This window comes from Mixophyes fleayi, chromosome 2, assembly GCF_038048845.1.
Source record: "Mixophyes fleayi isolate aMixFle1 chromosome 2, aMixFle1.hap1, whole genome shotgun sequence".
NCBI classification, from domain to species: Eukaryota; Metazoa; Chordata; class Amphibia; order Anura; family Limnodynastidae; genus Mixophyes; species Mixophyes fleayi.
In genome coordinates, this window is record NC_134403.1 from 7,406,627 (window position 1) to 7,478,433 (window position 71,807).

Below are 71,807 nucleotides of genomic sequence, written 5' to 3' on the forward strand. Positions count from 1 at the left end.
GTTAACAGGGACACGAGACCTCAATTAACTGAAAAATCAGCTGCGTTAATAGTGGATATTGGACGCAGATCTAACACTAGCATAGTTGCCATGGCGTCTGTGATCCGCTCTGCGACTGGGTGACTGCTGTCACCTAGTCGTTTCACAGTTAATTGTTGTAAAGTACTAGTGGTCTTCTTCTTGGGCTGCTTATGGGAGGAAGATTCACCTCCAGCAGCAGCAACAGCAGCAGCAGTGGGACTAACGCTTAAGATTTCTTTTGAGGAATCCAGGATAGTGGAGGAGTCATCCAGCCTTACCAATATGGATGCAGGACTAACTCCGATCACTACTGAGGATATTGATGAGGGCGGTGTTGTGGGTGTAGATTGTAGTTGTCGGGATGTAGGTGAGAGAAGGGTTGTAGCTGATGATGGAGTGTTTGTTGTTATTTTTTTACCATAACTTTCTGATTTCTCCAACACCTTGCAATGAACTTGCGTCAAATGGCGTAACATGGGTGAGGTACCTAGAAGGTCCCTCCCTCGACTGACTGTGGATTTACATACACTACAAATCGCTGGACAACTGTTGTCAGGATTTGGGTAGAAATAATTTGACACAGAAAAAGTGGCTTTTTTGGTCTTATGTCCAGGCATGACAATGGCCTTCTTCTTATCACGTGCCAGAACTGCTTCCACTGGTGCAGGACTTACACAAACAACATCATCCTCATCAACATCCTCATTAGCGCCCTCGTCAGGCTACACAAATATCCCCCTCTTTATGGGTACACTATCAGAATGGTCACAATTGCACATAGCACTCGTGGACGGACTCTCCTCAGGGATTGGTGTCATTTCTGAATCTGAGCATACGTTTTCCTCTAATGCCTTACTGCTCTCTTCCAGCTTGGCTTTCACATGTAAGAGGATTTGTGCACCACTTTTGGACTCTGAATTACTTGGTCTTGCTTGGTCACGAGTGACCTTACAAGAAGATGCCGCAGTAACAATTTCAGATCTAGCACTCATAGAGAAAAGCGAACGCCTCATTCTTTCTTTGCCACTGAGTGTGTAGAATGCCATGTTGGCAATTTTTTTTTTCCGGCAGAAAACTTTTCATGGATTACAGCTCTTTTTTCTGCACCACGGTAAAAGGTGCTTTTTTGGATGTTTTTTTCCCTGACTTAAAAAGACTGTGTTCTTTTACATAGGCTTTACCAGATGACGTACAGGGATTACTATCATCAGGACTAATGGCAGCAGCTGCTTGCTGCTCCTGCTCTTCTGTGTATTGCAGTGAATCCATTTGGATAACACCGTACACTTTTTGATGCAAATTTAGAAAAAAAGCCTGCAAGGACTTGTAGATTAAGAAAAATTACCAACGCAGCTCTTTTCTTTGGGTGTATATTAGACCCTACACTTATTAGTGCAAGTTAAGAAAAAAAGCCTGCAAGCCTGCAAGGACTTGTAGATTAGTAATGAGCAATGAGCAATGAGCAATGGAGCTCTTCTCTTTGCCACTCTATCCTACCCCTTCTGTATCCCTCTTTCAAATGGCGCTAGATCGCCGTGGAGGGCGGTTTTTATAGATTCAAAAAATCGCGAGATCCGAGATCCGACGACATCACAATGACGTTTTGCCTCGTTTTGGAATTCGAAAAAGTGCGAAAGTACCGAGCCAACTCGGCTAGATAGTCAGATCCCCTAAGTTTGGGTGGGTTCGATTTTCAAGAAACCGAGCCCGCCCATCTCTAGATAAAGGAAACATTAGTGACTAAGAGCCAAACACCGCCAAGTCTACACTAATGTAGTAGAAAACACCTTTTAGGGGCAACAAACAGCTTCTAATGTGTACATATTTTATTGCCTCCTGACTTACAGTAAATGTTATTCCTGATAGTTATACGTATTTTATAAGGAACATCAAGATTTACTTAATCTTCAAGCTCATTGTTTAAAGCAACATAAAAAAATGACCTTCCATTGTTGCCGTAGTGTTGGAGGTTCTGTGATTGCGTAAGTCAGAAATATACGGATATATGATATGACATCCTTACATATATATATATATATATATATATATATATATATATATACTACTGCCATTAGTATCTGATAACTAGGAACTTATTTCACAAGTAGCTTAATGAGGAAGCTTTATTTTTATCAACCCATAGACGTCTTTCTGGCTTTCTTAGAATTATAAAGCGATGTGGACACAAGGAACCACCATGACAGCAGTGGATGATATTACAACACAATAAGGAAGAGAATAACATCCATGATTACAGTACTTTTCTGGAACACTTTCTTTTAAGCAGAGAGAGCGCATATTACGTGAGATACAACGAAGAGAGGGAGTGAGAGAGTGCAAGAGAGAGTGAGAGAGGAGGGGGGATAGAAAGGGAGAGAGAGAGGGGAAGAAGAAAACTAAGAAGAGAGGAGAGAGAGAGAGAAAGAGAAAATAGAGATACAGATAGAAAAGACAGGGGGTGATAGAATTGAGAGAGACAGGAGATAAAGAAAAAGAGAGCGAAGGACGAGAAAGGAAGATAGAGATATTGGTAGAGAGGGAAATAGAGAGCGAGATTGAAAGAGAGAGAGTGAGATTAAAAGTGAGAGAGAGAGAGAAGGGATAAAAAAGACATAGGAGAGGAAATAGAGAGAAAGTATGGGGAGTGGTTGAGGGAGAGAGGACAGAGTGAGAGAGTGGATACAACAAAAGGGGAGGAAAAAAGGGAGAGGGGAAGATGAAATGGAAGAGAGTAAGAGATAAATAGAGACAGGAAAGGTAAAAGAGAGAGAGAGAGGGAGAGAGGTGGAAGATAGAGGGAGATGGAAGGAGAGAGAGAGGGGGGGAGAGAGAGAGAGAGAGAGGAATGAATAGGGAGAGAAAGAAGAGATAGTGAGAAAGAGGGAGAGAGGGAGAGGGAGAGGGAGGAAAGACAGACTAGAGTGAGAGGGAGAGAGAGAGACGGAGAGCGAGAGGCAGAGAGGAAGGGAGAGAGAGAGAGTGTGAGAGAGGGAGCAAAAGGAAAGAGAGGAGAACAAGAGGGTGAGAGAGAAAAAAGAAGGATGAAGGAAGAGAGAGATAGGACAGAGAGGGGAAGCAGAGGAGAGTGTGAGGAAGAGATATGGAGGGTGAAAAGAAGGGAGAGAGAATGTGAGAGGGAGAGGGGGAGAGAGTAAGAGAAAGAGGGAGAGAGAGACTAAGAAAAGGAGAAAGGGGGAGTGAGAGGGAGAGAGAGAGTGGTAGGGAGATAAGGGAGAGAGAGAGGGGGGGAGAGGGCCAAAGTGAAAGATAGAGGAGAGAGACGAAGGAGACTGTCAGGGGGAGAGTGGAGTTAGAGAGGGAGCGAGAAGAAGAACGAAGAGAGAGAGAGGAGGAGAGAGATGGGGAGAGAGAGGAAGGTGAAGAGAGGAGAGAGACGGAGGAGACTGGGAGGGAGAGAGTGGAGTTAGAGAGGGAGAGAGAAGAAGAACGAAGAGAGAGACGGAGGAGAGAGATGGGGAGAGAGAGGAAGGGGAAGAGAGGGGGGAGACGGGGGAGAAAGACAGAGAGGACAGAGAGATAGTAAAGAAAGAGGAAAAAAGTAAAAAGATAAAAATAAAGCTACGGGAATGAAATATATATATATATATCTTTTTCTGTTTTTAGACTTATTACAACACCATATTTCCAAGGGTAAACGTTTTCAAAAACTTGAAGTGTAATTTATATTGTTAAATATTAAAAATATATTGTTATATGTACTTTGTGCAAAAAAAAAAATATATATGATTGTGCTGTGTATATGGAATGATTCAATATAGAAAATATTCTCTGAATTATTTAGAAATGATTATTACATTGGTGACCAACTTCTCTTTAGCAGATGCCCGTCCACCTGTTTTTGGTGTAGGTATAATTACAATGTCAGTGATATCAGTGTTAATGATAAGGAGCAATAACTGAACAGCTGCTGAGCATAAACCGCCCTCTTGTGGCTGGAAGGTAAACTGCAGATGAGGACTTTATTGCCTAAACAGACTTCAATTGTGTTTTCACACAAAGCAGCAATTGTTTTTTTTAACACATTCTCTGCATAATTACAATAGAAAAAAATGTATTATAGAAGAGAATCCATTTGTCCACAAAGTCGGATATTCAATTTAACCTTTGAAAACATTTGAGATCTTGACAACAATGTATGGAATGGTTATTGTACGTATATTATACACAGAATAATAAATACTGGTGTTATAGGGATGCTGTATCTCTACTTCCAGTTAATAAGACAAAGATCTGCAAAAATATATAAGGTGAGAAATTTGCTTGCTAGTATTTTATGTTGTAATGTTTTTTGGGGGGAGGGGGGTTTCTGTAACATTGGAGGAAGCAGAAAGTGAATGTAGATTGTCTGATAAATAGAGGTAAATAATCTCCAATAATCTCCTCGTTGGTTAGAAACCATTCCAATATTTTGTTGGCTATATTAAGAGATTTTTCTATATCACAATTGGATATGATTCTGGGTAGTTAGTTGTAGGACACAGAGCTCAATTAGAGTTAGGCATGAAGGAAAACAAGGTGCAAATTTGCAACTGGAAAATCTATGTTGGTGATGTAAGGGGTGCAAATACATTTATATGTTTTGCTTGCAGGGAAAATACAATCTGCTTTTGTATATAGCCCACAGATACTGGGCAGCTTTATTTTCACACTGTGATTTAGAGTTGAGTTAGGACACGCCTCCTCCCAACTCTAAATCTGTTTCCACATTTTATATTTGCCCTCTCCCCACTGCAGTGCAACATGGTTGTGCCAAGAGAGTTTACAGAGAATGGTGCATAACCGTAAAAACATCCAGCGAAAATGTCTTGTTAATGAGAGTGGTCAGAGAAGGAAGGTGCTAATGCCCCCCCCCCCCCACTCCTCACAAGCTGAGAAGCTAAGGGGGGGGGGGTGGTATTGGCAGTGCCTGAGGGGGGGGGGTGCATGCAAAGTCGACCAAAGCAAGTTGAAAATTATTGTTTTGAACAGTTTTTGAGAGGGACGCGGATAATATGTCAATGTCAAGTGCTTTGTGTGTTGACAAATGGTTACAAATATTGGATCTTCAGCCCTGATCCAACAAATGGAAGGACAGCATAGTCTTCTTTGGGGAAAAAAGCGAGACCTGATATTCCAGATAGCATTTCAAACATTAAAAGTAATAATGTCAAGTGTATATCGAGCATTGTTGTCCTTGTTGATGGGATCTTTAAGGGAAATGGTACATTATATAATATATTATAATAACATTATTAAGTATAGAAGCTTTTTATTGTTTTTTTAACAAGCTTTTCACTAACTTTTTTATAGTGGTAGAACTGATAGCAAATGTCTGTGCTTACAGTTTCATTGTCCATATACCAGAAAGCAGTTTAAGCATGTGCGTAACTAGCTGTACTGTCTGCACGTGGGATTTATGGATTCAGGAATGAATATTAAACTGATCCTCTAATGACCCTTTTATTGGCCGCACTGTAGGCCGGTGAGTGAGGGGGACGTGGGGCTGCAGGGTCATTACCGGCCTTTGTTGATTCATCCTCACAGATTAATTCCATTTCAAAAACAATATTTGTCAAACAGAAAATTGTGTATGAAGTGTATTTGTGTATGGAGTGTATTTGTGTATGAAGTGTATTTGAGTATGGAGTGTATTTGTGTAAGAAGTGTATTTCTGTTTCTGTATGGTGTGTATTTGTGTATGAAGTGTATTTGTGTATGGAGTGTATTTGTGTATGGAGTGTATTTGTGTATCAAGTGTATTTGTGTATGGAGTGTATTTGTGTATGGAGTGTATTTGTGTATGGAGTGTATTTGTGTATGAAGTGTATTTGTATATGGAGTGTATTTGTGTATGGAGTGTATTTGTATATGGAGTGTATTTGTGTATGAAGTATATTTCTGTATGGAGTGTATTTGTGTATGAAGTGTATTTGTGTATGGAGTGTATTTGTGTATGAAGTGTATTTGTATATGGAGTGTATTTGTGTATGAAGTGTATTTGTGTATGGAGTGTATTTGTGTATGAAGTGTATTTGTGTATGGAGTGTATTTGTGTATGAAGTGTATTTGTATATGGAGTGTATTTGTGTATGAAGTGTATTTGTGTATGGAGTGTATTTGTGTATGAAGTGTATTTGTGTATGGAGTGTATTTGTGTATGGAGTGTATTTGTGTACGGAGTGTATTTGTGTATGGAGTGTATTTGTGTATGGAGTGTATTTGTGTATGAGTGTATGAAGTGTATTTGTGTATGGAGTGTATTTGTGTATGAAGTGTATTTGTGTATGGAGTGTATTTGTGTATGGAGTGTATTTGTGTCTGAAGTGTATTTGTGTATCAAGTGTATTTGTGTATGGAGTGTATTTGTGTATAAGTGTATTTCTGTATGGTGTGTATTTGTGTATGGAGTGTATTTGTGTATCAAGTGTATTTCTGTATGGTGTGTATTTGTGTATGGAGTGTATTTGTGTATCAAGTGTATTTGTGTATGGAGTGTATTTGTGTATGGAGTGCATTTGTGTATGGAGTGTATTTGTGTATGGAGTGTATTTGTATATAAAGTGTATTTGTGTATGAAGTATATTTGTGTATGGAGTGTATTTGTGTATGAAGTGTATTTGTGTATGGAGTGTATTTGTGTATGAAGTGTATTTGTATATGGAGTGTATTTGTGTATGAAGTGTATTTGTGTATGGAGTGTATTTGTGTATGAAGTGTATTTGTGTATGGAGTGTATTTGTGTATGGAGTGTATTTGTGTACGGAGTGTATTTGTGTATGGAGTGTATTTGTGTATGGAGTGTATTTGTGTATGAGTGTATGAAGTGTATTTGTGTATGGAGTGTATTTGTGTATGGAGTGTATTTGTGTATGAAGTGTATTTGTGTATGGAGTGTATTTGTGTACGGAGTGTATTTGTGTATGGAGTGTATTTGTGTCTGAAGTGTATTTGTGTATCAAGTGTATTTGTGTATGGAGTGTATTTGTGTATAAGTGTATTTGTGTATGGAGTGTATTTGTGTATGGAGTGCATTTGTGTATGGAGTGTATTTGTGTATGGAGAGTATTTGTTTATGCAGTGTATTTGTGTATGAAGTATATTTGTGTATGAAGTGTATTTGTGTATGGAGTGTATTTGTGTATGGAGTGTATTTGTGTACGGAGTGTATTTGTGTATGGAGTGTATTTGTGTATGAAGTGTATTTGTGTATGGAGTGTATTTGTGTATGAAGTGTATTTGTGTATGAAGTGTATTTGTGTACGGAGTGTATTTGTGTATGGAGTGTATTTGTGTACGGAGTGTATTTGTGTATGGAGTGTATTTCTGTATGGAGTGTATTTGTGTATGAAGTGTATTTGTGTATGGAGTGTATTTGTGTATGAAGTGTATTTGTGTATGAAGTGTATTTGTGTATGGAGTGTATTTGTGTATGAAGTGTATTTGTGTTTGGAGTGTATTTATGTATGGAGTGTATTTGTGTACGGAGTGTATTTGTGTGTGAAGTGTATTTGTGTATGGAGTGTATTTGTGTATGAAGTGTATTTGTGTACGGAGTGTATTTGTGTATGGAGTGTATTTGTGTATGGAGTGTATTTGTGTAAGAAGTGTATTTGTGTATGGAGTGTATTTGTGTATGGAGTGTATTTGTGTATGAAGTGTATTTGTGTATGGAGTGTATTTGTGTATGAGTGTATGAAGTGTATTTGTGTATGGAGTGTATTTGTGTATGAAGTGTATGCAGTGTATGCAGTGTACGGAGTGTATTTGTGTATGAAGTGTATTTGTGTATGGAGTGTATTTGTGTATGGAGTGTATTTGTTTATGCAGTGTATTTGTGTATGGAGTGTATTTGTTTATGGAGTGTATTTGTGTATGAAGTGTATTTGTGTATGGAGTGTATTTGTGTATGAAGTGTATTTGTGTATGGATTGTATTTGTGTACGGAGTGTATTTGTGTATGGAGTGTATTTGTGTATGGAGTGTATTTGTGTACGGAGTGTATTTGTGTATGGAGTGTATTTGTGTATGAAGTGTATTTGTGTTTGGAGTGTATTTGTGTATGGAGTGTATTTGTGTACGGAGTGTATTTGTGTAAGAAGTGTATTTGTGTACGGAGTGTATTTGTGTATGGAGTATATTTGTGTATGGAGTGTATTTGTGTATCAAGTGTATTTGTGTATCAAGTGTATTTGTGTATGGAGTGTATTTGTGTATGGAGTGCATTTGTGTATGGAGTGTATTTGTGTATGGAGTGTATTTGTATATGAAGTGTATTTCTGTATGAAGTGTATTTGTGTATGGAGTGTATTTGTGTATGAAGTGTATTTGTGTATGAAGTATATTTGTGTATGGAGTGTATTTGTGTATAAAGTGTATTTGAGTATGGAGTGTATTTGTGTATGAAGTGTATTTGTGTAAGAAGTGTATTTCTGTATGGTGTGTATTTGTGTATGAAGTGTATTTGTGTATGGAGTGTATTTGTGTATGGAGTGTATTTGTGTATCAAGTGTATTTGTGTATGGAGTGTATTTGTGTATGGACTGCATTTGTGTACGGAGTGTATTTGTGTATGGAGTGTATTTGTATATAAAGTGTATTTGTGTATGAAGTATATTTGTGTATGGAGTGTATTTGTGTATGAAGTGTATTTGTGTATGGAGTGTATTTGTGTATGAAGTGTATTTGTGTATGGAGTGTATTTGTGTATGAAGTGTATTTGTGTATGGAGTGTATTTGTGTATGAAGTGTATTTGTGTATGGAGTGTATTTGTGTATGAAGTGTATTTGTGTATGGAGTGTATTTGTGTATGAAGTGTATTTGTGTATGAAGTGTATTTATGTATGGAGTGTATTTGTGTACGGAGTGTATTTGTGTATGGAGTGTATTTGTGTATGGAGTGTATTTGTGTATGAGTGTATGAAGTGTATTTGTGTATGGAGTGTATTTGTGTATGGAGTGTATTTGTGTATGAAGTGTATTTGTGTATGAAGTGTATTTGTGTATGGAGTGTATTTGTGTATCAAGTGTATTTGTGTATGGAGTGTATTTGTGTATGGACTGCATTTGTGTACGTAGTGTATTTGTGTATGGAGTGTATTTGTATATAAAGTGTATTTGTGTATGAAGTATATTTGTGTATGGAGTGTATTTGTGTATGAAGTGTATTTCTGTATGGAGTGTATTTGTGTATGAAGTGTATTTATGTATGGAGTGTATTTGTGTACGGAGTGTATTTGTGTATGGAGTGTATTTGTGTATGAGTGTATGAAGTGTATTTGTGTATGGAGTGTATTTGTGTATGGAGTGTATTTGTGTATGAAGTGTATTTGTGTACGGAGTTTATTTGTGTATGGAGTGTATTTGTGTCTGAAGTGTATTTGTGTATCAAGTGTATTTGTGTATGGAGTGTATTTGTGTATGGAGTGTATTTGTGCATGGAGTGCATTTGTGTATGGAGTGTATTTGTGTATGGAGTGTATTTGTTTATGCAGTGTATTTGTGTATGAAGTGTATTTGTGTATGGATTGTATTTGTGTATGAAGTGTATTTGTGTATGGAGTGTATTTGTGTATAAAGTGTATTTGAGTATGGAGTTTATTTGTGTATGAAGTGTATTTGTGTAAGAAGTGTATTTCTGTATGGTGTGTATTTGTGTATGAAGTGTATTTGTGTATGGAGTGTATTTGTGTATGGAGTGTATTTGTGTATCAAGTGTATTTGTGTATGAAGTGTATTTGTGTATGGAGTGTATTTGTGTATGAAGTGTATTTGTGTATGAAGTGTATTTGTGTATGGAGTGTATTTGTGTATGAGTGTATGAAGTGTATTTGTGTATGAAGTGTATTTGTGTATGGAGTGTATTTGTGTATGAAGTGTATTTGTGAATGGAGTGTATTTGTGTATGAAGTGTATTTGTGTATGGAGTGTATTTGTGTATGAAGTGTATTTGTGTATCAAGTGTATTTGTGTATGAAGTGTATTTGTGTATGGAGTGTATTTGTGTATGGAGTGTATTTGTGTATGAGTGTATGAAGTGTATTTGTGTATGAAGTGTATTTGTGTATGGAGTGTATTTGTGTATGGAGTGTATTTGTGTATGAGTGTATGAAGTGTATTTGTGTATGGAGTGTATTTGTGTATGGAGTGTATTTGTGTCAGAAGTGTATTTGTGTATGGAGTGTATTTGTGTACGGAGTTTATTTGTGTATGGAGTGTATTTGTGTCTGAAGTGTATTTGTGTATCAAGTGTATTTGTGTATGGAGTGTATTTGTGTATGAAGTGTATTTGTGTATGGAGTGTATTTGTGTATGGAGTGCATTTGTGTATGGAGTGTATTTGTGTATGGAGTGTATTTGTTTATGCAGTGTATTTGTATATAAAGTGTATTTGTGTATGAAGTATATTTGTGTATGGAGTGTATTTGTGTATGAAGTGTATTTGTGTATGGAGTGTATTTGTGTATGAAGTGTATTTGTGTATGGAGTGTATTTGTGTATGAAGTGTATTTGTGTATGGAGTGTATTTGTGTATGAAGTGTATTTGTGTATGGAGTGTATTTGTGTATGAAGTGTATTTGTGTATGGAGTGTATTTGTGTATGAAGTGTATTTGTGTATGAAGTGTATTTGTGTATGGAGTGTATTTGTGTACGGAGTGTATTTGTGTATGGAGTGTATTTGTGTATGGAGTGTATTTGTGTATGAGTGTATGAAGTATATTTGTGTATGGAGTGTATTTGTGTATGAAGTGTATTTGTGTATGGAGTGTATTTGTGTACGGAATTTATTTGTGTATGGAGTGTATTTGTGTCTGAAGTGTATTTGTGTATCAAGTGTATTTGTGTATGGAGTGTATTTGTGTATGAAGTGTATTTGTGTATGGAGTGTATTTGTGTATGGAGTGCATTTGTGTATGGAGTGTATTTGTGTATGGAGTGTATTTGTTTATGCAGTGTATTTGTGTATGAAGTGTATTTGTGTATGGATTGTATTTGTGTATGAAGTGTATTTGTGTATGGAGTGTATTTGTGTATGAAGTGTATTTGTGTATGGAGTGTATTTGTGTATGAAGTGTATTTGTGTACGGAGTGTATTTGTGTATGGAGTGTATTTGTGTATGGAGTGTATTTGTGTACGGAGTGTATTTGTGTATGGATTGTATTTGTGTACGGAGTGTATTTGTGTATGGAGTGTATTTGTGTATGGAGTGTATTTGTGTACGGAGTGTATTTGTGTATGGAGTGTATTTGTGTATGAAGTGTATTTGTGTTTGGAGTGTATTTGTGTATGGAGTGTATTTGTGTACGGAGTGTATTTGTGTAAGAAGTGTATTTGTGTACGGAGTGTATTTGTGTATGGAGTATATTTGTGTATGGAGTGTATTTGTGTATCAAGTGTATTTGTGTATCAAGTGTATTTGTGTATGGAGTGTATTTGTGTATGGAGTGCATTTGTGTATGGAGTGTATTTGTGTATGGAGTGTATTTGTATATGAAGTGTATTTCTGTATGAAGTGTATTTGTGTATGGAGTGTATTTGTGTATGAAGTGTATTTGTGTATGAAGTATATTTGTGTATGGAGTGTATTTGTGTATAAAGTGTATTTGAGTATGGAGTGTATTTGTGTATGAAGTGTATTTGTGTAAGAAGTGTATTTCTGTATGGTGTGTATTTGTGTATGAAGTGTATTTGTGTATGGAGTGTATTTGTGTATGGAGTGTATTTGTGTATCAAGTGTATTTGTGTATGGAGTGTATTTGTGTATGGACTGCATTTGTGTACGGAGTGTATTTGTGTATGGAGTGTATTTGTATATAAAGTGTATTTGTGTATGAAGTATATTTGTGTATGGAGTGTATTTGTGTATGAAGTGTATTTGTGTATGGAGTGTATTTGTGTATGAAGTGTATTTGTGTATGGAGTGTATTTGTGTATGAAGTGTATTTGTGTATGGAGTGTATTTGTGTATGAAGTGTATTTGTGTATGGAGTGTATTTGTGTATGAAGTGTATTTGTGTATGGAGTGTATTTGTGTATGAAGTGTATTTGTGTATGAAGTGTATTTATGTATGGAGTGTATTTGTGTACGGAGTGTATTTGTGTATGGAGTGTATTTGTGTATGGAGTGTATTTGTGTATGAGTGTATGAAGTGTATTTGTGTATGGAGTGTATTTGTGTATGGAGTGTATTTGTGTATGAAGTGTATTTGTGTATGAAGTGTATTTGTGTATGGAGTGTATTTGTGTATCAAGTGTATTTGTGTATGGAGTGTATTTGTGTATGGACTGCATTTGTGTACGTAGTGTATTTGTGTATGGAGTGTATTTGTATATAAAGTGTATTTGTGTATGAAGTATATTTGTGTATGGAGTGTATTTGTGTATGAAGTGTATTTCTGTATGGAGTGTATTTGTGTATGAAGTGTATTTATGTATGGAGTGTATTTGTGTACGGAGTGTATTTGTGTATGGAGTGTATTTGTGTATGAGTGTATGAAGTGTATTTGTGTATGGAGTGTATTTGTGTATGGAGTGTATTTGTGTATGAAGTGTATTTGTGTACGGAGTTTATTTGTGTATGGAGTGTATTTGTGTCTGAAGTGTATTTGTGTATCAAGTGTATTTGTGTATGGAGTGTATTTGTGTATGGAGTGTATTTGTGCATGGAGTGCATTTGTGTATGGAGTGTATTTGTGTATGGAGTGTATTTGTTTATGCAGTGTATTTGTGTATGAAGTGTATTTGTGTATGGATTGTATTTGTGTATGAAGTGTATTTGTGTATGGAGTGTATTTGTGTATAAAGTGTATTTGAGTATGGAGTTTATTTGTGTATGAAGTGTATTTGTGTAAGAAGTGTATTTCTGTATGGTGTGTATTTGTGTATGAAGTGTATTTGTGTATGGAGTGTATTTGTGTATGGAGTGTATTTGTGTATCAAGTGTATTTGTGTATGAAGTGTATTTGTGTATGGAGTGTATTTGTGTATGAAGTGTATTTGTGTATGAAGTGTATTTGTGTATGGAGTGTATTTGTGTATGAGTGTATGAAGTGTATTTGTGTATGAAGTGTATTTGTGTATGGAGTGTATTTGTGTATGAAGTGTATTTGTGAATGGAGTGTATTTGTGTATGAAGTGTATTTGTGTATGGAGTGTATTTGTGTATGAAGTGTATTTGTGTATCAAGTGTATTTGTGTATGAAGTGTATTTGTGTATGGAGTGTATTTGTGTATGGAGTGTATTTGTGTATGAGTGTATGAAGTGTATTTGTGTATGAAGTGTATTTGTGTATGGAGTGTATTTGTGTATGGAGTGTATTTGTGTATGAGTGTATGAAGTGTATTTGTGTATGGAGTGTATTTGTGTATGGAGTGTATTTGTGTCAGAAGTGTATTTGTGTATGGAGTGTATTTGTGTACGGAGTTTATTTGTGTATGGAGTGTATTTGTGTCTGAAGTGTATTTGTGTATCAAGTGTATTTGTGTATGGAGTGTATTTGTGTATGAAGTGTATTTGTGTATGGAGTGTATTTGTGTATGGAGTGCATTTGTGTATGGAGTGTATTTGTGTATGGAGTGTATTTGTTTATGCAGTGTATTTGTATATAAAGTGTATTTGTGTATGAAGTATATTTGTGTATGGAGTGTATTTGTGTATGAAGTGTATTTGTGTATGGAGTGTATTTGTGTATGAAGTGTATTTGTGTATGGAGTGTATTTGTGTATGAAGTGTATTTGTGTATGGAGTGTATTTGTGTATGAAGTGTATTTGTGTATGGAGTGTATTTGTGTATGAAGTGTATTTGTGTATGGAGTGTATTTGTGTATGAAGTGTATTTGTGTATGAAGTGTATTTGTGTATGGAGTGTATTTGTGTACGGAGTGTATTTGTGTATGGAGTGTATTTGTGTATGGAGTGTATTTGTGTATGAGTGTATGAAGTATATTTGTGTATGGAGTGTATTTGTGTATGAAGTGTATTTGTGTATGGAGTGTATTTGTGTACGGAATTTATTTGTGTATGGAGTGTATTTGTGTCTGAAGTGTATTTGTGTATCAAGTGTATTTGTGTATGGAGTGTATTTGTGTATGAAGTGTATTTGTGTATGGAGTGTATTTGTGTATGGAGTGCATTTGTGTATGGAGTGTATTTGTGTATGGAGTGTATTTGTTTATGCAGTGTATTTGTGTATGAAGTGTATTTGTGTATGGATTGTATTTGTGTATGAAGTGTATTTGTGTATGGAGTGTATTTGTGTATGAAGTGTATTTGTGTATGGAGTGTATTTGTGTATGAAGTGTATTTGTGTACGGAGTGTATTTGTGTATGGAGTGTATTTGTGTATGGAGTGTATTTGTGTACGGAGTGTATTTGTGTATGGAGTGTATTTGTGTATGAAGTGTATTTGTGTATGGAGTGTATTTGTGTATGAAGTGTATTTGTGTATGGAGTGTATTTGTGTATGAAGTGTATTTGTGTATGAAGTGTATTTGTGTATGGAGTGTATTTGTGTATGAAGTGTATTTGTGTATGGAGTGTATTTGTGTATGAAGTGTATTTGTGTATGAAGTGTATTTGTGTTTGGAGTGTATTTGTGTATGGAGTGTATTTGTGTACGGAGTGTATTTGTGTGTGAAGTGTATTTGTGTATGGAGTGTATTTGTGTACGGAGTGTATTTGTGTATGGAGTGTATTTGTGTATCAAGTGTATTTGTGTATGGATTGTATTTGTGTATGGAGTGCATTTGTGTATGGAGTGTATTTGTGTATGGAGTGTATTTGTATATGAAGTGTATTTGTGTATGAAGTGTATTTGTGTATGGAGTGTATTTGTGAATGAAGTGTATTTGTGTATGGAGTGTATTTTTGTATCGAGTGTATTTGTGTATGAAGTGTATTTGTGTATGGAGTGTATTTGTGTATGAGTGTATGAGTGTATGAAGTGTATTTGTGTATGGAGTGTATTTGTGTATGTAGTGTATTTGTGTATGCAGTGTATTTGTGTACGGAGTGTATTTGTGTATGAAGTGTATTTGTGTATGGAGTGTATTTGTGTATGGAGTGTATTTGTTTATGCAGTGTATTTGTGTATGGAATGTATTTGTGTATGGAGTGTATTTGTGTATGAAGTGTATTTGTGTATGGAGTGTATTTGTGTATGAAGTGTATTTGTGTATGGATTGTATTTGTGTACGGAGTGTATTTGTGTATGGAGTGTATTTGTGTACGGAGTGTATTTGTGTATGGAGTGTATTTGTGTATGAAGTGTATTTGTGTTTGGAGTGTATTTGTGTATGGGGTGTATTTGTGTACAGAGTGTATTTGTGTATGAAGTGTATTTGTGTACGGAGTGTATTTGTGTATGGAGTGTATTTGTGTATCAAGTGTATTTGTGTATCAAGTGTATTTGTGTATGGAGTGTATTTGTGTATGGAGTGCATTTGTGTATGGAGTGTATTTGTATATGAAGTGTATTTCTGTATGAAGTGTATTTGTGTATGGAGTGTATTTGTGTATGAAGTGTATTTGTGTATGGAGTGTATTTGTGTATGGAGTGTATTTGTGTATGAGTGTATGAAGTGTATTTGTGTATGAAGTGTATTTGTGTATGGAGTGTATTTGTGTATGGAGTGTATTTGTGTATGAGTGTATGAAGTGTATTTGTGTATGGAGTGTATTTGTGTATGGAGTGTATTTGTGTCAGAAGTGTATTTGTGTATGGAGTGTATTTGTGTACGGAGTTTATTTGTGTATGGAGTGTATTTGTGTCTGAAGTGTATTTGTGTATCAAGTGTATTTGTGTATGGAGTGTATTTGTGTATGAAGTGTATTTGTGTATGGAGTGTATTTGTGTATGGAGTGCATTTGTGTATGGAGTGTATTTGTGTATGGAGTGTATTTGTTTATGCAGTGTATTTGTATATAAAGTGTATTTGTGTATGAAGTATATTTGTGTATGGAGTGTATTTGTATATGGAGTGTATTTGTGTATGAAGTGTATTTGTGTATGGAGTGTATTTGTGTATGAAGTGTATTTGTGTATGGAGTGTATTTGTGTATGAAGTGTATTTGTGTATGGAGTATATTTGTGTATGAAGTGTATTTGTGTATGGAGTGTATTTGTGTATGAAGTTTATTTGTGTATGGAGTGTATTTGTGTATGAAGTGTATTTGTGTATGGAGTGTATTTGTGTACGGAGTGTATTTGTGTATGAAGTGTATTTGTGTATGGATTGTATGAAGTGTATGGATTGTATGAAGTGTATTTGTGTATGGAGTGTATTTGTGTATGGAGTGTATTTGTGTATGAAGTGTATTTGTGTATGAAGTGTATCTCTCCTTAATGATTCAGTCATTTGTCCAGTGTCCACACAAAGCAGTTATACTGCAGAAACCTTCTGCTCATACTCTTGACTTCTGCTATGTTGATAACTATTCTTCTTAAATGCTTCCCATTGACTGACTGTTTCTGGGTCAACAACACTTACCCAACAATACATAACTAGTGTGTAGGTGACTCCAACATATTAGGCTTTAAAACAGTGAGGAGCAATTCCTAAAAATATGAATTCTAAAATGAGAAGATTAGGGAGTATAGCGATCCGCGTACACAGTCCATTAGCAGTAACCTGACCACGTGAGTTTCACACCCAACTACTTTGAATGACATTTCAGTTCATAGACATGAAACAAATCTTATCTCAGAACTACTAATGGCCGAGAAAGTCCCAGGATGTAATCAGGTGTTATCAAGCCCTGTTATAACTATTACTTAGCCCTTATAAAGGAACCGCTGTTGACCTAAATGGGCTCCTTAGTTAATCCAGAGATCTGAATAACATTATACTGTGTCTATGGAAATCACAATCACCAGACCCTCTCTCCAGTATACGGTTTATCGGTTTATTGTTTATACTGTGGACTATGGCTTTCAATACTCTGAAGTGATTGTGCACCGTACAACGGATGTTCTGGCTGTGGCTGACCTAAGAGGTCAAGTCTTTAGTCTAGTAGGTGCTTTTAGGTACTACAGTGTACAGAATAATGCAATTCAGGTACATTACTGTGTGTTATAACATCCCCAAACCAAGAAGTTATCAAAATATATATTGGGTTGGTTAGAGACCATTTGAGTGGAGCCCAGAGCAAGTAAAACGTGTGATACGGCTATCGAGCTATGGAATATTGCTTTACAACAAGTACTAGACACGTTACACAATGCCTGGGTTGCCTCACTGACTACATTCTACTTTGATAGTACTTTAGAAGATGACCTCCGACAAAACAGTACAATAGATTATTATGAAGGTCTACGGCTTTTGAATATAGTGCTTTAACAGACAAACAGGAATAACTAAATTGATCTTTCTTACTAGTAAAGTCTAAATAGAAGCAGATAGAATCCAATCTAATAGTAGGGGAACATCTGGAACCCCATCAGAGGGCAAAGTTGAGGGGGTTTCATTAATATATTGACTTATTTGACAAGCTGCATGGATGAACTAATTGGGTTATGCACCATGTAGATATTGGTACCTAACCACTGCTGAGCAGTCACACAATGTGAGCGACTCATAATAATAAAATCGGTAAAAACAGTAAGGAAATAAAATAGATGAGATGTTAATTGTAGCATATTGCATATTGTTTATGTACCGAAAAGAGATGGTAGTACACACTTCTGTATAGACTTCTATAGTTTTAAAGCTTACATCATGGACACCTATGCCATTCACTGTCCTTTCTTAAGTACATTTATTTTTCCATAATATATTCACTCTTAAAGGCAACACTGCAGGGCTACCATGATATATATACTTGAATATGGAATGATGTACAACTAAGTAAAATGTGTATAACTAAGAGCAGACTAGGCGACAGCTAAGAATGACAACTCTTCCCTAACGGACGCTGTGCTATTAGACATCGATCACCCCCTCCGTACCAAATACCACATTCAGTATACCAGAAGTAACATATACTGTACAATATATCAGACATGTACTGCATGAAAAATGTGAACATAGAGTAGAAAGGACAACATATGTAACACCCCCCTAGTGGTGTTTTAGTTAAACCTTTACCTCAGTGAATAGAGGAGGGGTCACCTAGAGGGTAAGATAGAAGTTTCTGAAAAGTTACATAAACTGGTTACCATGGTGATAACCCAGCCCAGCCTGTGAGACTAAGTGAGAGGAAGAAGGGGCTGTCATTAAGGGGGGATAGGAACTGAGAAGGGAGACACAAGAGGAGAGTTGTAGCTGGGGACCTGGGGTGGAAGCTCCCAGGCTCCCCCAGCATTGCCTGGAAGTCTGAGCATGGTGACTGAGCCAGGGCAAGGAATGTGTGCACTGGATGAGGGGGAGAACTCCATGCCACTATAGAGAACCCAAGAGAGAGGGGGACACTTTGCATGGAAGAGGCCCTGGAGTGAGGGCTGCTACAAGAGGCCTGGTAGCTGTAGTGTCAGATCCTGAGGCTGAGAGTACACAGAGTGACGTGTCAGAGCACAGGAGACATCATCCCCGCAGAGGAGGGGTGAGCTGCAGTTGAGAGGTACACAGAGTGTGTCAGAGCTGCATGGAGGAGAGGCTGCCTGCCTATTAGCATCCATGCATGTGCCCCTGCAGAAAGGGTATCTGCAGTGAGTATGGAGTGTAAGAGAGACCAATGATTTATGTTACATAACATCTGGATAACATTAAGAACTGTGCAGGAGGAGTAATGAGATATATTTGCAACCATATTCGTATTGCTCATTAAGAACTGTGCTGGAGAGAGTAAGGAGCTGTACATATATTTCTTTATTGCTGCAACCATTATGATTATCGTGCTGGAGGAAGAGTGTAAATAAAGAGTTGAGTTTGTTATAGAGATGGTCTGGCGCCCAAATTATTGTGACTTCTATTACACTGCACCAAAGTGACATTACCTGTGTCCCACTAACTACAAAGAAACACCTGCATGTGCAGGGACCCCCTGATCATTTACACCCATGCCCATCAGCTAGCCAGGGCTTGAGAAGGAGGTGCACTGTGTACCCTTTGCACCCCACACTACACACAGTGACAGGGGGTTACACATATATGATTGATGTCTCACTGGAAGACTCCACCACACTGGTTAAGTTTGTCTTATTTTCTAAACACTTTCAGAGCCCCCTGAAAATCATCTCCTGGGGTGATATCTCATCCACACTACAACATGATGAGGATCCTATGAAGCTCAGCAGCCATTCGCTACCCCCTTATTCAAATTTAATCTGTTTTGGGGAAAAATAAGGTAAATATATATAATAACAGCCACTCAATGTAAACATTGTGTTTATAACATATTATTATATTTCTGTTTCTGCACAGAGGACAGCTTCTCTCAGCATCAGTCGGATTAGAAGAACCACTGGATTTAATAAACAACCTGCAATCAGCTCTACACAAGACAGGATAGCGCTGTAATAACTTCCTTTAAGACAACTGAGATGATGCTGAAAATACTGGGAGCTTTCTGTACCCTCCACTTGTTATCATCAATACAGGTATCCACGTTCCAATGCTGCTTCCAAACTACTCTCTCTAACCTCCTCACTTGACCTCTCCCAGTGGATTGAATCTGCTACTCATCAGGATGGCCACTGTCTTGATCTTGTTTTCTCTAGACTATGCTCAGTTTCTAATTTCCTTAACACTCCTTTCCCCCTCTCGGATCATCACCTTATTAGCTACGCGCTCACCCCCAGTTCTTTACCCTCCCTGGTGTCAAACTCTTCCAAGCCTCCTCGTACCTACAGGAATATCAACGCTATTGATTTTCAACAGTTTTCCACCTCTCTCCAACACCTTCTCTCCCCAATTTCTACATTCTCCTCCCCTGATCGGGCAGTACCCCATTTTCATGAAACCCTAGCAACTGCTCTGGATCAAGTGGCTCCAGCGACACTACATACTTTGCGTAGAATTCGTTGCCAACCATGGCACACTACAGTAACACGAACTCTACAAAAACTTTTTTAAAGCAGAACGTCACTGGCGTAAATCTTGTGCCTCTAACGATTTCATTACATATACTGATATCTACCACTCCTACAGAAATGCTCTGGACACTGCTAAACAAGCATACTACCGATCTCTCATCCATGCTCAGGCTTCTAACCCCAAACGCCTCTTTAACACATTTAACTCTCTTCTGAATCCTCCCACCCCAAATCCTCCAACTAACATCAGTGCACAGGATCTTGCTTCCTATTTCAAGGACAAAATAGATAAGGTCAGGCTTGAAATGGTATCTCCCTTGACAAGCAATCTGCTCAATTCCTTTGTAGCACCCTCTGACACTCTCTCTTCATTTGATCCCACAAATGAAGAGGAAGTTTCTACTCTCTTCTCATCTTCCTACTCTACCTCCTGTCCTCTTGATCCCATTCCCTCACAAATGGGTATGTCCCTGTCTCCTGTGCTCATTCCCCCTCTAACTAAAATCTGTAATCTATCTCTTTCTACTGGTATTTTTCCATCTATATTTAAGCAAGCAGTGATTACTCCCATTTTAAAAAAACAAAATTCTGACCCTAACTCTCTCATAAATTACCGCCCCATCTCCCAGCTCCCATGCCCCTCGAAGCTTCTCGAAAGAATTGCCTACACACGCCTCACACACTTTCTTACAGCAAACAACTTATTGGATCCTCTTCAGTCAGGCTTTCGCTCTCAACACTCCGCAGAGACGGCGCTGACCAAAGTTGTCAATGATTTGATCACAGCAAAAAATAATAGCCAATACTCTCTTCTAATTCTCCTGGATCTCTCTGCTGCATTTGACACTTTTGACCACTCTCTCCTCATACAAACGCTGCAATCCCTAGGTCTTGAAGGCACTGTCCTGTCCTGGTTCTCATCCTACCTATCTAATCGATCTTTTAGTGTTAATTTCTCTGGATCCACCTCTGCTCCGTTCCTTTATCAGTTGGAGTTCCACAAGGCTCAGTCCTAGGTCCTCTGCTATTCTCTATCTACACCACTTCTCTTGGAAAACTAATAAGCTCCTTTGGATTTCAGTATCATCTCTATACAGATTATACACAAATCTATCTATCCTCTCCTGATCTTTCACCATCTGTGTTGTCTCGCGTTACTGACTGTCTTTCTGCCATTTCATCTTGGATGTCTTCTCGCCAACTCAAACTCAATCTTTCAAAAACTGAATTAATAATATTCCCACCCAAGAACAGAAGCTTCCTGCCTGACATTTCTATTTCTGTCGATAACATGACCATAAATCCCACCCCGCAAGCTCGTTGCCTAGGTGTAATCCTTGATTCACAACTGTCGTTTATTCCCCACATCAACTCTATATCTAAATCATGTTACATACACCTAAAGAACATTTCCAGAATACGCACATATCTGACACAAGACACCGCAAAAACATTAATTCATGCACTCATCATCTCCCGCATCGACTATTGCAATTCCCTTCTTACTGGTCTTCCCAAAGGCAGACTTGAACCCCTACAGTCTATTTTGCACGCAGCGGCTAGACTGATTTTCCTTACAAACCGTTATTCCTCTGCTGAGCCACTCTGTCAGTCTCTACATTGGCTGCCTGTATTTCAACGAATGCAATATAAAATTCTTCTACTAACATACAAGGCCATCAACAAAATTGCACCGACATACATTTCCTCACTTGTCTTGAAATATCTCCCTACTCGACACCTCCGTTCTGCACAAGATCTGCGTCTCTCTTCCACTCTCATCACATCCTCCCATTCTCGGTTACAGGATTTTTTCCGGGCTGCACCTACTTTGTGGAATTTCCTCCCTCGCACAGTAAAACTTTCCTCTAGTCTTCAAACCTTCAAGCGTTCACTGAAAACCCACCTCTTCAGACAAGGTTATGATATTCCTCAACCATCATCTTAATTTCCCTAAATTACCCTATTGCCATCCTCTACACTTCTAACGCAAGACAACAACCTTCTGACCAACACTGCAACACACACAGCCCACTCAGTACTTTTACCTTTGCAGTCTGGCTGGTCCATTGTGCAATATGATGTAGCACATGCCCTTGTGTTTCTAACTCCCATTGTCCTATAGATTGTAAGCTTGCGAGCAGGGTTCTCTTACCTCTCTGTCTGTATGTATTACCCAGTATTGTCTTATTAATGTTTGTTCCCAATTGTAAAGCGCTACAGAATTTGCTGGTGCTATATAAATAAAAGTTGATGATGATGATGATGATGATGATGAAGGTATCTATTTATCTATCTCTCTGCCTCTGTTTCTACCATATCTCATAACAAATCTTCTTTGAAGATTCCGACACAGGGAACGGCAAAACCTCGTCAACCAAGATCCCTATAAGTGGACACTTTTAAAGGAATGATTAATATTGGGTACCAATGAAAAGTTGAGGGTAGAGAATTCGCAGGGAGTTTGATGGGTACAATTATTTATTAAATAAATTAGTGATAATAATAAATTAGTCTAAAAAGATTAGTATAGTAGTGATCAATTACAATTACAATTTCAACCATTCTGAAATGACTGGTGTAACATTAATAAATTAACATGTAAATTAATCTAAAATATTACTAGAAGCCTAACAAACCACCAAATAAATTATTCTAAAAAGTTGAGTTTTTCCTGTACACTTTCTAACATCTTTAGAGATGACCTTTACACTAAAGAGAAATGATTGTAGTACTTTTATCATCACTCTATCATCATTCTACTAAAGTAATTTTTATAAATGAAATATACAAAAAGTTAATCTATATGATCCAGTTATGCTGCTCCCTATAAGTACCAGTATATACTTTTTGTAGTCCAGATCTAGGGCTAGATTTACTAAGCTGCGGGTTTGAAAAAGTGGGGATGTTGCCTATAGCAACCAATCAGATTCTAGCTGTCATTCATTTAGTACCTTCTACAAAATGACAGCTAGAATCTGATTGGTTGCTATAGGCAACATCTCCACTTTTTCAAACCCGCAGCTTAGTAAATCTAGCCCTAAGTGTGTAATTTGAAGTTCAAATTTATTGTTAATTGATGATGATGATGATGATGACTGTACAGTGGTTCCAAGAGGTGGTAACTATAATTATACATTCAGTTTCGGTTTATACCTGTGTCTCTTTTACTATTTGTTTATTAAGTGTAACCACTGTTAAGTTTTACCTGACCAGGGCTTTAGGTTTGGTATAACACTTAAGGATGGATTGTGTGAATTTACGATACCAAATATCTGCTGGCTCTTGACTTAGTAGAAATCTTTGACAGTCTCTATCCTCCTCTCTGGTTGGATGATCCCTGAAGTTTGGAGTTCAGCACTGTAGACTCTCCTCATGGGATACAAACCAAGATAAATTTGTGTAAACTGCGCTTATGAAGACTAACGACTCTATATAGATACCCACTAAATCCAAACATAGATTATTACAATATTAAATACACCAGTATACACCTATAGTGCAAATTATCTGCATTTGAAGGGGGTGCAGGTGAATCTAGATAATTTGTTGTTTTTTTTTAGTTTGTTTTCTCCTCATAGGATACTGGTGTGGCCACAGGTGAAGTCCTTTGAATGGGAGGACTCGGTAGGACTAGTTGTCTCTGTCCCAGTTGTCTCTGCCTTAGTCTCCCAACTCTACTGGCTTTCCTGTAATTGTCAATTTGCTTATTGTTGCTGCTCCTGACACTGTAAATCACTGATCCTTTCTCTCTCTCTAATGCTTTCCCTATCTATGTTACTCTGCCTGTCACTTCTCTGTTCTGACTAAAATTCCTGTCTCTCTTCTGTTTGACTAGTATTTCAGCTTATTTCACTTTTTCTATCTCTCTGTATCTCTTTGTGTTTCTCACTCTGTGTCTCCTTCCTTCTCTTCCTATCTCTCATTTCTCTCTCTTTCTCTCTTTCCCTCAATTTATGTCTTCCTTCTTATTTCCCTCCATCTATCCTCTCTCTCTTTATATCTCTTTCTCTCACTATGTATCTCTTTGTGTCACTTTTCTTTGTATCTCTCGGTGTCTCTCTTTTTGTCTCTCTCCATCTCTTCCTTTCTCTATCCTCTCTTTCCCATTTCACTTCGACTCAATCTTTATTGATATAAGATATATGAGAGCCTTGGCATTGTTACGTAAGGTAATATGCTTATATTTAGATATATATGTAACCCCCGAAAAAATATATTATAATGCTGTAAAGTAATATTCCTTATTAATATCACTAAGCTAAATTGTTGAATGTGGTTATTAATCTTTTCCCCAATATATGTTATAGCTGAGCTGTCAAGCTGTGGATTTGACCATGATGTCGGATGCGTTCGATGATCAGTATATCGGCTGCGCACGGGAAATGGAGCGTGAAATCCCAAAGATATTGGAACAGGAAAAGAAATACAGGCAGTTTGCCATAATGTGGTATTTAGCAGAACAAACCTGGATGAAAATAAAACAATATAACATTTTACCGCCTGACTTTAAGGATGAGTATGGAATAGCCATTATACTGTACACTAAGGAAAGCCCCTTCCCCATCTACCAGCAGCTGAATAGAAACATGTCCATAGCTGGGCGCTCTCGGAAACATTACATGAACAAATTTAATTTCAAGGCTCTTCACTTCTACCTGACGAGAGGTTTACAGGTCCTGGGCACCGGCTGTGAGGGGAGATCCCAGGCTTATCGAGGGACTTGGATGAGTTACAACAATGTATCACCAAACATCCGATTTGGGCATTTTGCGTCATCATCTCTCAACCCAAAGATTGCTCTGAGATTTGGAACAAAAACGCAGTTCACTATATTCACATGTTATGGTGTAAATATTGAAAATTTCTCAGACTTTAAAGAACAAGAAGTTTTAATTCCAGTAACAGAAAAGTTTGACACTATAAAAAAATCTGAAACCGCTTATGTTCTAAGAAGCACTGGTCAGCACTGCAGCTACTATAACTGTGCGTACTTAGGAGGTGAGTGTAATATCACTGAGTGTACGTAGGAGGTGAGTGTAATATCACTGAGTGTACCTAGGAGGTGAGTGTAATATCACTGAGTGTACCTAGGAGGTGAGTGTAATATCACTGAGTGTACCTAGGAGGTGAGTGTAATATCACTGAGTGTACCTAGGAATTGAGTGTAATATCAGTGAGTGTACCTAGGAGGTGAGTGTAATATCACTGAGTGTACTAGGAGGTGAGTGTAATATAACTGAGTGTACCTAGGAGGTGAGTGTAGTATCACTGTGTGTACCTAGGAGGTGAGTGTAATATCACTGTGTGTACCTAGGAGGTGAGTGTAATATCACTGAGTGTACCTAGGAGGTGAGTGTAATATCACTGAGTGCACCTAGGAGGTGAGTGTAATATCACTGAGTGTACTAGGAGGTGAGTGTAATATCACTGTGTGTACCTAGGAGGTGAGTGTAATATCACTGTGTGTACCAAGGAGGTGAGTGTAATATCACTGAGTGTACTAGGAGGTGAGTGTAATATCACTGAGTGCACCTAGGAGGTGAGTGTAATATCACTGAGCGTACCTAGGAGGTGAGTGTAATATCACTGAGTGTACCTAGGAGGTGAGTGTAATATCACTGAGTGCACCTAGGAGGTGAGTGTAATATCACTGAGTGTACCTAGGAGGTGAGTGTAATATCACTGAGTGTACTTAGGAGGTGAGTGTAATATCACTGAGTGTACTAGGAGGTGAGTGTAATATCACTGAGTGTACTAGGAGGTGAGTGTAATATCACTGTGTGTACCTAGGAGGTGAGTGTAATATCACTGTGTGTACCTAGGAGGTGAGTGCAATATCACTGTGCGTACCTAGGAGGTGAGTGTAATATCACTGAGTGTACCTAGGAGGTGAGTGTAATATCACTGTGTGTACCTAGGAGGTGAGTGCAATATCACTGTGCGTACCTAGGAGGTGAGTGTAATATCACTGAGTGTACCTAGGAGGTGAGTGCAATATCACTGTGCGTACCTAGGAGGTGAGTGTAATATCACTGAGTGTACCTAGGAGGTGAGTGTAATATCACTGAGTGTACCTAGGAGGTGAGTGCAATATCACTGTGCGTACCTAGGAGGTGAGTGTAATATCACTGAGTGTACCTAGGAGGTGAGTGTAATATCACTGAGTGTACCTAGGAGGTGAGTGTAATATCACTGAGTGCACCTAGGAGGTGAGTGTAATATGAATATCACTGAGTGCACCTAGGAGGTGAGTGTAATATCACTGAGTGTACCTAGGAGGTGAGTGTACTATCACTGAGTGTACCTAGGAGGTGAGTGTAATATCACTGAGTGTACCTAGGAGGTGAGTGTAATATCACTGAGTGTACCTAGGAGGTGAGTGTAATATCACTGTGTGTACTAGGAGGTGAGTGTAATATCACTGTGTGTACCTAGGAGGTGAGTGTAATATCACTGAGTGTACCTAGGAGGTGAGTGTAATATCACTGAGTGTACCTAGGAGGTGAGTGTAATATCACTGAGTGTACCTAGGAGGTGAGTGTAATATCACTGAGTGTACCTAGGAGGTGAGTGTAATATCCCTGTGTGTACCTAGGAGGTGAGTGTAATATCACTGTGTGTACCTAGGAGGTGAGTGTAATATCACTGTGTGTACTAGGAGGTGAGTGTAAAATCACTGAGTGTACCTAGGAGGTGAGTGTACTATCACTGAGTGTACCTAGGAGGTGAGTGTAATATCACTGTGTGTACCTAGGAGGTGAGTGTAATATCACTGAGTGTACCTAGGAGGTGAGTGTAATATCACTGTGTGTACCTAGGAGGTGAGTGTAATATCACTGAGTGTACCTAGGAGGTGAGTGTAATATCACTGTGTGCACCTAGGAGGTGAGTGTAATATCACTGTGTGTACCTAGGAGGTGAGTGTAATATCACTGTGTGTACCTAGGAGGTGAGTGTAATATCACTGAGTGTACCTAGGAGGTGAGTGTAATATCACTGAGTGTACCTAGGAGGTGAGTGTACTATCACTGAGTGTACCTAGGAGGTGAGTGTACTATAACTGTGCGTACCTAGGAGGTGAGTGTAATATCACTGAGTGTACCTAGGAGGTGAGTGTAATATCACTGTGTGTACCTAGGAGGTGAGTGTAATATCACTGAGTGTACCTAGGAGGTGAGTGTAATATCACTGTGTGTACCTAGGAGGTGAGTGTAATATCACTGAGTGTACCTAGGAGGTGAGTGTAATATCACTGTGTGTACTAGGAGGTGAGTGTAAAATCACTGAGTGTACCTAGGAGGTGAGTGTACTATCACTGAGTGTACCTAGGAGGTGAGTGTAATATCACTGTGTGTACCTAGGAGGTGAGTGTAATATCACTGAGTGTACCTAGGAGGTGAGTGTAATATCACTGAGTGTACCTAGGAGGTGAGTGTAATATCACTGAGTGTACCTAGGAGGTGAGTGCAATATCACTGTGCGTACCTAGGAGGTGAGTGTAATATCACTGAGTGTACCTAGGAGGTGAGTGTAATATCACTGTGTGTACCTAGGAGGTGAGTGCAATATCACTGTGCGTACCTAGGAGGTGAGTGTAATATCACTGAGTGTACCTAGGAGGTGAGTGCAATATCACTGTGCGTACCTAGGAGGTGAGTGTAATATCACTGAGTGTACGTAGGAGGTGAGTGTAATATCACTGAGTGTACCTAGGAGGTGAGTGTAATATCACTGAGTGTACCTAGGAGGTGAGTGTAATATCACTGAGTGTACCTAGGAGGTGAGTGTAATATCACTGAGTGTACCTAGGAATTGAGTGTAATATCAGTGAGTGTACCTAGGAGGTGAGTGTAATATCACTGAGTGTACTAGGAGGTGAGTGTAATATAACTGAGTGTACCTAGGAGGTGAGTGTAGTATCACTGTGTGTACCTAGGAGGTGAGTGTAATATCACTGTGTGTACCTAGGAGGTGAGTGTAATATCACTGAGTGTACCTAGGAGGTGAGTGTAATATCACTGAGTGCACCTAGGAGGTGAGTGTAATATCACTGAGTGTACTAGGAGGTGAGTGTAATATCACTGTGTGTACCTAGGAGGTGAGTGTAATATCACTGTGTGTACCAAGGAGGTGAGTGTAATATCACTGAGTGTACTAGGAGGTGAGTGTAATATCACTGAGTGCACCTAGGAGGTGAGTGTAATATCACTGAGCGTACCTAGGAGGTGAGTGTAATATCACTGAGTGTACCTAGGAGGTGAGTGTAATATCACTGAGTGCACCTAGGAGGTGAGTGTAATATCACTGAGTGTACCTAGGAGGTGAGTGTAATATCACTGAGTGTACTTAGGAGGTGAGTGTAATATCACTGAGTGTACTAGGAGGTGAGTGTAATATCACTGAGTGTACTAGGAGGTGAGTGTAATATCACTGTGTGTACCTAGGAGGTGAGTGTAATATCACTGTGTGTACCTAGGAGGTGAGTGCAATATCACTGAGTGTACCTAGGAGGTGAGTGTAATATCACTGAGTGTACCTAGGAGGTGAGTGTAATATCACTGAGTGTACCTAGGAGGTGAGTGCAATATCACTGTGCGTACCTAGGAGGTGAGTGTAATATCACTGAGTGTACCTAGGAGGTGAGTGTAATATCACTGTGTGTACCTAGGAGGTGAGTGCAATATCACTGTGCGTACCTAGGAGGTGAGTGTAATATCACTGAGTGTACCTAGGAGGTGAGTGCAATATCACTGTGCGTACCTAGGAGGTGAGTGTAATATCACTGAGTGTACGTAGGAGGTGAGTGTAATATCACTGAGTGTACCTAGGAGGTGAGTGTAATATCACTGAGTGTACCTAGGAGGTGAGTGTAATATCACTGAGTGTACCTAGGAGGTGAGTGTAATATCACTGAGTGTACCTAGGAGGTGAGTGTAATATCACTGTGTGTACCTAGGAGGTGAGTGTAATATCACTGAGTGTACCTAGGAGGTGAGTGTAATATCACTGAGTGCACCTAGGAGGTGAGTGTAATATCACTGAGTGTACTAGGAGGTGAGTGTAATATCACTGTGTGTACCTAGGAGGTGAGTGTAATATCACTGTGTGTACCAAGGAGGTGAGTGTAATATCACTGAGTGTACTAGGAGGTGAGTGTAATATCACTGAGTGCACCTAGGAGGTGAGTGTAATATCACTGAGCGTACCTAGGAGGTGAGTGTAATATCACTGAGTGTACCTAGGAGGTGAGTGTAATATCACTGAGTGCACCTAGGAGGTGAGTGTAATATCACTGAGTGTACCTAGGAGGTGAGTGTAATATCACTGAGTGTACTTAGGAGGTGAGTGTAATATCACTGAGTGTACTAGGAGGTGAGTGTAATATCACTGAGTGTACTAGGAGGTGAGTGTAATATCACTGTGTGTACCTAGGAGGTGAGTGTAATATCACTGTGTGTACCTAGGAGGTGAGTGCAATATCACTGTGCGTACCTAGGAGGTGAGTGTAATATCACTGAGTGTACCTAGGAGGTGAGTGTAATATCACTGTGTGTACCTAGGAGGTGAGTGCAATATCACTGTGCGTACCTAGGAGGTGAGTGTAATATCACTGAGTGTACCTAGGAGGTGAGTGCAATATCACTGTGCGTACCTAGGAGGTGAGTGTAATATCACTGAGTGTACCTAGGAGGTGAGTGTAATATCACTGAGTGTACCTAGGAGGTGAGTGCAATATCACTGTGCGTACCTAGGAGGTGAGTGTAATATCACTGAGTGTACCTAGGAGGTGAGTGTAATATCACTGAGTGTACCTAGGAGGTGAGTGTAATATCACTGAGTGCACCTAGGAGGTGAGTGTAATATGAATATCACTGAGTGCACCTAGGAGGTGAGTGTAATATCACTGAGTGTACCTAGGAGGTGAGTGTACTATCACTGAGTGTACCTAGGAGGTGAGTGTAATATCACTGAGTGTACCTAGGAGGTGAGTGTAATATCACTGAGTGTACCTAGGAGGTGAGTGTAATATCACTGTGTGTACTAGGAGGTGAGTGTAATATCACTGTGTGTACCTAGGAGGTGAGTGTAATATCACTGAGTGTACCTAGGAGGTGAGTGTAATATCACTGAGTGTACCTAGGAGGTGAGTGTAATATCACTGATTGTACCTAGGAGGTGAGTGTAATATCACTGTGTATACCTAGGAGGTGAGTGTAATATCACTGTGTGTACCTAGGAGGTGAGTGTAATATCACTGTGTGTACCTAGGAGGTGAGTGTAATATCACTGTGTGTACTAGGAGGTGAGTGTAAAATCACTGAGTGTACCTAGGAGGTGAGTGTACTATCACTGAGTGTACCTAGGAGGTGAGTGTAATATCACTGTGTGTACCTAGGAGGTGAGTGTAATATCACTGAGTGTACCTAGGAGGTGAGTGTAATATCACTGTGTGTACCTAGGAGGTGAGTGTAATATCACTGAGTGTACCTAGGAGGTGAGTGTAATATCACTGTGTGTACCTAGGAGGTGAGTGTAATATCACTGAGTGTACCTAGGAGGTGAGTGTAATATCACTGTGTGTACCTAGGAGGTGAGTGTAATATCACTGTGTGTACCTAGGAGGTGAGTGTAATATCACTGTGTGTACCTAGGAGGTGAGTGTAATATCACTGAGTGTACCTAGGAGGTGAGTGTAATATCACTGAGTGTACCTAGGAGGTGAGTGTACTATCACTGAGTGTACCTAGGAGGTGAGTGTACTATAACTGTGCGTACCTAGGAGGTGAGTGTAATATCACTGAGTGTACCTAGGAGGTGAGTGTAATATCACTGTGTGTACCTAGGAGGTGAGTGTAATATCACTGAGTGTACCTAGGAGGTGAGTGTAATATCACTGTGTGTACCTAGGAGGTGAGTGTAATATCACTGAGTGTACCTAGGAGGTGAGTGTAATATCACTGTGTGTACTAGGAGGTGAGTGTAAAATCACTGAGTGTACCTAGGAGGTGAGTGTACTATCACTGAGTGTACCTAGGAGGTGAGTGTAATATCACTGTGTGTACCTAGGAGGTGAGTGTAATATCACTGAGTGTACCTAGGAGGTGAGTGTAATATCACTGAGTGTACCTAGGAGGTGAGTGTAATATCACTGAGTGTACCTAGGAGGTGAGTGCAATATCACTGTGCGTACCTAGGAGGTGAGTGTAATATCACTGAGTGTACCTAGGAGGTGAGTGTAATATCACTGTGTGTACCTAGGAGGTGAGTGCAATATCACTGTGCGTACCTAGGAGGTGAGTGTAATATCACTGAGTGTACCTAGGAGGTGAGTGCAATATCACTGTGCGTACCTAGGAGGTGAGTGTAATATCACTGAGTGTACCTAGGAGGTGAGTGTAATATCACTGAGTGTACCTAGGAGGTGAGTGCAATATCACTGTGCGTACCTAGGAGGTGAGTGTAATATCACTGAGTGTACCTAGGAGGTGAGTGTAATATCACTGAGTGTACCTAGGAGGTGAGTGTAATATCACTGAGTGCACCTAGGAGGTGAGTGTAATATGAATATCACTGAGTGCACCTAGGAGGTGAGTGTAATATCACTGAGTGTACCTAGGAGGTGAGTGTACTATCACTGAGTGTACCTAGGAGGTGAGTGTAATATCACTGAGTGTACCTAGGAGGTGAGTGTAATATCACTGAGTGTACCTAGGAGGTGAGTGTAATATCACTGTGTGTACTAGGAGGTGAGTGTAATATCACTGTGTGTACCTAGGAGGTGAGTGTAATATCACTGAGTGTACCTAGGAGGTGAGTGTAATATCACTGAGTGTACCTAGGAGGTGAGTGTAATATCACTGAGTGTACCTAGGAGGTGAGTGTAATATCACTGAGTGTACCTAGGAGGTGAGTGTAATATCACTGTGTGTACCTAGGAGGTGAGTGTAATATCACTGTGTGTACCTAGGAGGTGAGTGTAATATCACTGTGTGTACTAGGAGGTGAGTGTAAAATCACTGAGTGTACCTAGGAGGTGAGTGTACTATCACTGAGTGTACCTAGGAGGTGAGTGTAATATCACTGTGTGTACCTAGGAGGTGAGTGTAATATCACTGAGTGTACCTAGGAGGTGAGTGTAATATCACTGTGTGTACCTAGGAGGTGAGTGTAATATCACTGAGTGTACCTAGGAGGTGAGTGTAATATCACTGTGTGCACCTAGGAGGTGAGTGTAATATCACTGTGTGTACCTAGGAGGTGAGTGTAATATCACTGTGTGTACCTAGGAGGTGAGTGTAATATCACTGAGTGTACCTAGGAGGTGAGTGTAATATCACTGAGTGTACCTAGGAGGTGAGTGTACTATCACTGAGTGTACCTAGGAGGTGAGTGTACTATAACTGTGCGTACCTAGGAGGTGAGTGTAATATCACTGAGTGTACCTAGGAGGTGAGTGTAATATCACTGTGTGTACCTAGGAGGTGAGTGTAATATCACTGAGTGTACCTAGGAGGTGAGTGTAATATCACTGTGTGTACCTAGGAGGTGAGTGTAATATCACTGAGTGTACCTAGGAGGTGAGTGTAATATCACTGAGTGTACTTAGGAGGTGAGTGTAATATCACTGAGTGTACTTAGGAGGTGAGTGTAATATGAATATCACTGTGTGTATAGTTATGTTCATGTATATTTGGACACTGAAATCATTTCTGTTAGTTTATCTGTTAGTCCAAATATTCAAGTTACAGTTAAATAATGAATAATGGCTTAAAGTGCAACTTTAACTTGAGGGTATTCAAGTTGGAGGAAAGGTGTCACGGTTCCAGGCAGAAATATTAGATCCCAGTCTAGCTCAACACTGCTCTACCCAGAGACAGGTTGTCTTCACCAGGAACCAAAAGTAATTGGAAAATTTACTCAAAAGCTGTTTCATGGACAGGTGTGGGCTATTCCTTCATTGTTTGTTTATCAATTAAGCCGCCAAAAGGTCCGGAATGGATTCCAAGTGTGGCATTTGCATTTGGAAGCTGCTGCTGTGAACTCACAACATAGAGAGAAGACTTCACAAGGGCAAAAACAGAGGGTTCACCACAAGGTGCAAACCATTCATAAGTCTCAAGAATATAAAGGCCTGATTAGACTTTGCCACAAAACATCCGAAAAACTCAGCCTAGTTGTAGATCAGCATTCTATGGACAGATGAAACTGAGATCAACCTGTACAGGAATGATGGGAAGAAGAAAGTATGGAGAAGGTTTGGAATAACTGATGATCTGAAGCAAACCACATCATCTGTAGAACGCGGTGGAGCAGTGGCATGGTATGGGCATGTATGGCTTCCAATGGCACCGGGTCGCTAGTGTTTATTGATGATGTGACAAAGCAGTCGGATGAATTCTGAAGTGTATAGTTATATACTGTCTGCTCAGATTCTGCTGAATTCAGCAAAGTAGATCGGACGGCGCTTCACATTACAGATGGACAATGACCCAACCATACTGCGAGAGCAGCCCAGGAGTTATTTAAGACAAAGAAGTGGAATATTCTGCAATGTGCGAGTCAATCGACTGATCTCAACCCGATCAAGTATGAATTTCACTTGCTGAAGACAAAATTAAAGGCAGAAAGATCCACGGACAAGCAGGAACTGAAGACAGCTGCAGTAAAGGCCGGGTAAAGCAAAACAAAGGAGGAAGCCCAGCATTTGGTGATGTCCATGGGTTCCAGACGTCAGGGTGTCACTGCCTGCAAAGGATTTGTGACAAAGTGTTAAAAATGGCCAATTACATTTGAGCCACTGAAAATAAGTGACTGTGTATAAAAATGGTTACAATTACTAATTACTATTGGTTCAACCCCTTGAATTAAACCAGAAAGTCTGCACTTCAACTACATCTACTTTGTTTAATTTCGAATCCGTTTTGGTGGAGTACAGAGCAAAAATTATGAAAAGTGTGTCACATATTTCCATACTCTGAGGTCACATGGAGGGGGAACCTGAGAACAGAGGTTACTCTGAGGTTACATGGAGAGGGGACCTGAGAATGGAGGTAACTCCGAGGTTACATGGGTGGGACCTGTGAGCGGAGGTTACTCTAAGGTTACATGGGGAGGGGATCTGAGAGCGGAAGTTACTCTGTGATTACATGGAGGGGGGAGGTTACTCTGAGGTTACTTAGGGGGGGCCTGAGAGCGGAGGTTACTCTGAGGTTACAGGGAGAAGGGACCTGAGAGCAGAGGTTACTCTGACCTTACATGGAGGGGGGACCTGATAGCAGAGGTTACTCTGAGGTTACATGGGGGGGGCCTGATAGCGGAGGTTACACTGAGGTTACATGGAGAGGGGACCTGAGAATGGAGGTTACTCTGAGGTTACAGGGAGAAGGGACCTGAGAGCGGAGGTTACTCTGAGGTTACATGGGGAGGGGATCTGAGAGCGGAGGTTACACTGAGGTTACATGGAGGGGGGACCTGAGAGCGGAGGTTACACTGAGGTTACATGGAGAGGGGACCTGAGAATGGAGGTTACTCCGAGGTTACATGGGGAGGGGATCTGAGAGCGGAAGTTACTCTGTGATTACATGGAGGGGGGAGGTTACTCTGAGGTTACTTAGGGGGGGCCTGAGAGCGGAGGTTACTCTGAGGTTACATGGAGGACCTGAGAGCGGAGGTTACTCTGAGGTTACATGGAGGGAGGACCTTAGAGCGGAGATTACTCTGAGGTTAGAGAGGGGGGACCTTAGAGCGGAGGTTACACTGAGGTTACATGGAGGGGGGATCTGAGAGCGGAGGTTACTCTGAGGTTACAGGGGGGACCTGAGAGCGGAGGTTACTCTGAGGTTACATGGGGGATCTGAGAGCGGAGGTTACACTGAGGTTACATGGGGGGACCTGAGAGCGGAGGTTACTCTGAGGTTACATGGGGGGGACCTGAGAGCGGAGGTTACACTGAGGTTACATGGGGGGGACCTGAGAGCGGAGGTTACTCTGAGGTTACATGGGGGGGACCTGAGAGCGGAGGTTACACTGAGGTTACATGGGGGGACCTGAGAGTGGAGGTTACACTGAGGTTACATGGAGGGGGGACCTGAGAGCGGAGGTTACTCTGAGGTTACATGGGGGGGACCTGAGAGCGGAGGTTACACTGAGGTTACATGGGGAGGGGACCTGAGAGCGGAGGTTACTATGAGGTTACATGGAGGGGGGACCTGAGAGCGGAGGTTACTCTGAGGTTACATGGAGGGGGGACCTTAGAGCAGAGGTTACTCTGACCTTACATGGAGGGGGGACCTGATAGCAGAGGTTACTCTGAGGTTACATGGGGGGGGCCTGATAGCGGAGGTTACACTGAGGTTACATGGAGAGGGGACCTGAGAATGGAGGTTACTCTGAGGTTACAGGGAGAAGGGACCTGAGAGCGGAGGTTACTCTGAGGTTACATGGGGAGGGGATCTGAGAGCGGAGGTTACACTGAGGTTACATGGAGGGGGGACCTGAGAGCGGAGGTTACACTGAGGTTACATGGAGAGGGGACCTGAGAATGGAGGTTACTCCGAGGTTACATGGGGAGGGGATCTGAGAGCGGAAGTTACTCTGTGATTACATGGAGGGGGGAGGTTACTCTGAGGTTACTTAGGGGGGGCCTGAGAGCGGAGGTTACTCTGAGGTTACATGGAGGACCTGAGAGCGGAGGTTACTCTGAGGTTACATGGAGGGAGGACCTTAGAGCGGAGATTACTCTGAGGTTAGAGAGGGGGGACCTTAGAGCGGAGGTTACACTGAGGTTACATGGAGGGGGGATCTGAGAGCGGAGGTTACTCTGAGGTTACAGGGGGGACCTGAGAGCGGAGGTTACTCTGAGGTTACATGGGGGATCTGAGAGCGGAGGTTACACTGAGGTTACATGGAGGGGGGACCTGAGAGCGGAGGTTACTCTGAGGTTACATGGGGGGGACCTGAGAGCGGAGGTTACACTGAGGTTACATGGGGGGGACCTGAGAGCGGAGGTTACTCTGAGGTTACATGGGGGGGACCTGAGAGCGGAGGTTACACTGAGGTTACATGGGGAGGGGACCTGAGAGCGGAGGTTACTATGAGGTTACATGGAGGGGGGACCTGAGAGCGGAGGTTACTCTGAGGTTACATGGAGGGGGGACCTTAGAGCGGAGGTTACTCTGAGGTTAGAGAGGGGGGACCTGAGAGCTAAGTTACTCTGAGGTTACATGGGGAGGACCTGGGAGCGGAGATTACTCTGAGCTTACATGGGGGGACCTGAGAGCGGAGGTTACACTGAGGTTACATGGGGGGACCTGAGAGCGGAGGTTACACTGAGGTTACATGGGGGACCTGAGAGCGGAGGTTACACTGAGGTTACATGGGGGGGACCTGAGAGCGGAGGTTACTCTGAGGTTACATGGGGGGGACCTGAGAGCGGAGGTTACACTGAGGTTACATGGGGAGGGGACCTGAGAGCGGAGGTTACTATGAGGTTACATGGAGGGGGGACCTGAGAGCGGAGGTTACTCTGAGGTTACATGGAGGGGGGACCTTAGAGCGGAGGTTACTCTGAGGTTAGAGAGGGGGGACCTGAGAGCTAAGGTTACTCTGAGCTTACATGGGGGGACCTGAGAGCGGAGGTTACACTGAGGTTACATGGGGGGACCTGAGAGCGGAGGTTACACTGAGGTTACATGGGGGGACCTGAGAGCGGAGGTTACTCTGAGGTTACATGGAGGGTGGACCTGAGAGCGGAGGTTACACTGAGGTTACATGGGGGGACCTGAGAGCGGAGGTTACACTGAGGTTACATGGGGGGACCTGAGAGCGGAGGTTACTCTGAGGTTACATGGAGGGGGGACCTGAGAGCGGAGGTTACTCTGAGTTACATGGGGGGACCTGAGAGCGGAGGTTACTCTGAGGTTACATGGAGGGGGGACCTGAGAGCGGAGGCTACTATGAGGTTACATGGAGGGGGGACCTGAGAGCGGAGGTTACACTGAGGTTACATGGGGGACCTGAGGACGGAGGTTACACTGAGGTTACATGGAGGGGGGACCTGAGAGCGGAGGTTACTATGAGGTTACATGGAGGGGGGACCTTAGAGTGGAGGTTACACTGAGGTTACATGGGGGGACCTGAGAGCGGAGGTTACTCTGAGGTTACATGGAGGGGGGATCTGAGAGCGGAGGTTACACTGAGGTTACATGGAGGGGGGATCTGAGAGCGGAGGTTACACTGAGGTTACATGGAGGGGGGACCTGAGAGTGGAGGTTACTCTGAGGTTACATGGGGGGACCTGAGAGCGGAGGTTACTCTGAGGTTACATGGAGGGGGGACCTGAGAGCGGAGGCTACTATGAGGTTACATGGAGGGGGGACCTGAGAGCGGAGGTTACACTGAGGTTACATGGGGGACCTGAGGACGGAGGTTACACTGAGGTTACATGGAGGGGGGACCTGAGAGCGGAGGTTACTATGAGGTTACATGGAGGGGGGACCTGAGAGCGGAGGTTACTCTGAGGTTACATGGAGGGGGGATCTGAGAGCGGAGGTTACACTGAGGTTACATGGAGGGGGGACCTGAGAGCGGAGGTTACACTGAGGTTACATGGAGGGGGGACCTGAGAGTGGAGGTTACTCTGAGGTTACATGGGGGGACCTGAGAGCGGAGGTTACTCTGAGGTTACATGGAGGGGGGATCTGAGAGCGGAGGTTACACTGAGGTTACATAGAGGGGGGACCTGAGAGCGGAGGTTACTATGAGGTTACATGGAGGGGGGACCTTAGAGCGGAGGTTATTATGAGGTTACATGGAGGGGGGACCTGGAATATTAAACAATTCATAGTCCATATCCAGTATATGACCCCATTGTATTTATCTCTTAAGGAATGCGGAATGTAGATATGATTTGTATGGTTTTAACATACAAATAAGGTGTTTTTTTTTTTCACAGGAGAAAAAAGAAAGAAACCTATTTGCAGCTCTGGTAAGATCGACCTGTAGTTTATGAAAGCAGAGTAATATAATGTCAGATATTAAAGTAGAATACAGTTAGTGACAATTAAAGGTCTAAATGCTTATGTTAATGTGTTTCTTTTGCCAAAATGTTATTTTATTATAAAATGTTGTGTTTTACAATTTTATAGTTAAACTGTTGCTAAATTTATGTTTTCTAGTCATAAAAAAACAAATTTTTTGAGGCTGAAAATGGTTTATAAAATCAGTTTACAAAGACTGAGGAAACAAACTCCCCGAGGCCGTCTGGTGAAACGCGTCTGCTCCAGTCTAATTTATAAAGTAAATCTCACTGCATGATAGCAGAATGCCCTCAAGTTATTCCCCCCCCCTTCCCCCCCCCCAATATTTCATAAATCTTTGAGTGCTTTCTGGTTAGTTTATCCATGTTTGTTTATATAAATAACATAGGATGCTATTTGTCCTCATTTGATTGATGTTTGAAGTTGAATTTTCAGATAATTTTATAAAAGTTAATTCATATTACTTATTTTGAAACCATGCACATTTATATAAATATTCCTATTTGTGTATAGTGCCTGAAGATTAATGTGGCACTATATATAATATTTATTTCACAAAGGACCTGTGCTATACTACAAGTAACTTGAAAATTAAAGATCAACCCATGAGAAAAAGTTTTGAGAAATAATAAAATAAATACTTGGTAATTAAACGGGCAGATTAGGGAATGGGGTTAGTGTTAATTATTAAACGACATTTTATTGCCAAGCATAATAATAATTATAATTATAATACTTTTGAAAATAATATAATATTATACAAATGGTATATTAATTACATTTTATTGATTGGTAGTGATATGATAGGGATTTTGCACATTATTTTGAACTGAATGAATATAACTTATGCTTTACATTTAGTATAGCTAAAAAAATGATTTAGAATTATAAGGGACTTTTATTTTTGGAAAGTCCTCAAATTGCTCATTTTTACCTTCACCTCTAAGTGAGGCCGAAATGATTGTGTAATGATTGTTTAAAAAAAAGTAAACACAATTTATGAAAAGAAGAGAAAACTTTAATAGAGCCTTTATTGATCTATATATATTTCCTCAGCTCCGGGAATGTTCCTGTATTCTGACTCCAGGACTCTGCTAATCCTTAGTGGACTGACGGTCATCCTGAATGTTGTATTCACTAAACTGTCCTGATGTCTCCGTTCACTATAAACACCCAGCTCTGGATCTCTGCATGGATTATATAGAGGAAATTAAGCCAGCACTTGTATTTATTGTACAATAAAGAAATAGGGACAAATTCACAAAAGTAGGAATAGATCGAAAATTGTGGCAAGAACGTAATATTAAACTTTACTTTATATCAACTAAAATAATTTTAAGACCACTTGAGTGAAAACGCTAAGTGATCTTCAATTTGGCATTAACTCAAATAACCTTCTGTTAAATTTATCAGTTGTTACAATGAAATTGTAATATAATTAATACTGAAATATTGCACATTAAATCTGTCATTACTTTCTCAAAAGTATTCTGCAGAGTTTGAAATGTAGGTATAAATTTGTCATTTTTAACACCATATTTAAAGACACATATAACACCATTTTTTAGGGGTCTGGCCCATAATAATTACTTACAACCAGGTGTCAGACGAAGACACCTCTGGACATATTCAATTAGCATTCCCGTTCGCGGCAACGCGTGTTACCGTGAAAAGTGAGCAGTATTGACGGTAATACTGTACCACAATACCGCAGATTTTCCTTCGCAACCCTATGGGGTGCGCACGAAAATCAACATTATTACGTACTATGGATTGCCTTTGCAGCCCGTTCCGGCGTGCGACGGAAACCTAAGTGAATACCCCCCTATAAATCTTGTCTTCTATTTAGAGGTTACACAGCGGCCCTACATTGTACAGACATGCGATGGTTAATCTCCGGTTTACTTAGCAGTTCCAGGCTGTCATTCAAGGAGTGCTGTGGTTGGGTACTACCTGCATGAACAACTGCCATGTACCACACGGGCATCCCAAAAGTCATAATTAAAGTTCTATCAGGCTACATGTATGCAAAGTATTGTAACTGTATTTTCACAAAGTACAGAAAAATTGCTGGTATGTTTATAGAACAGCACCACCTGCTGGCAGACCTGTGAAATCGTTCCACATTTTAGTCATGGTTTGGTAAAATTGGTAGAGTAAGTGTGCCAATTACTGTAAATCCCGGGCTGTTGTTTGGCTCCTATTATTGAACTAAAAATATCTCAGAAACGTATTTTGATCAACACAAAATAGACATGGTGACCTTGTAATGTAAATGACAGCAGTGTGTGCTCTTATAACACTGTATTACAATAATTAAAATATATGAAACAACAAAAACATGTGTTTTCTCTACTCCAATACTGAAAAGGACAATATGGCCAAATATCCACCCAGATTCCTGCCAAAGTTCATTATTCATAGTCTTAATATTATGCATAATGAATTTTTGGCTACTCCTTGTAATAATTTGACATGAAACCTTTAACTTTAAATCCACGTGATTTGAAGCAATTTAATTCTGTGTTTCCCCTTCATTTGAAATAGGCAATGCATTTTCAGTGGGCACAGTAAGCCCATTGAAGTGCATTGCCCATAGAAGTTAATGGAAAAAGCCTAGTTGATCACAAGCAATGCTTGCATGCCAGCTGCTTGTGATTAGCAGGTACTGATTAGAAACAAGGGCATTGATGGCAAAGCAATTAAAAACCCTTGTGGCCCTGTGCATTGTATTAACCATTGAAATAAATGGGAAATTCTCCCTCATTTCACTGCTTTTCAGGCAATCTCAACTCTCTGAAACTAGCAAAAAAGTGTTGGAGATTTTCATGGCAATTCACTGTTCAATAGATGCCCGGTTCTACACTATACAATGCACAAATCAGTGATTTTTGTGGTTATGAGATGTATGGGGATTTTTATCTCTTTGAATATAGTAGATTGAGGAAATAGCAATTCGCCCTATAAATCAGTAAAAATTGGAAATTTAATCAAAATCAACCTTTGATAGATATCCTGCAATGACAGTGTGAGATGTTAGGACAGAGTAAAGCCAAAGAGAAACCATTGTAGATTGAAATAATAAAATGGGATTTATAGCTAGAAATTTTTTAATATCTTTAACTTTTTCACAGTTGAAACTACTTTCTAAAGGATTTAAATTTGCACCTACCAATACTGTTAATGACTGTAATCTGTTTATTCATCTTAATAAATTTGTTTCAAAATGAAGACAACAGAATTTTTTTATTTAGAAAAACTGATACTCAAAATACTTGTCCCTCTGCGGTTAACACAGTAACTTAGATCTTGTGACACCTATGATAGTCACAGATAGTTCAGGCCTCTACTTATCCTGCATTTGTTAATGATCCCTATAATACCTTCTTTCAATGAAAAATAATAAATTAGATGTTAAAAAAAATCTCTTTAATGACTTTGTGATAATACTATAAAAAACAAGATAAGGGATGAGGAATTATTGTATTTGTTCCAGGTATGTATAAAACAAAGTGTCTTACTTTGTTAAGTGAAACATTATGTTATATTTAACTTGATTATGATCCTACTATAAAGTATATCAGAATATTGAATTGTTTTCTTGAACAAGCTTTGAAGGATTTATTTGTTACCAAAAACACATTTTAGTTTTTATATATAAATAAGCCCAAAGTTTCATTTTTTTTTGTTAATTATTGAAAAGTCATAAAAGTTTGGTTAATCCATCTGGTAAAAACGAAACAAATTAAATCATTATCCAGTCATTTATCTAATTATTATTTTTTGTTCTTAATCCTACTGACTTTAATTAAAGACTTGAAAGATGTTATTAATATTTGTAAGAAAATACATTCAAAATCGATTTCTTAATAGTTAATTGTAATGTACAGTCACTGTATACAATCATAGACCATACTCAGTGTTTTATAGCAGCTGAATACTTTCTAAGCAAGATATCTGAAATATCTAATATACAAATCTTATTTTTATTAAAATGCATCAAATTCATTCTTGATTAATATTATTATTATTATTATTATTATTATTATTATTATTATTATTACATTGATTCAATTTTTTTCAGTATGATAGCACTAGTCTAACCAATTTATGTTGAGGTTTTTAGAATCCCTCACCACATCTTACTGCTCTACCCTCCGGTCACTGTGCGATAGTGACTATAGGATAAGAGTGGGGTCTTTGCAGGAACAGCTGTCTTTTCTGACTGCTGTTCCTGTTGAAGTTATTTAATAAATACACACAAACGTTCAATGCTCAACTTTGTGATAAGGATTGAAAGGGATCGTGTAAAAATTGCGCTCTTTAATAAATATGCCCCTGAAAGAGATATATAGGTGATATTTTGTTATTTGGGATGGGACTAATATAAATCTATAGACATTTCACTAAAACACACAATAAGAACCCCCTATTATTGTGATGCTTTATTAATTGTGCTGCAGGGGCAGAGATAGACTAAACCCGATGTACAGATATGAAACGTTTTGGATTTATAATTCGAATACCCTCGCTCCCTTGGTTTTCAATGATGTCACTATTTTCTTTAAATGATTTTATATATTTTCCCTTTTTTAATAAATTATTATGCAAATCCTTTTGCTTATATCAAGAGACCACCCACCACCTCTATCATGTTGTTCCTTGATGTATGTTGAATAGATGGAATTGTGAAATGTGTTACTTGAGGTCTCCCAGCAGGGTGGCTGTGATACGGTTCTGTGGATGGGGAGCAGTCTTGCTTATAAGTGTTCCAAATTGTTGCAATCAATTGTCCCTTCATTTTATTGTGAGTATCCCGAGTGGTTTTCATTAAAGTGCTTCTGTTAAAAATATACCTGATCTACGGGAAGTTATTTTCCTCTCTTTTCTCTCCTCTTTTTTCACCCACAAGAGATAGATCTGAGTCACACCCTATGATATACACACAGAGAAAAATAAGTCTCACCCTTTCTACAAATATATATCTTCGAATATAGTACCAGATGATACCTCTCCTGAAAACCATAGTATAAAATTCACATTTATAAATGAAGACAAATGTTATTCCAGAAGGAATGGAAGGCACCCTAGGAATTGACCAGCTAAGGGGGTACATTTTTCATCCATGAGGCAGGTAACAGACAGATATTGCAGAGATAAATCTTTATAAAGCAGAAGCAGATTCTCCAACATGACCCCTTCAAGCCTGTGCCCAGATTTATTTCACGTTTCATGTTTCATATGCATGTGTTACTTGGAATTCTTCTAGTGTTTTGGGGTTATTGGAGGTCACTGTGCCCACAGCATTTATCCTGCAGTAAGTTGAACGAGATTTGTTTGGGAAAACATTTGCATCCTAGGAAAAATGCCAGTGGGTTTGTCATCATTGGAAACAATGAGTTCTTAGTTCATGTCTGTTTACATGATTGTACATGTACATATTCTGTGCTGGGATCTGTACTGTGAAAGAGTTAAGTGAAAGTGCAGAGCGACTTTTGAAGTTACTGTAACACTCTACAGGAACCAACTTCCTCTTCAAAGTGAAACAGGAAGGAAGCAACTTCATTACGAGTAAAGTGGTTCAACTTCATTACAAGAAAATAACTACTGCCAGTCTGGGCGAAGACCCCTAACCTCTGACACAGGGTAAACAATCTGGGGACCGGGTAGCTGACTCTCAGCACATTTAGCAGTGAGTGGGTGAATTGGGTGTGTGAGTTATAGCAGTGTAGTGTGATGTATATAACCACAAAGTATAACACATGTTACTGCACATAGAATTCTGTACCCAAATGTATGGCTTAAAGAAAATGGTTTTCTACATATTATTATCTCTGCGTGCTGCTGAGCCTGTGGTGTTGTGGGGAAAAACATGTTTATATTTAGATGCAACATTGTTGCAAAGTGAATACATTAATGAGAATATATATTTATAATTTGCTGCATTTAATAGAACCTAATGTGTCAAAAATATATATTCATTTAGGGTCATCCCTTCAGTAATTATGTCTCTGAAAAGTGCAGCCCTTAGTTTATGCACCTCTGATAGGGTTACACCTTTGTTTATGGACCTCTGAAAGGGGCACCCCTTAAAATCAAAAGCAGTTTTAATGGCACTTGACTTTGGGTTCAGTTTCTTATCAGTTCTGTTTATCTCTCCACAGACTATATTGTTGATCTCCTCTCAGAAGGATGCATTTATAATGAATCTCCTGTTTCTCACATGTATCTTTTTGTATCTGGACTTTGTTGGTAAGAGGATAATCAATACATAGGAAGGCCTTGATATTGTGTTGTCAACTAAACTGGTTTTAAAGACAGGGAGGAGTAAGCGTTGACCTGTAACCTAATCCTCAGAGAGGACTTGTATTGTCCGTCATTGGGGGATTGTCCTATCAGGACTTAGGGCATGCCTTAATGGGCCAGTCAGGGGTAGGACTACCTGTAGTAAAGGTGAATGTGGCCCAGCTCTCACAAGGCGAAAGCAGAGAACAGGTTACAGAGATTTTAAGGTTATATTTCTTTAAAGTGGAGCAGTGTTGCAGCTTATCCCCATTTCTTGGTATAATCACAGGACATATAATCACATGGCCATGCTCCCTCTTAGTGGCAGGCCTATTCCTTCAATTTACAAGGAAAACCCTTTATTGCCTCCCAAGAATATCCGTACGTACCCACCCTCCTGTGAATGGGCTGTGGCTGCTCACCCCATTCCATTTAGTTTATACTTCCTCCTTCTCTGTAATAAGATTGTTCTTATATTGGTGCTGGAGTGGAGGCTATTAATGTTATGTGGGAAGGTGTATTAATATTATATGGGGCTGGTGGGGGTATTAATGTTATGTGGGGACTATTTTTAAATGTGTGGGTATCAATGTTATGGGCTCCTTATTAAAAGTCATGGATGAATGTAATGTGGAGTTAATGGAGCTAGTAATATATTGTAGAAGTTTTTAATGCAATGTGACATCTGTATTAAAAACTAAACATAGTAATGGGTATAAGGGTAGAACTGAGCAGAATTATAGATGCATAGATGCAATTAACAGAACAAATCAAATAGCATACAGAGAAAATCAGCATCAGACATAACAAAGAGCAGCATCAGACAAGGAAACTACGAGGTAGACGGATGGTGGACGGAAGCAAGACAGAAGGTAGAGAGGACCCTGCCCATAGCAGCTTATATTCTAAAGGGAATAGTGATGATAGACATTAGGAGCAAACTGGGCACATCAATTTGTAGTTAAAGTGGTAATGATCAAGCTACAACTGGTATTATTATTATTTATTATAAGGTGACCACATTTTTCATAGCGCTGGACAATAATACAAATACAGATATAGCATAACTAAAACAGTAAACAAATGAACAAATACATGAGACAGTTACATAAGTAGCACAGATGAGTGTGAGTAACACTGTGGGGACTCACACAAAATGTAGCAAAAGACATAACAGGACGTACGAGAGAGACTGACATTAGACAAAAGAGAGGACCCTGTCTGTGAGAGCTTACATTCTAGAGGTTGGGGTGGTGGAAATGGTGACCAAACGGAGAAGAGGTGATGGACAAGACAGTCAACAGGTGGTAGGATAGACGGGTATAAAGAAGTGAGTTTTGAAGGAGCATTTGAAGGATTGTAGACTGGTGGATAGTCTGGTGAGGTGCAGTAAAGAGTTCCAGTAGGATCTAGTAGAGGCAGTGACAGTCATGTTGATCAGTAGTGGGGATACCAACAGTTGGTAGACTGTAAATGGAGGAAGTATGAATGGCAGGTTTGAGGAGCAGCTGATGGATATACATGGCCGATTGAGATGATCCAGTCGATGGTAATGTCGCTGGTTTCACTGGTAGTGGACGTGCAACCTGGAGGCCACACGAAGACCCTTGGGAACTAGCTCACCTCTTACAGCAAGGAGTCCGGTACTGGCTCTGGAGGTGGCAGCCATCAATATAGCAAGCCCCCAAGCAGATCGGGAGATAGCCATTGGAGATAGCTGGCCTGGTGGTGGTAATTGATGAGATGGAAGGTCATTAATGAAAGGGATGGGAGCATTGTGAGCAAGTGACCATCCTTGGTGGCCATCATATGTACTGCTGGAACCAAAGACAGATCCACATTGTCCTGGAAGGAAATGGTACGCCTCGTCACATCAAAGGCTGGATCCATGACTGTCAGGGCCTCATAACCTGGTGAGAGGACAATACCTTATAAATGAGATCCCACCCAAAATGGTGGATGCTGGAGGTGGTGAATTCTGGAAGGCCAGCTGGGTGACCAGGGCGAAGCAAAGGTATAGTGTACAGGTAGATGTAACCTATAGGTAGGTAGGCCACAGAGAATACTCACAAATATTCATACCTTTTCCAGAAAACTACTCACTTCAAAATGGGAATATATAAGAAACTCTGCAGCTAAAACACACAGTAAATGTAACATGAATTTAAGGCTATCAGTCCTCTTCCTAACTCCCTTGTCCCGGCTTCCCCACCTCACCCCAGTTAGTACCACCCTATTTGTGTCTCCCTCTTTCCTTTAGGATGTAAGCTCTCAGGAGCAGGGCCCTCTTTCCTTGTGTGCTCCTTCTACTATTCCATCACCCTCTGTACCTCTTGGCCAGCTTCCCTAGCTCTGTTTTCTTAAGCTTCGCCCTACTTCTCTCTGATTACTACCATCACTTTCGCTCATTGTCCCAGAAATAATGTGATTTGCACCATGTTACCTGTGTCTGTGTGTATATATTTTTGTTCATTTTTTTGTTCTTTCTGGATTATGTTGTGTCATGGCTCATTGTTTTCTGTATATGTCATGTACGGCGCTGCGGACCCTTTGTGGCGCCTTATAAATTAAAGATAATAATAATAATGAGCTGTCTGCTCAGAAATCTGTTTAATGAGCATTTGTCTCCAGTTGATATTTACACCTTAAGATACAAATTAATTTAAAAACACACGCACATAACAGTGATCAAGGGAATTGGCCACCTATCCTATTTGCCAGGTCAAATATATGTTACATGTTTATCCTCATTGTTTCTTGAGTGGCTGTCTGGTTCTGTTGTTAACATGAGTCATTAATACTGATTGGCTACAGGTTGGTCTAGTCCCATGAGCCTTCTAATGCTCTGATTGGTAACAGCTCGGTCTAATCTGTGATTGTTCTAATGGTCTGATTGTCTGCAGGTTATCTAAGTTCTTTGACTTAGAAAATGCTCTCACTGGTTACAAATCTTCCAGATTACTGTGAAGTAGATAATGGAGACACAACGCATGGTCAAATGCTTGGGACTAGAAACAAAGGAAAAGTAGGAAAACAGATACCGATCCAGAGCAACAATTTAAGGCCAAAGGTAAAGTGCTACATAATAACATGTGCAAATGTTCTGTGATGCATCACTGCTACTTCTCCAACTAACCGCATGGACTTTCAGGTTAAAGTGCCAGTGTTTGCAGGGTGATCTGGTGGGAGGAGTTTAATGGATTGCAGATCATTTCTTAAGTGTGATACAATATCTATACACTTCTATGGCTTAGATTCAATATCCTTTGCATCTTTGCAGTTTTACAGCTGATTTTCTCTTGTAACAAAAAACATTTCTATAACGCAAAAAAAAATCAGACTGAGTTAGTAGACAGTGCTACTTTCAATAAACATCCGGTCCTCATCCTTAAGCTTCTCTTCCCACTGTAGACCATGTCTAGTGTGGACGGTTGAGAACTGATGAAGCAGCTGCTGGTTTCAAAAGATGATAACTTAATAGCACTTGTTGGAGCTCTTGTTTTGGTTTCTGCTAAGTGGGGAGGTTATAGGAGGTTCCTCCAGGGTTTGAACAAGAGACTGTTTTGCTTCGGTACCTTCTCCTTAGCTTCTAGGCAGGGGCAGTAAACTATGTAGCTGGTTCCCACAGCAAAATCATTAAGGCAATACTCTCTTTCTGGGCCCCGGTACTGCTCTTCTGATTATACACAGGGGCCTACGCATACTCAGTAAAACCCTACTTGGGGATCACTGTACATCCTCTGAAATAATAATGGATGCAGGCGATAATGGAAGCTTCAGAACCCACTATTATTGCCTGGCACCAAGTCATAGCTACCACTGTTGTAGGGTGTTCTGTGACACCCGGCTCCTTCACCCCCCTGGACCCCCTCCAGCAGTGGTAGCACCTCTACTGCCACTTGTATATTGCAGGGTGGGTTGCAGTGTATCTCACTCCATGTTCCTTTCATCTGTATATCAATTCTGTGTCTGTCTTTTGACCTCTAATAGAGACAGCTGTAATGTGTTCCTAACCAGCTACAGAAGTATATAAGAACTGTTAGTACGCAGGAGGTTACAGCATGTTGTGACTTCATTGTTTCTCCTATTTTTGTTTTCCTCTGTCTTTTGTAGACTGTTTTCCTGTCTCATTGTTTATCATGTGTCTGCCTTGTTCAGCAATAATTATTAGCTTCCCTTGTCTCTCTGTCCTGGTTCTGTCAACTCTAGTTTGCCCTGTCATTCTGAGAACCCAAAGGGGAAGATGGCTGCTAGAGGCCCAATGGCATGTCGAACCAAAGAACTCCAGCAGCGGTTTGGGTGTCAGCTCCTTTCTCTTCCTCATCCGTGTGTTGTGGCTGCCTCAGTCTTGTCTTGTTTCCTTTGTTGTGTCTGTTTCCTTTTTATTGACCCCCCTGCTTGGCTGACAACCCATATTGGTTATGACTCTATGCTGTATGGACTATGAACTTTGTATCTATGCTCCGGACTGCTGACCATGGTCTGTCGGACTGTTCTCTTGTCAAGGTTTCGTTGAAGAAACCATGGAGCAAACAATGAAATATACATGAATAAAATATCACAACGGCACTATAATTATAATTAATAATTATTGTTGCTGATTTGGTGTAAAGCTGGTCTGTTCTGCCCTTCATCATCATCATCATCATTATTACCATTTATTTATATAGAGCCACCATGCTGCCCTTCATTCTCTTTCTCTCCGATCTCCGAAGTTAAGAACTCTGGCCATGCACATACAAGTCCAATATTATTGAACCTTATACAGAATACTAATTCAATCACCATAATGATGTAAAGTGCAATATACTTACCTGCTTAATAATAAACAATTTCAGCATATACAGAAAATCAGTCGATTTCTTAAAATAATATGAATAATTGTCTTCTTCAAGTATGTTATTAATATATGTTACAGGAAAGATCTGTTTCACTAACACATGTGGTCCGTCATTCACTGGTATTTCTGTCCATTCAGCTTGGCCAAGATTACTCTGCTGAACAGTCAGAAAACCCGATCACACCCAACAACTTCACTGAAAACAACATGTTGCTAATAGTACATTTAATCTTACAATTAAACATTACATTACCTAATATATGGATGTACTAATCACTTATCACCATCTATCACGTTACCATGTAATCATTGCAGCCCCAGCTGATGCCAAATAAATATGTACTATATTCCAGGTAATTACAGGTTCCCAATGACAAAAAACAATAATTTTAATTGTAAACTTTTTTTCCCCTTTATGATGCTAATTACCTGTACACTTCAAGGCTCAGTGTGGGAGTAAGACAAGAAAGAGATGTAGCTGTACAGATAATATTGGGGGAATTGACAATTTTTTGTGGGTATGAGGTGACATATAAACATTACTGCATTAGTGACGCCCATTTGAATTGCACCTGTGACAAGCAGAAAAAATTGATGCAGAACAGATGAACTGGGAAATTAATTGGAACTTTTGTTTTTCTTTAGATTGTATTACATTATTTAAAATTAACTGTTTTTGTTTTATGTAGACTTTATTTTACTGCGGGCACACGTAATAGAGGGACTTGATCCCCGCCTACCATGCACCTGGGCAATGTTATATCACTTCCAGTAGTGATCTCATGCTAGTTGGCAGGACATAGATCACACCTATCTTTCACTAAAGTAACTAGATTTTCATGGAGGATGTCTGAATTCAACACCGTTGGGTTTTCCATCTAAACCCAAATACAGAAGCATTGTTCCTGCACTGGGAAATACAGACCCAGATGGATACTGCCCGTTAGTAATCATGTACCTGGTACTGAGAACTATTGGTTCCCGACCACAGCACTTGAATCAGGGGCCTAACATGCACTTCAGAGATGCTATTTCGTCATGGTGACTACTGTATAAGATTTTTCTATTCTTCTCTTTAAATAATAATTGAGATGAGCAGGTTTCTAAAATATAACCTTTCTATTCTCTATTAAAAGATATTATTCATAGATACAGCCATTACTGGACGAAGCAGACATACGCCCAGGGTCTCAAATGCCAATTGACAATCTATATTTGATTGTCATTCTTTTATAGAAAATTGTTACTTGTCATTGCCAAAAACATTACTTTTATTTGCCAAACCAAACCTCTTGAACCAGGTCAAAGCTGACATTTCATTATTAAAGTGACATGTTCTTGGAGGGGCCTTTTTGAAGGGTCTATTTGAACTTATTTTGAGCAAACATGTTCTTGGCTTTGTCCGGTCATTGTGAAGTAAGGGAGATTTACAAGAAGTGTGTCTCTGGTCCTCTGTTGTGTAATATGTAAAATAAATGTCAGTACCTTTTCTCTCAAAAGCATATAAACATAAACTTAGATTAGTTCTGTATTGTTCATATATAGGTTTATATTTGATATATATATATTTTGTTAATTATTACTTTGACACTACCTACATCTTAGGATAACAGAGAGCATTCCTGCAGGATGTGAATATGCTGCTAGGAGGCAGGAAGTGGTTGATAATAAAATAAAAATAGAACAGTATAATACTAAACTTGGTCTATCTCAATGTTCTTCCTCACAGTTGACGTGTAATCTGCTGAATCTGGACTTAATCCCCAACGCATTTGACGACCAATACAAAGGGTGCTCGGATATATTGGAGACAGATGTCATGCCAAAAGTTCTAACTGTGGAGAAGTCCTTGAACTCAGCATTCAACTCGGCATGGAAGCGTGCAGAGAGACAGTGGAACAAGGTGAAAATGACAGTTCGTTGTCCAAGGGATTTTAGGGATGAATTTGGAATAGCAATTACCGTCTACACCACAGATTGGCCGGAAGGCAACCCGATCTATAAAGAGTTTAATGGGAATATCAGTTTGTCTGGAAGATCTAGAGGACATTACATGAAGAACTTCCACTTCAAGGCTCTTCACTTCTACTTGACAAGAGCTCTGCAGGTACTGAAGAAGAACTCTAGAAGACGACACCAAGTCTACCGGGGGACAGAGGACTCTTTCCATGTGTCAGACACCATTCTGAGGTTTGGGAGATTCACATCTTCATCACTGAACATAGAAGTGGCTAAAGGATATTATGTAGACTTATTCTTCAACATCACAACTTGCTTTGGAGTCGATATCCACAAAATCTCTTCATTCCCTGAAGAACGGGAAGTTTTAATCCCTGTCGCTGAGAAGTTCCGTTATGTGGGGAAGGAAGGGAACTTTTATATTTTGAATAGCACCTGTGAACTGTGCAGCTATTTCAACTGTGCTTATTTAGGAGGTAAGTGTATGGATCCAGACGTCAAACCTGGAAAGGTTTATCGGATATATGGAAATATAGACCAGTATAACCGGAGAACATATGGTAGCATTATCTCCTGCACAGATAGAGACCACTATGCATCCAACTAACCACGGTTATGAAAACCCAAATTTTACAGATAGTGTCAGGAAAGCGCACTTCAACCTACTTAATGCAAAGCTTCAAACACACAAAAGTACCACGTGTAATAATGACAATCCTCTGACTCTCATTATAAATTTTAGCCACATATGAGGCTAAACTGTATTTTAGGAGGGAAACAGAAAGGTTGATATGAATGAAGGGTCTGGTCCTACAGTTGCTGATCTAGGCACAGATTAATTTTCTGGGAGCAATAACAAGGAAAGGTGTGAACCTTGAAAAGTCCGGTAGGGGCACTTGTGTGTATAACGAACCATTGCTGGTCCATATTTTTTGCAATTTGTAAATGACCTTATGTGAAGATACCGGGTTTATCTGGCCCAATGCTACCCACTTCACGCTGACTGGCCACGCACGGGTGCCATCCTAAGCCAGGGAAGTCTACCCAGTACCTTCTAGGATTCGTATAGTCACCTAGGCAAATGCAGTTAGAAAAGTACAACAGTACATTTATTGTCATACAAACAACACTAGAATATTATGTACACACAGTAAATAAATGCCAGGCAGGTTTACCACATCATTTGTCCCTTACCCCACTAGCTTAAGAATTTACAGTCACCTGGCTGTCCGGACATGATGACCCATGGATCTCTCTCAACTGCATATGTAGACTCTGGTAGAGAACGACAACTCAAAACCCAGACCTTGCACCTTCCATGAATAAAATCCCAGAATGAACACCCCCTCCCCCCTGGAGTGGCTTCTTATATCTCGGGTCTAATTTCCACAGTGTTTTCCCCTCCCTGGGTAAACCCCTGGGTCTATTCTTCTTAACCATTGGTCAGTGCTGGACTAGCGGTCTTGGAGAGGGCAGTGAAGATGAGCTGTCCTTTCACAGAACCTCCCCTGTTAGATGGCCTGTCTGGACTAGCCAGATGAGAACAATGGACACTAATTAGTTTTCCTACTCCAGCACATGGCAACCTGATCCTTACCCATAATTCCCCTGGCTTCACTTTAAAGACAATGAATAACCTTACTGCAAGTCATCAATATACAATACACAATATACATATTTACACTGAGCTACAATGTCCCCTTAGCCACATGTAATTAGACAATGAAGTTGTAGTTTGATGAGCTGGGGAACAAAAGCATGGGCTATAAAAAGTACTTGTTATAATCCACCTGAGAAACGAGAAACAGAATGGTTAGTGCTATCAAACTCGTTTCAGCACACCCTAATAGTTATTGTGCACAGGTAGGTATGTATCTATCAGTGCTTACATGTGAGATGTATGTATCAGTGCTTACATGTGAGATGTATGTAACAGTGCTTACATGTCAGATGTATCTATCAGTGCTTACATGTCAGATGTATGTATCAGTGCTTACATGTGAGATGTATCAGTGCTTACATGTGAGATGTATGTAACAGTGCTTACATGTCAGATGTATGTATCAGTGCTTACATGTGAGATGTATGTATCAGTGCTTACATGTGAGATGTATGTAACAGTGCTTACATGTCAGATGTATGTATCAGTGCTTACATGTGAGATGTATGTATCATTGCTTCATGTGAGTACTGTAACTTTACATGGATAGTCTGGCTTAGTAACCTTAGAGGAACGGGTGGAAAAATTCTGCCAGTTTGCACCAGAAAAGCTAGGTAAATGAAGGGTAATCTTCTCAGTCAACCTCCGAAAAATAAATGAATCCACAACTGTACATCCTCATATTATGCATATAGAAAGTTACCTTCATTGCTCCTAAAGAAGGTGACATTGTGAAAAATATATTGAATTTAATTTCCAATATTAATTGTCTTTCAGAGGAAAAGCGCAATGAGCCCATTTGCAGTACTGGTAAGAACCATTTTCCTTTGTACTGATCACTGTGTCATTCTATCAACATTAAACTGAAGATTTTCTAAAAAAAAAAAAAAAATTATTCCATTTGTTTTTTTATTCTGTAAAACTAGAGAATTCCCACTTCACCTGCTGTAATTGGGGTATTGTAAGTTGGGAGTGGTAAGGCGACTAGAACTCCCGCTTTCAAAATTGGTGATTCAATTTTAACATTGATAAAGCATAAAGGGTCTGATCTATCTTCAGACGTCCCACTGCGTCCGCATGAATACCTCTGTACATGCTCAGGAACTGCCGATAAGCCAGTGAACGTTAGTGCATGTGATTCATCTGTGAATGCAAATAACACTTCCGACTTCCTATGACTTGAAGGGCAGAACAGGGAAGGAACGGGGTATATGCACGTAGGCAACAGTAAGTTGTACAGTAAGGGGGTGCCAAGGTCTAGCGCAGGCACATTGATCAGATCCAAGTTCTGGGCATCTCTTAGGTACATATTTTTTAGCCGTATCACTTGCCACAGGGCAGGTGTCAGTGCCCACTGATATTGGTGACAGACCCATATGCATGGCAGAACATGTGTTTGCAAATAAGACAAACTAAAAATGCATTTTATGTGCAGTAGGCATTAATAATATCCTGAACATTAATGATTAAAGTATTAAGAGTTGTGAAAGTACTTATATTCTAATGGAAACATTTCCTCAGATCCGCTTGTACGGGCAATTGAGTAAAACGATATACCAGCGTTTACCAAAAATAATATAGATAAGCTGCCAAATGGGGAGATGGAGAGGCGATCCCTAATCCTCTCCAGATATCCACAATAAAACAACAAAAATTCCCCCGGCGCTAAATGTGAAATACAAAGACCAATATGTAAAAAGATAGGATTGTATTAATATAAACCTGCAACATGTACAATGGACATGCAATCATAATGCAAAAACATCAAATAAATAAAAAATGTCTGCAGACAGAAAAACAAAAAAATTGAAAAATATATATGTATAAAATAAAAAATTAAAAAACTGAAAAAGAAAAAAACCAATATATATATAGTTAACCAGAAGGAGGCTATTCTAGGCGCAGGTGAAGGAGCCTAGTGGTGGTAGAAGAAGCTCCTCCTGCTGCATATAGAGAGGCGCAATTGCGATAAAGTAAGGGGATGGTGGCAAGGGAAGCCCAGCCGGTACCCATCAACACAGACAGGGTGGAAAACCTTCATATTTAAAGAGAAAGTTCTCCTGAACAAAGCAATGGTGAGCTCACACGTTGAAGATTCTTCTTGTATTGAATTTATCAAATACAAGAAGAATCTATTAGTTTAGTTGGAGACTGTAGGTCATATAAAAACACCACTGTGAACCTCATGATATGTCCAAGTTTGAGTGATGGAGGTGAAAGGTCATATATAAATTGTGTCTTCTCAGCTGTCTGAAGAAACTGCTCCAAGCTGGACCTGAAGTGTTGTCTGTTTCCAACATTGTGTCATGACTACCAGTACAAGATCTGTGTACACTGCAGCTTGACTCGAGGAACAGAAAAGTGGATAAGTTGACCTGATCCCGGAATGTTGGAGAAATACCGGGAGAAGAGGACTAAGCCTGAAACATTATATTAACAAAACATGAAGAGACGCAGCACATCAGTACATACTATATGAACAAATCATCTGTCAGATGTATGCAGTGACATATACTCATATTCCATCATTTGTCTTTAGTTTGTTCACGTGCTCGGTGCATCATTTGTGTGTTTTTTGTCATTGGTCGGAATGTATCTGTTGGCAAAGGTAAGACACTTTAAAGCCACATTTATACCACCCCAGTGGCTGAGCTACCTACAGTGCAGACAGGGAGCGGAGCCCGTTCCTCTCCCTATGTATAAGTTGCCAGTTTCCTGTCCTCCGCTTAGCATCGACTGACTGTCGGAGTCCAGAGAAGGAGAATAAATAAAGTGACAGAAGATGACAACAGCTCACGGACCTGGTGGGAATGCAGAGGAAAGAAACACTATCTACCAGGGAATGGACTCAGTGTTGTACACTTGGCCATGAGGAACTGGCCTCTATATTGTACACTGGTCATCATAGACTGGCCTCTAAATTGTACACTGTGTTGTTGGCCCTCTATGCTTTGTACTATTTATGTAAGTAAGTGATGATAATAATAATAATACCTGCTGACCAGGAATCCAGGGATTGTCTGCTGCATTTATGTTTAACAACTAGATAATGGGAGTGTAATTTGCACGGTCAATAGAATAGGATCTGTATTATAGGCTGGTCACGGTTAGCATTTGTGTGAAGGTTAAATGCTAGAATAGCAAAAGAAGCTCGAGGTGGAGGAAGGTAGATTTGCTTTCAGTGCCACAACAGCTTGTCCCATCACAGGCCACCTACGTGGGCTTAAAGACTTAAAGGGTCCTTTCCATGATAAGGAGAGAGAGGTGATTACACAGGACACTACTACATAATGCACAGCATTGATTGCTTGTTATAAAATCCTTTTCTTAGTGATGAAATGCACAGCTGAAAGCCCTCAATACTTCCCCCTCTTCCAATTGCTCCCCATCTGATAGGAGCCTGAATAAGTCCAATTCTCCCAATACCGGCACCTCCTCAGTTACACATGGCATTCATTTCTGGATGAATTAGTGGAGACAGGAGCTGGGATGGTCCTAGTGCTCACACTCCGAGGGGTGTGGAGTACTGGGGTCCTGGGCCTGCCTGTTTAGTAGGAGGAGTCACCAACCTTGTGTGGCCCCCTCCCCTTTCAGTGGCTACAGAAAGGGCCCCAAGAAGTTGCTTACCTGGGCCAGAAGTTTCTCACATTTCTTACTTAATTTTATAAGACAAAGTGCACAGTAGCACTATTTATTTAAAGCAGACCTGTCACCGGGTCCTCTGATGTTATTTCATTGCTTTACTGTATTAAAGTAATTTTATCGTTTTAAAATAAGCATTGCCCAATCAATTGTATGTGTGTCCAAAGCACATGGTGGTTTATTTTAGCAGATGTAAATAGTCAACAATTCAATACATTATTATATCATGATAAAGTACAGTACAGCACAGCCAATACCAAAAGATAAGTACATACCAAATGCAATCGCTTGCGCACGCTGCGCAATCACCGGACCCGATGGACAATATTCTGTATAGAATATTGTGTCAGAGTTGACTGAGGCCCCAGTGAGATGCAACTAATATATATACAGTCAGTGTTTCATTGTGAACAATAGAGATGACGTAGATTGTTTCTATAGGTCCAGACGTTGGGTGGGTCCAGGCCAGACAGGTAATAGGTTGATTCAATCTAAGGAATCCAAAGGTGGGGGTCTTCTCTCCAGGGGGTCTGCTCCTTTTCATAGCCAGTATCATACAAAGGTTTTACTCTCTAATATCAATAACTAAAGTATGCAATGTGCGATCTCTTCGCCGACTGCACCGGACAGCTGCTGATGATTAGGGCTTCAATATGATATCAGGCATGACACCTTTCCTATTACCTAAACCTTTAATAACACTACAATGTACATATAATCAACATATATATATATATATATATATATATTTCTATATATATATATATATAGACTAATAATAAACCGAATACTATCTGCTCCTGAATTACAGTGTAACAGAACCAATATGAAATTATATAAATAACTAACTGTTGTAATGCGAGTGTGTGCGTGCGTATTTTACCGTGCGAACGCACCACGTCACGTAACACGTGGCGTACGCTTCGCAATACGCACGGCAAACCAATATTAAACCAATATACTATCGTTCATCCAATTATACGACTTCAACAGTCCACCCTTTGATAGTACAATAAACTATCACCTTAAAGATGTTATAAGCAGGATCTCAGTACCACGTTTCATTGTTATGTAATACAAATCCCCTTTGGTGTATGTCCACACTGTTTGTAGATCTAAACAAGTTATCATAAGAGAGAGTCTTAATCCTCTAAACGACTTCTTCTTTTACTATAAACCGTACACTTCTGGAGCTTGGAGATAACTTTTTGTATGCCCTTCAAGGGTGCAATAAAACACTTAATACATTATTTGGAAAGGTACAAGGTACAGTAGAACGTGTATCAGCTATACAGAATTCTCTACTACAGTTCTTCAAGTTTAACAGGTTCTTCTGTCCAACGCATGTCTTTAAGCTCAGAATACATTTAAACACTTCATGTTCATCAATAGCATCATCCTATGTCTATCAATAATGTCATATGCAATCTCCTTCAGCTTACGTTAATATACACACATCTAATAATGACACCACTTCTTTTCATCAACACTTGTGGGCGGGCTATTGTCTGCTCGTTCTTCCCAGTCTCTCAATACTCAGATTTAACAGTGATCGGCTTGTAAAGCATTGGGAGACTTCAGACTAAGGGACCTAGGTGTCCTACTTTTTCCCCTAGTGACCTCCCACCCCTAGTTCGGGTACCTCAAGAATATTTAGTGGAAAGAGAACTAATCCTACTTGATATAATCACTGAGGCACGCGTGAGCACGCCCAGCACTTTGTTTGGTCTAAAACCTTACCCTCCCAAGAATGATAATCATTCTCAAGGATGCCTGCTCAAGTCCGAATATTACTGGACTGGCATCGCTGGGTGTGTCTCTTTTTTTTAACTATGGGGTCGCCGTACTTACGGACGTAATGCTACTCAGACAATAGCCCCTCGCACTTTCTCCAAGCTCCAAGGTTTCTAAATTTTCCTTTACCCCTGAATTGAATAGAGTAATTGACTGGACTGATTTTGCTACTAACTTCTTTCTCCCCAATACCTCCTTATCATTACCTGAACCAGTCTCTGTCACCTGCTAATAATCGAAAGAATTAACCGCCCTGAAAAGAAAATGTAATGAGAGAACACAAAACAGGAAAAACTACAACTTCATGCTGGACAACAGTCTAAGCCTTTGGCTCAGGTGCTACTAACTGCATTCGAGGCCTTCCAGTACAGACTCATGAGTGCCCTTGGACCCTTCTCTGAGTGTTGGCCCCTCTGCAGTGGGTGGTATGGGCACCAGTGTGTCTCTGCTACCCTTAAAGCCGTGAGGCTGGTAGCCTACACCTGGTACCTGTCTGGCAAATAACCTAAGCTTAAGAAATTTCTGCTCCACAACTTACTCTCCCGATCCAACATCCTGACAGTTAGTGTGACCTTTCAGGAAACAGTGTTTCGGACGTTCTTGGTTACTGTCTCGCTATTTACCTTCTCTCAGGGTCTAACCTAGCCTCCCAGTTACAATCTCATCTCATGAGGGGTCAAGAACATTTCAAAAACTGACAGGTTAGGAGTCTGCCCAGGGGTGATCTCTTGGTAGCGGGAAAGGACTAGTGGCACTTCAATCAAGTTCCAACTCTTATTCTATTCAATTCATTCTACCGAGTACCACTACTTTATGTTCACACTGGTTTATGGCTAATTGAAAGTATGTGATTTGTTACCACTACTCATACATTATACATCTATTATCAATAACATGAATACCCCTATCATCTATTATAACTCTAGGACTATCACATTGAATAACAAAAGCTTTGAGTATGATACAGTAATACATTAGACACATTTCAATACACCTCTACCCAGACATTTTTCATTGGTACACCTGTGTATACTTGAGGATCCTGCATGGTGGTAATTGGATGACGTGCATTTGTTTTACCTGGAGGAAAACCCATCAGCAGGAGGGATATGGGATGGCTCTATTAGTCTACCTTGTCCATCTCTCCAGAGTCCACCAGACTCCTCACCACATCTCTTCACCTTCCAGACAGTTTATCCTTCAGGTAACACAAATCTTCCTATATTAACCAATATGTGTATGCGTGCATGTGTGTGTGTGTTCACCTTTTTAAAACTAAAACAATACAACGTAAAACAAACAAAACATAGATTTGTTAGCTGTCACATAAAACCCTGTTGTCTATTTGACAGCTATGTTCTCCCTGGTGTGACAGCCCTGTATGGTTGTGCGTGTAAGTGTGGACCTTACTAGCAGCTACTTCAGTTGGTAACTGTGTCACTGTATAAAGTCCTCTATGTAGTGTCCTAATCATGTGCTGGTATTGCTATAAAACGATTTCTCAGTCACCTCAACATCGCCCTCTAGACTAGAAAAATGCTAAAGACCAAAGTATATCAATCGATTTTCCCTCTGCCAACTCACATGTCATTCTCAGTACCTCATATTCAGCTACTTGACTAAGTGGGAAAGGCAAAGAGGTCTCTTTCTATAACACTTTCTTCAAATATAACAGTATCCAGTACATGCCTGTCTAACAGTGAAAATTATAAAACATGAAAATTCTACATTTTCTAGGGTTTCACATTATGTCGTATCTTGTGGTAAAAAAATCCTACTCCAATGTTCTACACAGAGCTGCATATCTGTATGCCTCACCTCTAGCATTCTTCTGTCCTCCTGTCCTGCCCACCCTTTGTGCATCCATATAAAGGCACATTTTTGTACAGGAGGCACGATCCAAAACAAAAAAAAAACCAAAACAGATATGCAATCTATAACACATGAATCGTATTTCCACAACAGGACCTTTCTACTTAAAATCAGCAGTTTCTATACACATGAAAACAAAACCCCTGACTGTTTCTGTAACTCATGTCAATCTAGTGTGTGTATCTCTGAATTTGTCTTATGTAAAAACATAAAATATGTTTTAGCCCCATTGTTGAGACTGTCTGATTTTATCTCTACCAGAGCAGAGAGAGAGAGAGAGAGAGGTAGAGAGAGAGAGAGAGGTAGAGAGAGAGGGAGAGGGAGCGGGAGAGAGAGAGAGAAGTAGAGAGAGAGAGAGAGAGAGAGAGGGGGAGAGAGAGAGGTAGAGAGAGAGGGAGAGGGAGCGGGAGAGAGAGAGAGAAGTAGAGAGAGAGAGAGGGGGGAGAGAGAGAGGGAGCGGGAGAGAGAGAGAAGTAGAGAGAGAGAGAGAGGTAGGGAGAGAGAGAGAGAGAGAGAGAGAGAGTAGCGTTTGTGTAAAGAATGAGAAATAGGAAAGCAATGAATGATGGGAATACAAAGGTTTGAATACAAACATACATGTAGAAAGGGAGATTTTTACAACAAAATGACAGCTGGATTGGACTCTGACTCTATGGGGAAATGGCTGTATTCATTCCACTGTTCCCCTTAGCTATTTACTAACTATGACCCCTCCCCATACTTGACTAGGGGTTCTTAACAGTGCAATCCAGTGTCGTCCGTCATTTGTTCGTTAAGAACTCGGTATCTCATTGACTACATACCTTTCCAACGGACTTTTCTAACTTATAATAGAGAAATGTAAAAATGTACTCTTAGTGACTCATATTTTCTCTGAAATACATAAAACGATATTTTGGAGCAAAGTATATACATACTTCATTGTTGGAGAATGATTCTCAGCCAAACAAATTATCATGAGTCACTGCAGCCTAAAACAAAAGAGTGTTCCAATTGTCTATTGTTAATTAGTCTTTCAAGAGTAATTCTTCTATTTCTCTATCTCACCCCTTTTAAACACTTGTCTATACTTCTTTTGTGTCCCTTTTATCTGTGAAAAGAAAAACAAGATAGTTATCTTAAAACAGCAAACAAAACAAACATTTCTATTCTTTGCCGTCGGCTAGCAATTTAGGAAAACAAACATGTGACAACATAAAACGAACAAACAAAATCAACAAAGATTACTTTTAAAAAAATAAGTTTCTTTCTACATTTTGCACCTTAATGCTCACCACAGATTAACTCTAGAGTCGGCTATATTTCTCCCCCAGAATATTAGTTGTTACAGAGTGTGCAATCAATTAAAGGGGAACCTCTGAGAGAAGTGTACGCCTCCTTTGTGGATGTCTATGTGATTTCCAACCCAGGTATTCATTCTTCTCTCTACACAGTTCCTACTCATGTGTCCCTTCTTATGGCAGTAGAAGCACGTCCCTGTCATGTCTGCACAATGTTTTGCTAGGTGTCCTATTTTATTGCCTTGAAAACACTTCCTCAACTCGTGTTGTTTCTCTTTCTTTTTACAATCTTTCCTAATGTGTCCTTCTTCTCTGCAATTGTAACATCTAACTATTCTGGGTTTCCTGTTATGTGGGTTGTATTCTGGTGGTCGTGTGTGCAGTCCCTCTAGTGCTGGGATACTTACCATCATTGCCCTATCACTTAGTGCTTTTTCCTCTTTACATATATTTTTATCATGTCCTATAGCTGACTCCCTGAGAACACTTACAGTGATTCCTTTCCAGTTTGGTAATGAAGTTTGCACCCTTCTTTTCAAGTTTTCCCTGAGGCCATCCATTAGAACTTTAACAGCAACCTCCCTGTAATATACATTATCTTTTATGTCTGGTACCCCAGTATATTTGCCCATTGCTATCAAAGCTCTGCAAAAATAGTCTGTTGCCTTTTCACTATCTTTTTGCTGGATAGTAAAAATTTTACTCCAGTTCACTATCACTGGAAAATATATGGCCAACTGTGTGATTATATGTCTAATATTGTCCTGATTATCATCCTCGGTTAAGGATTCATCCTCCTCCAACATACAATCCTTAATGAACTTTTGTATATCAGTATTGAGAGGAAGACAGGTCTTCAATAATACTCGCCAATCGTTATTAGTTGGCTCATACATATTACCATAATATCTAATAAACTTCTGACATTTGGTCAAATCCTTCTTAGGATCAGGGGAATTAGACAAAATTGAAAATGTTTCAGACCTAGCGCATGGATCATGCTTTGCTACATGTTTTAAGGGAACATCACTATTCCTGTCTGCTTTCCCATTGGGAACTGCTGTTGTGCAGACAGGATGTAAGTCTACCAAATCATTAAAACTAGTTGCTGAAATTGCTGCTGCAGTGCAATGGATGTCTCCCCCTGTGTTAACCTTTTCATTATTCTCACCACTTTCAGCAGCTGCCCCTGCTGGTGGGACCGTTCCTCTTCTTTGTCCTGAAACATTACTTTTAACGTTACTTAAAACAACATACAACTTACTAGTTACAGTTTTTACATTTTTGGTATTGGCTGTACTTCCCGCCCCGACCGAATTTATCGGGGGCGTGTTTGCGCTCAGTTCGCCACGCTTTGCAACGCACACTTCCGGAATGCTTGTTTCCGGTACGCTTACTTCCGCTGAACACGTGTTTTTCCTTACACTCACTTCCGCTGTGCGTTCGCTGCTCTGCCACGTGTTACCTTCCATTTGCCACAATTTTAAACAGTCATCATGTTCAATTCTCGTTTTTGTTGATTTAATCAACCGCACTTTATCTCTAACATTATTTAACACCTCTGAGTCAAGAGTACCTATGTTTGGGAAAGGTTTCACACACTCCCGGGTCATCTTGACCCATTTGCCGCAGTATGCCGTAGCATACGCACCGTATTTATTATACATAACATATTTTGCCGAACCAACCGGCCATTCATTAGGCAGCACAACATGAACTATCTCTAACGTTTGCTTCGTATCCATTGTGAAAACAACCTATTTCTCAACGCTACACAAAAAGACTTTTACCTGTTCTCTTTCGAAACAGAACTTACTAGAGATTTTTTTTTATTCATGGACGTTTTCAACAGGCACGTCCCCTTAAGATATCAATGCCCTTTCTAGTTTGAGTACTTTACCACTGTCAGCACCAGATATCAATCAAGAATATCAGTGGTTGCAGCGTATTTCCTCCCACATCTCCCAAGTCCCAATCACGGCTGCACTAAATCAACCATGCGGTCCGATCGCACCGCCTACGGATACTAACTATCGGTAAGCTTTGCGATTAATATTTGGGAATGCCGCGAAAACCTGTTATTTTCGCTTTGAGTATACCTGCCAAGTATACTCTGTGGTGTCTCTTTATCACCTGCTCTTTGTTAGAACAGAACACCACTCACACAAAGGTTTCTTTATATCCTGCTCAGCCCTAGAACAGAACCTTTGTTGTCAGGTCACCTTTTTTTAACATGCCCCGTCAGACACACCTGAACTAAAGCGCTATCAATTTTCAAATAGTACCACACTGCCCTCCCAATACTCAATCACGGCCTTGCCATGCGGTCGATTTGCACAGCTCAATGATTCATTATGCGGACCACAGATAACACTGCCATGCTCTGTCCTTTCCAGCAAACAATACCCTTTATCAGTGAATGTCGTGATTAGTATTGGGTGCACGTGCGAAAACCTATAGTTGCCTATAATTACCAGTATACTTTTTCCTTTATGTATTCATTCACATACACACACATAACCTTTGTTTTCTGTACAGAAAATAACTTTCCCAAACAATGGCACTATCTTTCCAGAGACTTTACCAAGTTCAACCACGTGGCAAATCTACCGGAAGTTCGCGTACGCACAGCAGGAACTACACATACGCACAGCAATGCAATACACTTTTAAAACATAAAACGACAATAAAAAGAAACATTTTTCTTTCTTGTCCCTAGATTCTAATTAGCGTTCCTTCAGTCTATGCAACAACGGACATTCGGTTTCGCAACACACAGTGAACCACAGGTATTAGACGCATTGCGTTCTTTCCTGCTTTATGCGACGCGTCCGTCCATCCACCCTTTGTTGAGGAACCGAATATCGTAAGCGTTGCATACCTGCCGGTAACGTAATTCCTAACTCACGAGCCCCCAAATTATTAAAGTAATTTTATCGTTTTAAAATAAGCATTGCCCAATCAATTGTATGTGTGTCCAAAGCACATGGTGGTTTATTTTAGCAGATGTAAATAGTCAACAATTCAATACATTATTATATCATGATAAAGTACAGTACAGCACAGCCAATACCAAAAGATAAGTACATACCAAATGCAATCGCTTGCGCACGCTGCGCAATCACCGGACCCGATGGACAATATTCTGTATAGAATATTGTGTCAGAGTTGACTGAGGCCCCAGTGAGATGCAACTAATATATATACAGTCAGTGTTTCATTGTGAACAATAGAGATGACGTAGATTGTTTCTATAGGTCCAGACGTTGGGTGGGTCCAGGCCAGACAGGTAATAGGTTGATTCAATCTAAGGAATCCAAAGGTGGGGGTCTTCTCTCCAGGGGGTCTGCTCCTTTTCATAGCCAGTATCATACAAAGGTTTTACTCTCTAATATCAATAACTAAAGTATGCAATGTGCGATCTCCTCGCCGACTGCACCGGACAGCTGCTGATGATTAGGGCTTCAATATGATATCAGGCATGACACCTTTCCTATTACCTAAACCTTTAATAACACTACAATGTACATATAATCAACATATATATATATATATATATATATATATATATATATATATATATAGACTAATAATAAACCGAATACTATCTGCTCCTGAATTACAGTGTAACAGAACCAATATGAAATTATATAAATAACTAACTGTTGTAATGCGAGTGTGTGCGTGCGTATTTTACCGTGCGAACGCACCACGTCACGTAACACGTGGCGTACGCTTCGCAATACGCACGGCAAACCAATATTAAACCAATATACTATCGTTCATCCAATTATACGACTTCAACAACTGCTAAGTGCCTTATGCACTAAATCTATATATAGTATATATCTGTCCTGGAAGTCGGGTCAAAGGCAGGACTGTACTTAAGTTGGGACTTGTCTAAGTCACTGACTGTCACTAAATACTTACTGTATAAGATTAAATCACAACTTTTGAGTCTGAAGTTATATGAATGGGAGCAAATAGAATTTCTGGGTTTTATACATCTCTAGTTATATGCACCAGACATCATCAATTTGATATTGAATCTACTGCTGAAGCACATAACTGTGTGAAACGCGTTTGAGTTGTGTGATCTAATCTCATACTATCAGTGAACTTTACTACTTCTCTTTTATGGTATGAACCAATCAGCTGCACGTTTTCCAAATTGTAAATTATACTGTCCAATGCATCCCCCTTTGTTTATCATCCATTTAGGTACACATGCTTGATAGTAATAAGGCATTAAAATAAACCTAGGAAATGTGATTGTGTTAAAATGAAAAATTAAAGGGCAGATTAATAACATGATGTGTGATAAATTTTGAGACACACCTATGTGCAAAGGTCAGCATGTCAAGGACAGTCAAAGCAATGATATTTAGATTCTCATTGTTACTGAAATTTTGGGGGGACACTCTGTCCCTTGCTGTGACAGGGCATGATTTTGTACTGCATATTTTCTTTCTTTTTTCCACTAAAGAGTTGAAAATCTTTTTTCATAGCTTGCACAGGTCTTATATATATATATATATATATGTAACACTATGCATCAATAACAATATACTATGTATTTTAGAAAGGATTATACATTGTACATGGGTGCATACTTACCTCACCCCCTTAACAACAGCGATAAAGCCGTCGGCATGCTCAATGATGTTATCAGCTTTCTTGCTTCATCGTCATTGGCTGCTGTCGGGGTGAAGAGGAGTCGTCATCAGACAGGGTCGGGAACCAACTCCTTCCGAATAATCAGGTCGGGGTGAGTCTTGTCGCTCTTCTCGGCATCAATATGCTGACTACCACCGGTGCATATAAGGGTCACGGCTGGGTTATTTGTTATGGGTACAGCTGTTGCGGCTCTGTCTATGGTACTATGGCAGAAAAACAGCTTCAGATTTTGGTGAGCGGACTAAACCAGATCTGATCGCTCTGAAGCTTTGATAAAAAAACAAAAAACACTTTACAATCTCTATACTTCTCAAAACTCATTTCCTAGTGGATTAGAAAAAGGAAGAAGAAATCCTAATTTCAGGGACAGGAAATGGGAGAACAGTTCCTTAGATTTAATACTGGAAGTTATGATATTTTTTACAACAGGTTTTCAGTAAAGAAATATTTAATTGCTGTTTACCTGAGGATTTTTAATTTGCTCACAACACAAGTCACAACTGCTTTGTAACATATTTGGTGGCAGCGGTGGGATTGGCACAGAACGATGCTGTGCCAGATAGGAAACCACAAACCATACTACATATTATAAGGCTTAGCGGCTAGACTGTGAAACCGCTTGTGATGTGTATACACTGTTGCTATAAAGAGTAGGGGTCCAACAAGGATGTTAAAGTACAAGAAAAAATTCAGAACAAATATAGCGCTATCTCCGAGCTGTTAAGTACCTACAAATTGGATTCCACAAAATCCCAAACCAAATATAAATATAAAACTTGTACGTACATATAGTGCTCAGGAAGGTTTACATAGGATTGTATAGATGTCCTCCCTCATAATTTCACAGGTGTAACAGAGAAGAACATACTTCTTTTGGCCTTGATAAAGTCTCCAGGAGGAGAGGGAAACGCGTCGGCTATCTTACAATCCACAAATCATCAAGCCCTACTGGTTACCGTTTACAGCGTTGAAGGGTAGAGAAACTTCATTACCATCTGTGGCCGCAGCGGACCCCTATTCCATGCATCTATTTTCTGAACTCTGGTAGAAGTTATCTACTCTGATCTTTTGTGGCTGGTTTTCATTTTATGTATGTTGGTTACATGCATATTTTATGTATTTGTGTGTTATTAAAGTTAATGCACTAGAGAGTGTTTCTCTCATTTTTTCATGTTACTAAATGGGAGTTCGTTCCATTTGATGAATTCATTGGGAGGAACCATCATCAGCTATATTCAGTGTTGATGACAAAGAATCTTTCCTGTAAGCGTGTATTGCATAAGGGAGATGGTGGTGTGAAGCATGTCTTGGAGGATATCCATTCTTACTTTCACTATTTGTTACGGAGAGGTCTTCAGTCTGAGGATGATAAAGTAGCTAATGGAAAAGGTGTTAATCACCCAGCCCCAACAGCCCAAACGGGTAACGAATAGTCCCTGCATTTTTCGATCCAGGCCTGGTAGTTCCAGGGATGGGGTTACTGTTTATTAATCCCCCCCTCCCCCCATAGAGGTCTAAACTGACCAGCCGGCTTCTGATTTTGATTATAGCATGGGGATTCTCTTATAGCGAAAAAGTCCTATCTGTCTGGCGCTGAGCCTGTTGGACGATTCTGGAGGGCACACTGTCCTTTTTATAGTTATTAACATTATTTATTATTACGCACTGCACTGTGTATGGGAAGTAAAGGATTTCCACCCGTTCACTGATAAGGTTGAGGGACGGTGCAGGGAATTCCACATAACATGCTGCAATCCCTAGGTCTTCAAGACACTGTTCTATCCTGGTTCTCATCCTACCTCTCTGATCGCTCTTTCACTGTTAATTTCTCTGGAGCCACCTCTGCTCCGCTTCCCCTATCAGTTGGAGACCACAAGGCTCAGTGCTAGGTCCTCTGCTGTTCTCTATCTATACCGCATCTCTTGGAAATCTAATAAGTTCCTTTGGCTTTCAGTATCATCTCTATGCGGATGATACCCAAATCTATCTATCCTCTCCTGATCTCTCGACATCTGTGTTGTCCCGTGTAACCAGGTCCGGATTAACCCGGGGTCTAACTGGGCTACAGCCCAGGGGCCTCGGGCATCCAGGGGGCCCTTGAAAGTGCTCAGCGGCATTATTGATTGGTGCGGGTCGGGGGCACCCCCGGCCTGATTAATGCTGCTGAGCCTGTCACTGTAGTCCTTCCGTGGCGCTCAGTAATCTCCTTACTGAGGAGATCTCGTGAGAATGAGACTATGAGTCTCACTCTCACAAGATCTCCTCAGCAAGGAGATTACAGAGCGCCGCCGAAGGACTACAGTGACAGGAGAAAAGAAAGACGTAAGCGCTTGAGGGGGTGGGCTCACGGGGGGGGGGGGGCTCACGAGGGAAAGGAGGCACCCTTAGCCCAGGGCCTCCATTCCCTTAATCCGGCCCTGCGTGTAACTGACTGTCTTTCTGCCATTTCATCTTGGATGTCCTCTCGCCAACTCAAACTTAATCTTTCTTAAACAGAGTTAATAATATTCCCACCCACCAACAAGAGCATACCTGACATTTCTATCTCTGTTGATAACATGACCATAAATCCCACCCCACAAGCTCACTGCCTAGGTGTAATCCTTGATTCACACCTATCCTTTGTTCCCCACATTGACTCTATATCTAAATCATGTTACATACATCTAAAGAACATTTCCAGAATCCGCACATATCTCACACAAGACACTGCTAAAACCTTAATTCATGCACTTATCATCTCCCGCATTGACTATTGCAATTCCCTCCTTACTGGCCTTCCCAAAAACAGACTCAAACCCCTACAATCTATTTTGCACGCTGCGGCAAGACTGATTTTTCTTGCAAATCGCTATTCCTCTGTTAAATCACTCTGTATGTCTCTACACTGGCTGCCTGTCTTCTACCGAATCCAATATAAAATACTTTTACTAACCTACAAGGCCATCAACAAAGCTGCAGCAACATACATCTCCTCTCTTGTCTCAAAATATCTCCCAACTCGGCAACTCCGTTCTGCAAAAGATCTGCGTCTCTCATCCACCCTCCTACATCCTCCCATTCCCGGTTACAGGACTTTTTTCGGGCTGCACCCACTCTATGGATCTTTCTCCCTCGCACAATAAGACTCTCCTCTGGTCTACAAACTTTCAAGCGTTCTCTGAAAACCTACCTCTTCAGACAAGCTTATAATATTCCTCAACCACCCTCTTAACCTCACTACCTTTAGCATGTTACCGGCTGTTAGACAATTTCACACAAGACAACTACCCCCTGACCAACATTGTTGTGTGACAGGATCATTAAGCTTATGAGTCACTTTTACCTTTGCAGTCTGGCTGGGCCAAAATGCAAAATGTAGACTTAACCTCATGTGTCAATCTCCCATTGTCCCATAGATTGTAAGCTTGCGAGCAGCCTTCTCACCTCTTTGTCTGTTTTACCCAGTTTGTTTATTAGTTTACTATGTTTGTCCCCAATTGTAAAGCGCTACGGAATACGTTGGCGCTATATAAATAAATGATGATGATGATGAACATGCAGCCTTACCACACGTCTATCTCATTACAATGAGCTCTCTCCACAAACTGAAATCACAGTCTACCCTGCTCTGCACAACTAGGAGCCCCACTGCACCTCTTCTGTACCCAAGAGGTGATCCCTTCCCTCTTCCACAAATAAGATCGTTTTACTGCACAAATCTATGTACCCCCAGCAGGAATCTAGGTGTATAAATTTAGATGCAAACTGTATTTGTGCTGCAGAAAAAAACATTTTTCCTTTCCTAAATGGTTTCCACTGATGCATATTCAGATACTGCAAACAAATTGCATATTCTCATCTTGCATCATGGACTCAGCAGGGTTACATTTAAATAATGTTAGTTTTTCTTGATTATAACCACCTGTCACTGTGTGTGGTCACATGTACGGACCGGAATCAGTATTGTTTGTCTTTTGGGGAAAATGGGAAATTATTTAGTTTCTTTCTGCTGTAGACAAATTAAATTATCCATCCAACCCCAGATCCATTGTCACACTACAGACACGACCCGCTCTCTGCAACTCTGCCTTATAATACTGTCTGTAGCTTATTTATTTAAATCCAGATTTTGTGCATTAGAGCAGAGAACAGACAAATAATATATTTCCAAAAACATATTTATTTCAATATTATTTCTTGAATTTATTGTTTTCCTGTAGTCGTCTTCTGAAATATGTTCAGGTTCAAAGGATTTATTTGTTCTAATCACAGCTGAGAGCAAAGAAAATGCTACTGTAAAATAAATTATTTCTTTTATTTAGATTTTTGAAAAAATAAGTAAACATGATATAATAAATCCTGCTGTGTGTCTAAATTTACACTAAACAGCTTTTGACTCATTTGAGTAAAAACCTGGGATGTGAAACAGGGACTTGCATAAATATGGCAGTACACAGTAAGCAACCTATGAATAATTGTCTGTGTCAACAGAGTGGTTTGGATATTTAAATATCTGACTCCTTTAAAAAGAAATAAAAAGATTTGTGCTGCAAAGTCCGGTGCAGTAAATCTTACTGAGGATAAATATAAGGTTATGGGAGTATTCAATGTATGGTGTGTTTTGTATCTATAATATAACTTGTTATTCAGTGTCTTTTGTTTTTTATGCAACTTCTCACCCAGTAAAACTGCAGTTCACATAAACTTCACCCCGGGTCTGACAGGAATTGAGTTTTGTTTTTCATTTCTTCTTTCACACAGGAAACGAGATATAATATCGCTGAGTTTAGTTAAATATGGTTAGGTGGAGACCTTCACACCATGTACCCATTATGTTTATATATTGATACACTATGTGTAATGGTAGAAGTCTGGCTAATACTGACATAATCCAGATCATCTCTTCCTATGTAAAATTGTCCTCATTAACACTTCACTCATCTCCTGATATACTCTGTGCTGCTGGGGACCCTGCTCCTCCCACTATATAACTCTCAGTCTGTGGCTTCCTGCTGCCTCCATTACCCTCCTCACATCATGTCACTGCCCCTGTCACATGCAGCCCTGTCCTCACTAACACAGCACTCATCTCCTGATATACTCTGTACTGCTGGGGACCCTGCTCCTTCCACTATATAAGTCTCAGTCTGTGATTCCTGCTGCCTCCATTCCCCTCCTCACATCATGTCACTGCCCCTGTCACATGCATCCCTGTCCTCACTAACACATCACTCATCTCCTGATATACTCTGTGCTGCTGGGGACCCTGCTCCTTACACTATATAACTCTCAGACTGTGGCTTCCTGCTGCCTCCATTCCCCTCATCATGTTAAAACATTGCTCATTTCACTGTCTAGCTGTTAGGAGCTTCTTAATCAGTGGAAGGACCTCTTCTGTAATGGATGAAAGGGGTACAATGGCTATGGGTCACGACGATGACGGGGGGGGGGTGTCTCGTAGCTGCTGCGTGCCCTGCAATGATGATGGTTACTAGTTGACGCAGGCATTAATATAGTGTGGAGGTAGTTCCATCATTGCTTGATATTATCTGAGAACAAGTGCAGTGAATCCACCTCTTCATCATTGCCCCCCCCCCCCCACTGCTAAACCACTCCTCTCTCCTCCCTCCACATCCACTTGTGTCTAATTCACTCATACAGTCTACACCTCTGTCTTCCTTTTCCCTGTAGGCTGTAAGCTGTCATAGGCAGGGCCCTCACTAATCTATGTCTCTTGTCCACATCTTCTGTCTCCACCTAGTATGTATGGTGATGATGGGGATT

General features: G+C 40.1%; 2 protein-coding genes across 4 annotated transcripts; both read left to right on the forward strand.

Moving 5' to 3' along the window:
* Positions 1 to 4,228: 4,228 nt before the first annotated feature.
* LOC142140015 (ecto-ADP-ribosyltransferase 5-like) lies at positions 4,229 to 39,320 on the forward strand. Its single transcript, XM_075197874.1, has 6 exons — positions 4,229 to 4,289; positions 19,177 to 19,303; positions 19,381 to 19,556; positions 24,302 to 24,992; positions 37,948 to 37,980; positions 39,089 to 39,320. The coding sequence occupies exons 3-6, from the start codon at positions 19,500 to 19,502 to the stop codon at positions 39,181 to 39,183; spliced, it is 876 nt and encodes a 291-aa protein (XP_075053975.1). The 5' UTR covers positions 4,229 to 4,289; positions 19,177 to 19,303; positions 19,381 to 19,499; the 3' UTR covers positions 39,184 to 39,320.
* A 4,204-nt stretch (positions 39,321 to 43,524) lies between these two features.
* Positions 43,525 to 56,516, forward strand: LOC142140648 (ecto-ADP-ribosyltransferase 5-like). Of its 3 annotated transcripts, XM_075198385.1 has the most exons (6): positions 43,525 to 43,678; positions 44,197 to 44,284; positions 47,275 to 47,387; positions 50,887 to 51,592; positions 53,554 to 53,586; positions 55,023 to 56,516. In XM_075198385.1, exons 2-6 carry the CDS (start codon positions 44,236 to 44,238, stop codon positions 55,028 to 55,030), a joined length of 909 nt encoding a protein of 302 aa, XP_075054486.1. In that variant the 5' UTR covers positions 43,525 to 43,678; positions 44,197 to 44,235; the 3' UTR covers positions 55,031 to 56,516. The 3 variants fall into 3 exon arrangements, with proteins under 3 accessions (XP_075054486.1, XP_075054489.1, XP_075054487.1); XM_075198388.1 differs by lacking the exon at positions 44,197 to 44,284 and having other exon boundaries at positions 43,526 to 43,678; XM_075198386.1 differs by lacking the exon at positions 43,525 to 43,678 and having other exon boundaries at positions 44,215 to 44,284; positions 47,221 to 47,387.
* The last annotated feature ends 15,291 nt before the right edge of the window (positions 56,517 to 71,807 follow it).

Excerpts from the sequence above, each read along its gene's own strand:
- LOC142140015 (XM_075197874.1), top strand. The coding sequence starts at position 19,500 with ATGATGCTGAAAATACTGGGAGCTTTCTGTACCCTCCACTTGTTATCA. Across the intron at positions 19,557-24,301 it reads ACTTGTTATCATCAATACAG|CTGAGCTGTCAAGCTGTGGA; the intron begins GTATCCACGTTC and ends TATATGTTATAG. Across the intron at positions 37,981-39,088 it reads GAAACCTATTTGCAGCTCTG|CTCCGGGAATGTTCCTGTAT; the intron begins GTAAGATCGACC and ends ATATTTCCTCAG.
- LOC142140648 (XM_075198385.1), top strand. The coding sequence starts at position 44,236 with ATGAATCTCCTGTTTCTCACATGTATCTTTTTGTATCTGGACTTTGTT. Across the intron at positions 44,285-47,274 it reads TTTGTATCTGGACTTTGTTG|ATTACTGTGAAGTAGATAAT; the intron begins GTAAGAGGATAA and ends CAAATCTTCCAG. Across the intron at positions 51,593-53,553 it reads CAACTGTGCTTATTTAGGAG|AGGAAAAGCGCAATGAGCCC; the intron begins GTAAGTGTATGG and ends ATTGTCTTTCAG.